General features: G+C 42.4%; 1 protein-coding gene across 2 annotated transcripts; it reads right to left on the bottom strand.

The window, feature by feature from the left end:
* Nucleotides 1-16,510: 16,510 nt before the first annotated feature.
* Nucleotides 16,511-49,490, bottom strand: KLF3 (Kruppel like factor 3). 2 transcript variants are annotated; one of them, XM_034771293.1, is made up of 7 exons: nt 48,982-49,490; nt 44,102-44,155; nt 35,206-35,301; nt 25,915-26,410; nt 25,032-25,182; nt 20,935-21,095; nt 16,511-18,843 (listed from the first exon to the last, which is right to left on the bottom strand). In XM_034771293.1, the coding sequence occupies exons 3-7, from the start codon at nt 35,260-35,262 to the stop codon at nt 18,662-18,664; spliced, it is 1,047 nt and encodes a 348-aa protein (XP_034627184.1). In that variant the 5' UTR covers nt 35,263-35,301; nt 44,102-44,155; nt 48,982-49,490; the 3' UTR covers nt 16,511-18,661. The 2 variants fall into 2 exon arrangements, with proteins under 2 accessions (XP_034627184.1, XP_034627185.1); XM_034771294.1 differs by lacking the exon at nt 48,982-49,490 and adding an exon at nt 44,779-46,129.
* Between the last annotated feature and the right edge of the window lie 22,599 nt (nt 49,491-72,089).

Raw genomic sequence — 72,089 nt, forward strand, 5'->3', positions numbered from 1 at the left:
AATCCCTGGAGCCATGCAGCCAGGAGCTCTTCTTGAGGCAGGAGGAAGGTAGCCAGTCGCAGCGGCCAGTATTTGGTGGAGAACAAACAGAAGAGCAGGTTCCCGGTAAGCGTTTTTTTTTGGGGGGGAAGGAATTTTTTCAGTGCGGGCTCTTTGGGAGAGGAGGGTTAGGCATGCATGCCTAGATGCGGAATAGTGCATTGATGTGGTTTATCACATCGCGGTAATCGGCCTCAGTAATCTCCTTGAATGTCTCATCCGTGTGCAATGCGCTTGCGCAGGTTTATTGGGAGAGCCACCGTGGTCCTTGTCCCAGCCAGACTAACGTGTCCGCGCCACTGTGCCGCGAGGAGTGGGGGGACCATTGCTGCACACAGGCAAGCTGCATATGGGCCAGGGCGAAAGCCGCATTGCAGTAGAAGACCCTCCCTTGCTTCCCAGGTCACCCTCAGCAGCGAGCTATCGTCCAGGATGAACTCCTGTGGAAAATGTTGGGACAGTGTTCAGTGTAGGTGCCCCCTGAAGCTGTTGGCTCTCCCCAAGGCACAGAAACCCAGAGGACAGTGCAGCCCTGAAACAATCAGTCCCCTTTACCATTTTGAGGCTCCTGTGGGATATGTGTGATCTGTTTTGGATGGGAAAATTATGCTATTGTGTAGACCCTGTGTGTTTTCTACTCCTTAAGTGTGGGAGGAATCATTACTCTGTCTGGTATAAACTCTTTCCGTTGTGCCCCACTGTCACCTCCAACCCACTTTCCCCAACTTCCGTGTTCTTCATGCCACCTGCTGCCTCCAACACCAGTATCTTCACCACCCAGCCCTGAAAACCATGACCCTTACCCTCTACACTCAACCCCCATCACCATGCAGTATAGCTGTCCTGAAGTGCAGCACTCACTGCACAGCACACCAGACAGGACATACGCGAATCTGTGATTGTACTGTTCCCCACTCCACACCCTTGTTTCTTTTCAATAAATGGATTCTTTGGCTTTGAAAACATTCTTTATTATTGCATAAAGTAAAAGACTCCTTAGCCCAGGAAATAAACAGGCACTGCAAGTCTGCTTGTCTGCTAAGCAGATACTGATTCCTAAAGATTGGAACTACTGCACTTCACTCCCGTGCAGGGCACCAGATATCACTGCTGGTTTTCAGCCTCAAATTGCTCCCTCAAGGCATCCCTAATCCTTGCAGCCTCGCGCCGGGCCCCTGTAATAGCCCTGCTCTCTGGCTGTGCAAATTCAGCCTCCAGATGTTGAACCTCGGAGGTCCATGCCTGAGTGAAGCTTTCACCCCTCCCTTCACAAATATTATGGAGGGCACAGCACACGGATATAACTGCGGGGATGCTGTTTTCGGCCAAGTCCAGCTTCCCATACAGAGATCGCCAGCGGCCCTTTAAACGGCCAAAGGCACACTCCACAGTCATTCGGCACTGGCTCAGCCTGTAGTTGAACCGTTCCTTGCTGCTGTCAAGGCTCCCTGTGTAGGGTTTCATGAGCCACAGCATTAACGGGTAAGTGGGATCTCCAAGGATCACAATGGGCATTTCAACTTCCCCTACCGTGATCTTCCGCTCTGGGAAAAAAATCCCGGCCTGCATCTTCCTGAACAGCCAAGTGTTCCAAAAGATGCGTGCATCATGCACCTTTCCGGGCCAGCCTGTGTTAATGTCAATGAAACGCCCACGGTGATCCACAAGCGCCTGGAGAACCATAGAGAAATACCCCTTCCAATTAACGTACTCAGATCCTAGGTGGGGCAGTGCCAGAATAGGAATGTGCATCCCATCTATCGCCCCTCCACAGTTAGGGAACCCCATTTGTGCAAAGCCATCCACTATTTCCTGCACATTACGCAGAGTCACGGTTCTTCTGAGTAGGATGCGATTAATGGCCTTGCAAACTTGCATCAACACGATTCCAACGGTCGACTTTCCGACTCCAAACTGGTTTGCGACCGACCGGTAGCTGTCTGGAGTTGCCAGCTTCCAGATTGCAATAGCCACCTGCTTCTTCACTGGCAGGGCAACTCTCAATCTTGTGTCCTTGCGCCACAAGGTGGGGGTGAGCTCCTCACATAGTCCCATGAAAGTGGCTTTTCTCATCCGAAAGATCTGCAGCCACTGCTCGTCATTCCAGACTTCCATGACGATGTGATCCCACCACTCGGTGCTTGTTTCCCGAGCCCAAAAGCGGCGTTCCACGGTGCTGAGCATGTCCGTGAATGCCACAAGCAATTTGGTGTCGTACGCGTTACACGGCTCGATAGCATTGTCAGACTCCTCACTCTCACTCTCACTGTCACTTTGGATCTTAAGGAATAGTTCGACAGCCAAACGTGACGTGCTGGCGAGACTCGTCAACATACGTCTCAGCAGTTCGGACTCCATTTCCCGCAGACAGATCGCGCTGCACAGAAACCGTTGAAAGATCGCGCCAAAGGTGGACGGAAACAAAGGGATTTCTGGGATGCGAAGCGATGCATCACTGGGCATTGGGACAGGACCCAGAATCCCCCGCCCCCACGCCCCCTTCCCACAACCCACAGCGCCAGAATGGGAAAAGGTGTTCTGTGGGATAGCTGCCCATAATGCACCGCTCCCAATAGCGCTGCAATTGCCGCAAATGTGGCCACGACAGTGCGCTGGGCAGCTGTCAGTGTGGACAGACTGCAGCGCTTTCCCTACTCAGCTGCACAAAGTCAGGTTTAACTCACAGCGCTGTACATCTACAAGTGTAGCCAAGGCCTAAGTTGATTGTATCTAGTTTGCATATCAATTCAAGCTCAGCAGTTTCTCGTTTGAGTCTATTTTTGAAGCTTTCCTGTTGCAAAATTGCCACCCGCAGGTCTGTCATTGAGTGACCAGACAGGTTAAAGTGTTCTCCTACTGGTTTTTGAATGTTATGATTCCTGATGTCAGATTTATGTCCATTAATTCTTTTGTGTAGAGACTGTCCGGTTTGGCCAATGTACATGGCAGAGGGGCATTGCCCTCTGTATGTGTATATATATCTCCTCAATATATGTTCCAATCTATGCATCCGAAGAAGTGGGCTGTAGCCCATGAAAGCTTATGCTCCAATACATTTGTTAGTCTCTAAGGTGCCACAAGTACTCCTGTTCTTTTTGCGGATACAGACTAACACGGCTGCTATTCTGATCTCTTCGACCAGAGCAGGCAAGTCCAATCCAGTCAATTAAAGAGGGCTGGGCTACACCTGGGCCTATAAAGGGCTGCTAATAGGCAGTTTGAGGGGAGGAATGGAGACAGGCTATGCTCTGAGGAGAGAAAGCCATACTAGAGTACAGCTAGCTCCTGTGGTGGGGACCCTAGAGCAAGGGGCAGGGGCTCGGGCTCCTGGAAGCAACCCTAGGGCTGTTGCCTCAGGAAGAGAGTGGAGCAGACTGAAATTGGGAAGCTTCCAGGAGTACGGGGTGCCAGAGATCCCTATCATGGATCACCCTGAAGCCTGAGGCTAAGTAATGAGTTAATTATTCATTAGTGAGGCTTTCTTGATTGTTAAGAAAATAAACCTCCTTGTTGGAGGGGGAGAAGCCTGGCCTAGTGACAGAGTCATTAATGCAGGGGTAGGAGAGAAAATTCAGACTCCGACTCACACAAGGAATATTGATTCATGACATAAGATCACTCTTCCAGGATCAGGACTTTGAGGATTCCATAGAGGTTAGTTGAGAACATGATTATGCAGGAGTGTCAGACAAATGGGAGTTCTGCAACACTTACAATAAGATATTGAGAGGTGAATACATAGACATTTTATCACCACTCCACCAGGAAGCTACGACAGAGAGTAAGATGGGATGGGACAAGCAAAGCAAGGACAAGTCAAGCACCCAAGGGTGGCTAGAACCTGGAAAAATTGGGAAGCATCTTTTTTAATTTACACAGGTGTCATTTCAGAACAATACCAGGGAAGAAGCTTGGATATAATCAGGAGGGCATATAATACATTTGGAGGCATGGCTTAGTTTAACTATGATGAGCGATTTAGACTGAGAGCTGCAACTCAGACTAGGATTTGATTGGACATCCTGCATCATATGCTGTGGTTGGGATGCATGACACCATGGGGGCCAGGTATTCACACTGATAGTGGCCTGTTTACTACTCAGCATGTCCACCAGAGACTCGATGCTCTGAATAACGTTTGCTGGGCTTTTAATGAGGGTGGGTGTTTTTGGAACATCTACAGATTTAAACAGGGCTACAAGTTGTGTTTGGGGCCTATGCAGCCCACAACTGTTATAGATTTCAGGGAAGACTCCAGTATGGTAGAAGATTGGGGGGTAAACCCATAGGCGCCGACTCCGCAGGTGCTCCAGGCCCCTTCTCCCCCTCTCCACACCAGTGGGCCCCTTCTCCTCCTCCCCGCCAGTGCCTCCTGCCAGCGATGGGCCCCTGCTGATCAGCTCCTCGCCCTCCCTCCTAGCACATCCCACCTTAATCAGCTATTCAGTGGCGTGCAGGAAACACTGGGGGGAAGGGGAGCAGCAGGGGGCAGGAAGAGGTGGGGCGAGGGCAGGGCTGAGCACGCATCAGGAGGATTTCCCAGATACTGGGGAGTGAAGGGGCGGTACCAGCCCCTTCTGGCCCCGGGACGCTGCTTTGTAGCATGGCGGGCTGGCAGCTGCCTGAGAGAGCCGGCTGGGGAGGTGACTTCCACTCCTTGCCCGGCTTGGGTGCCATGGACTGGGGGCAAGCAAGCTGGAGTCCCCCATCCCCTGGCACCCGAACTTGGGCAGTGTGCAGAAGCTGCCTCCCCAGCCAGGTTCTCTCAGGCAGCTGCCGGTAAGTGAGGCAGTAAGGGGAGGCACCAGTCATCTAGGGGAGGGGGCAGAATGGGGCAGGAAGAGGCAGAGCGGGAGCAGAAAGAGGTGAGGCGGGACCTTGGGGGGAGGGGTGGAGTGGGGGCAGGGCCTGGGACGGAGTGGGGGTGAGCACCCCATGGAAATCAGGAATTCGGTGCCTATGGAAAAACCTACCACCCCCTGCTTACACCAGGTTATGAGATTGGGGATGGAGGTCAGGGAACAGGAAAGAGGAGCTGGCAGTGGGGGTATTGGGAAAAGCTTGTCTCCAGTTAAGCTCTGAGTGTTTCAGGTATTCTGTTGAGGTTACCCTAACAAGAAGATGTGGCATATTTATAGGAAGCTTTTATTTTAATCTTTGGCCAGACAGTGAACCCTCTGAACCACACCAAGATGCCTAGTGGCTCCTCTGGAGGACCAGGGGTGCTTATTAGCAGCGAAGGATCCATCGTTGGCATTGGGAGAGATGTATGAGGAAGCCTCTGCGTTCCAACTGCCTTCTGTGCGATCTGGACGCTCAAACCTCAAGCCTTCACAACCTCCTCAGGCAAGGAGTTCCACAAGTTGACTGTACGCTGTGGGAAGAAGAACTTCCTTTTATTTGTTTTAAACCTGCTGCCCATTTATTTCATTTGGTGGTTCTTGTATTATGGGAATAAGTAAATAATTTTTCCTTATCTACTTTCTCCACATCACTCATGATTTTATATACCTCTATCATAACCCCCCTTAGTCTCCTCTTTTCCAAGCTGAAAAGTCCTAGCCCGTTCCAAACCCCTAATCATTTTAGTTGCCCTTCTCTGAACCTTTTCTAGTGCCAGTATATCTTTTTGAGATGGGGAGACCACATCTGTACGCAGTATTCAAGATGTGGGTGTATCATCGATTTATATAAAGGCAATAATATATTCTCCGGCTTATTCTCTATCCCCTTTTTAATGATTCCTAACATCCTGTTTGCTTTTTTCACTGCCTCTGCACACTGCGTGAACATCTTCAGACAACTATTCATGATGACTCCAAGATCTTTTTCCTGATTTGTTGTATCTAAATTAGCTATTAGATATATTAATAGTTATTAATAACATAGGCCAGCCATCTTCCTCTACCTATATTGGACTTTTAAGAGTACTAAATTATACAGCAAAGAAAACTATTAATATGTCAAAAAATACATATTCTTCTGTACCTTAAAACACATTTACCTTTTCCCAAAGACCTAAAACAAAGTGAAAACATTTAAACAAATGATTATCATTAATTTTATTGAAAATATTGAGGTTACATTTAGCACTTATTCTGTCCTATTTACAAGATGTGAAAAGAAGAAGTAAAACATCTTAACTTAGATTTCCTGACCTATGCAAAGCAGTGAAATCAACAAGCCATTTCTTCCTGTTAGCTAATTTCTGGTATTCTGGTTGGTTGAAGCTCTCAAACTTAGTTTTGTTGGGAATCATGATTTTTTATTTTTTTCTAATTTGCAGGTAGCTGGAAAGAGATAATTTGATTCCTGAAGTTCTCTAAATATGATTATTAACCAGTAACATTCTCTTATACTTTTTCTTTCCTCCCACAAAAGTCCAACTCAGAGGCAAAGTGTTAATTTCATTGTTTACATATCATACCCTGCTCTACTGGCATTTATAATACAGTGCAGAGTCCCTCTCAAGGAGCAAACTTTTTTTTAATTTGTTTTTGGAAATGTTTCTTGTAACTTCTTTGCTGTAAATGTAGTTTGTTTTTCTGAAATTGAATAGGACAGTGTGCGTCAGGCCAGGGGATACGCAAAACGTGGGTTCCTCTTGGCTTTGGCTAAATGCCACAAGAATTTTCTTTTCCTCATAGGTTAAGTGAGAAAATATGCTATGGCCAAGAGCTTTAAAAGATAGATGCCTAAAGTTAGGCTTCTAGGGAGAGACTTTCAAAGGCACAAAGGTGGATTTAGGCACCCAGCTCTCATTGACTTTTCAATAGAAGTTGGATGTCTAAATGCCCTTCATACCATTGAAATTCTCTCCTTAAGTCATAAGAGGCCTGATTTTTTTCAAGTGTTGAGCACCAAGCAGCTCCTACTAAGTCATAGGCAGTGGCTCGCCATGACATTTTTAGTCAGCCATACAATTCTACACTTGCATGCAAAATGGTATCCTCCATGCTGTGACCTTGCTCATACAGCGTGTGCGAGGTCACACTGTGTGGCAGATACTATTTTGTTCTACAAAATAGTGTCTTCTATGTCCTATAGAGTCTGGATGGAATTGCCCTGCTGACTCAGCTGGTCATGGGGCATGCAATGCATACACAGGCAGCACACCACTGGTCGTAGACCTTAAGTGGTACATGATATTTTAGTGGTGCCTCACCTTTGTGCTGTCCCCTCCATGGGGGTGAATTTCAACGCCAGAGAACAGGGTAAGTGTATTTTATAAACAAAAAATAAATATTTAACAAAGATTGGGAGTACAATCTTGAAAACATTCGGAGATCTGGGTGTACAAAGACTGCATGATCAGACTCTCTGGGGAAAGCTAGATGTACTAGCTGATTAATTTTTTAAATGTCTGATGAAATTTTTTAATTGTAATTAATTCACTTATTTCTTAATAAGTTTGTCGTTTTCCATGTTCATCTGTATTCATATGGAGTAAGGGCGACATCCAGTGGCCAGCTGTTTAATCGTTGTTGAGTATTTCCTGTGTTTCTCTTAAAGGATAGCTTACATTAGAATAGATAAAGCACACTCTTCCTTTGAATAAAATGCCACAATAGAAAGGTAATGAATTGCTTAACCAGTTCAACACATTCAGGAACATCTCCCATGTGCAGGTTCATGTACAGCAAACAACATAACATGCTGCTTAGAGCATGGGACTCCAGATGCAAAGATTTGAGTGCTATATCTACCAGTGATTCGGGGCTTGCCTTTTGGAAAGTCAATTACCTCTTGGTGCCTCAGTTTCCCATTTTGTAAAACACACATATCTACTCATTTTTGCTAAATGCTGTGAGATCTGCCAATGCACAGCATTGTATAAGCACTAAATAATATCATGTATGCCCCTAACAGGTGGTTCCATTGGAACCATTAGGAACTGGTGCTAAACAGATGTTTTATTCTCATTTATTTCAATTGTTGTTTGTAGGGACTTATTTTAGTGCATTTGTTTCTTCTGTATAGTTACCCAATACCATATTACTTTTGACAATTTTTGAAAATAAAGTAAGTGCTCATGATTTTGATTTGCTGGGCCTGTCTCCTCTCCCCGTTACTTCAGGGGGGGTTTCTGAGTATTTTGTGTGTGTATGTGTATGAAGGGAGAACACACAGAAGCTCAGAACAGACAAAGGGGGTAGAGGGAACAGGCAGAGGCAAAAAGCAAGAAAGCGGAGCAGTAGATTGTGAACACAGTTTGACCCTGGAAAAAACTAGAGAGGCAGCTTTTGGGTCTGGTGTTGGCTAAAGAGGGTTGGTGCTGTAAGTTAAGAATCTGCTCCTTTTTGTTCTTGGTTCCTCCTATGTTTGGAGGAGCAGGACTGTGATGCAATCTTGATTGTTTACACTGAATATAGGAAGAAAACACCAGATTCCATCAATTTCTACTTCCAAATGGAAGAGGGCTTCACAATTTGACTAACCATTCAGCTTGAAAAGGGGAACATCTGAACATCTGAATATGACTAAGAAAATCCCTGATCCTGCAATGAACTTACCTGACATCACTTTCTCACTCCTCTTTTTCTTCACTGCCTGGTAGCTCATACTGGGTCAGAAATGTGAGCTATAACCTTCCTAATTGCAGCTGGTCTGTAGCTTGAAGCTGATACTGTAATGAATTGTCTAGCAGAGGTTCTCAACCTATTTACCATTATGGGCCATATATGCAGCTCTCTATGTGTTATGTGGGCCACATCCACACAATATACATACTACCTGTATGGCCCTGAGGATGTAACATGGGCCACATCTTGGTGCTGATTGGGCTGCAAGCGGCCTGCGGGCCGTAAGTTGAGAACCACTGGTTGTGTAGGCAGATCATGGCTCAGTTGTGTATCTTAAGCCCAATACTTATAATGGCTAAAGGAGATTCTCCTTTAGCTCAAAAAATAGGTACCTGTGCATCTGAGTTCTCTCTCTTCTGTTACAGTGAATGGCCCTGTTATACAGCACAGTAATGATGGCTAAGTCCTAGCTTGCCACAGATTTGTTACAATAACTTAGATTTTTACTAATTTAAACTCTCAGTGGGCCTTGCTGTCAGTGCAGGATTCAGGCCCCACTGTGTTTTTTAAAATCAGGTCTAGTTACTGGACTGACATTCACGTATTTTAGTTTTCTCAACCAGGAGATAGTTGAAAGTATTTTGTAAAGGATTTTAATAAGTAAGTAACTTGTGTACAACATCAATCATTAGTTGTCTCTGTTAATATTGATTCAGAACACGAAAGAGTCTGTTTCGTGCATGAAAGCTTTGTATGAGTTTCTGGTCCTTGCTCTGGCTTCTTCACACTGCTCCAGTGACGCAAAACTGCCAGAAAGCCAGTTTAACCAGCTACCTCATGATGCCCTCAGTGTAGGGGCATCCCAAAGTGAGATTGGGACAACACAGCAAATCTTACACCACTCCCCTCGCCCCACCCTATGGGATCAGGCTGCCCAGAACATCCTGTGTTGCGTGTTCATCAGCTGGAACATAATAAGCAGGGTTAATGAGGCCACAAGGAGGAAACATTTCCTAGTCCTTTGTCTTTAAGAAAGATGTTCTGAAGCAGCCTCTTGCTGTGGTAACTATGTATTTCTTTCTGTAAAGAACAGTAAATGGACAGATGACATGCATAACTGAGCAACATGTAGGTCACTGCAACCTGAGGCTACAGTAAAATCCACACCCACTTCTTAAAATTACTTGAATCTCTGGATTTAATGGTCAAATGCTTATTCCACCCTCCTTGTGGCCTTATATAACCCTTATGTGTAGCACAATTGCATTCTTCAGCAGGGCCAGTGCTATCATTAACGCAACCTAGGCGGTTGCCTAGGGTGCCAAGATTTGGGGGCGCCAAAAAGCGGTGCCCCCAATTATTTTTTTACAGCGTTCCTGGGCTGGGCTGCCAGCAGCGCGCTGACACGTGTGGCTCAGACTCCCTCTCCCAGCGCAGCAGCCGCTCCTCTTCTCCTGCCTCCCAGGCTTGTGGCGCCAATCAGCTGTTGGCGCTGCAAGCCTAGGAGGGGAGGAGAATTAGAGCGGGGGCAGCTTGCTCGGGGAGGAGGTGGAGCAGAGGTGAGCTGGGGTGGGGAGCTGCCACACGGGGGGCGCCTCAGGGCAGAGGGGGGATGCTGCTGCGGGGGGGGAGGGCGCCTCAGGGCGGAGAGGCAGGGAGCTGCCGTAGGGCTTGGGAGAGGGGGCAAGGTGGAAGTTTTGCCTAGGGCACGAAACTTCCTTGCACCGGCCCTGTTCTTCAGAATTAAAAGGCTTTGGTAAATAGTGTAGCACTGAAATCTGTATGACTTTGTTTCTTCAGTTTCTGTAATGCTGATGCTTTAGAGTTGAGCAGAAAACTTCTGCAGGGTCTACATTAGTGGTGGGCAACCTGTGGCACACGGGCCGCACACAGCCTGTCAGGGTAATCTGCTGGTGTGCCACCAGCCAGTTTGTTTACATTTGCACAGCCGCCTGCAGCTCCCAGTGGCTGCGGTTTGCCGTTCCCGGCCAACGGAGCTGTGGGAAGCAGTGCGGGCCACAGGGACATGCTGGCTGCCGCTTCCCGCAGCTCCTATTGGCCGGGAATGGTGAACTGCGACCACTGGGAACTGCGGGTGGCCATGCAAATGTAAACAAACTGTCTGGCTGACCATCAGCCGCAGTTGGGCCGCAGGTTCCCCCCACTGGTCTATATGCTTCTGTGCTGACTGCTGTGCACAGCAATTATTGACAATCCAGATCTGCAGATTATACAGTAAGTCTACATAAAGCAGTGGTTCTCAATGTATTTTGCGGCCCACAATTTGGTACCTGGGCTGCAGGTTGAGAACCAGAGTGCCCCCCAGCCCCAACCTCCCCACAGACCCCTATGCCCAGCGCCTTCTCCATAGAGTGGGACCAGGAGCAGACCCTGCTGCGGAGCTGGGCAGCAGGGCAGCCCCAGACCCCACCGTGCAGCAAGGCAGAGCAGCTCTCTGCTCTGGGGCAGGGCAGCTCGGCAACCCGACTCTGCTGTCTGGGGCAGGGCACCTCAGCAGCCCTGGACCCCCCCATGTGGGGCAGGGCAGGGCAGCCCCGGACTCCACTGTGCAGGGCAGGACAGCCCCAGACCTCACTGCACAGGCAGAGCAGCTCCGGACCCCACTGCACCCTGGTGGCCCCAGACCCTGCTGCACCAGGTAGTAGGGCAGCTTGGCCCCTGGGCCCCGCTGGGATGGGCAGCAGGGCAGCCGGGACCCCAGACCCTGCCATGCCGGTGTAGCAGCCTGGTAGCCCAGACCCCACCATATGGGCCCTTGCACCTTTAGCACACAGCTGGGTTTCATCTGTATGCTAATTGGGCCGCATGCGGCCTGTGGGTTGAGAACCAGTGACATAAAGAGTCTTAGTGCAGAAAACGCCATGGGGAGTCAAGAGAGGGCCTAAGACACTCAGGCCTTGTCTACACTACACAGTTTTGTTGGCAAAAGGTAGCGTTTGTCGACAAAACAGAGGTGTACACGCTAGAAAACTACTTTTGGTGACAAAACTCTCCTCTTTTGCTGACAAAATAAAAAACACCTTGATGAGTCACATAGAGCTTTTTGCAGCAAAGTTAGAGCAACAAAGTGTCAGTGTAGACACTGCATTTGTTACGTCACGTAACTGGCCTCCAGGAGGTATCCCACATTGACTGCTCTGCTCACTGTTTTGAACTCAGCTGCCCTGCATCCAGCTATACAGGTATTTGCCCCCGCCACTTTCAAAGCCTCTCAAAGTTTGGAAACTGCTCAGCATGGAGAGCTCACATAGCTCCTGCCAGCTGAGCATGCCAGTTCCAACAGGAAACACACTCCTGGCTGGACTACAGGGGAGGGGATGGATCTTCTTGGGCTGTGGGGAGAGGAGGCCCTGGGAGACCTCTGAGGGAATCACAGAATCATTAATGTGGAATCCTGCTCTCCCACAGCAGAAGCAGGAAGGCAGGGCAGGCTACTGCTGGAGGAGGAGGGCAAGAGACTCATGCTCTGCTATGCAAAGCCAGGGAGGTAGGCAGGGGCTGATGTGTGTGTGTGGGGTGTCCCTCCCCCTTCCTCAGGACTGGTTGCATTAGGGTGACCAGATGTCCCGATTTTATAGGGACAGTCCCGATTTTTGGGTCTTTCACTTATATAAGCTCTTATTACCCCACACCCCGTCCCGATTTTTCACACTTGCTGTCTGGTCACCCTAGGTTTCATCCAGCTTCTGTGTGAACTTAAAAAGACGGCATGCCTGATGTACTCACTTTCCGCCAACACACACACTTCCCCCTCCCCCACTTCAGTTGAAAAGCAGCTGGCAATCTAATAGGATGCCCATGGAATGATGGGATTGAGAAACCTGCATTATGTGATGCTGTACCTGCCCCATGAGGCACTGCAAACCCTTCCCAAAGCATCCTGTGGCCAGTTGCACAGTAGGATAGCTACCCACGCTGCTCTCTGTGTCACTGCAAGAGCTGCTATTGTGGCTGAGCTCTGCCAACAAAAAGAACATAGTGTGGATATGCAACAGCGGTTTAATTAAAGTGGTGGCTGTGTGTCAGCATACATTGCGTTGACAAAACTCTGTAGTACAGACCAGGCCTCAGTGAAGTAGCCTGTACTTTGCAGGCTGCCCTCAGAGGAAAAGAGGTTGGGGGTTTTCAAGGGAAACAGGTGTGGGCTTTCAAAACCATGGACCCCATTGATCTGTGGGGGAACTCTGCCTCTAGCCCCACAGAATTCAAAGCACTTGTGTTGCTCCTCAGCTCCCCCATGCTACTCCCTTGCAGAAAGACTTCTTCAGAATCTATACCATTATTGGCTGCTTTCCCCCCCTCCATGGCTGAGTAGTAGCAGTTGGAGAAAAGCTGCTGGTTTAATTAGGGTCAGCATCATTGCTTTGAGGATAGCTAAGGAATTTGGAAGGGAGTGTATTGCAAAGTATATTAGGGGATGGGTTTACTTCCTTTCCCTCCCTAAACTCTGATATCAAACATATTCAATTTACCTTTCAATGCAATTACTAATTGCTTTATTATACTCCTGCATATAGATCTGCTGATTGTAGGCTCCTTCGGACAGGGACTATATTTTTGTTATGTGTTTATACAATATCTAGCACAATGAGCCTGGGGCTTCTAGGTGCTACCATAATACAAATAAAATATACAGTATTGTAAGAAATCTGTTGCCACCTCTGCTGCTCCATTTGTCATTATGTTGCAAACCGTAGCCACTCAGAACTTCACAGAAATGGGTATAGATCCTACGCTTCCAGAGCACACATTCCCATCAGTTGAGTCAACAGCAAGATTTTTGGGGAGAAAAACAAATATATAGGACAGAGCATGAAATGAGAGCAGGATTAGAATGGGAAAGGAACTAAGGGAAGAAAAGCTGCTTGCTTTTGCCATTTGACATTGGGGCCACAAAAAACAAACAAACAAAAAAAAAAACCAGGGGACGGAATTGGCTTGAATATTATAACTATGCCATATGAGAAAGGGATATCTGCTTTATGAGCTGTGCAAAATCTTTCATCAAAACTCGGTTGTGAAACTAGAATTTGTTAATTGTTTTTACCAATTTATTTGAGCTTGGATTTCTCACAAACAGTTCAGAGCAATTATTGAGTCAGTGATTCAATGTTTGGAATTCATATGTACCAACGTCATACAGTCTTGTTTCTGTTCTGTGATTGGATGGCCTATACCTTATAATAAACATCTGCCTCAAACATTATTTATTCATTCATTAAACTAATCTGGACTGTGAACCTGAAATTCACTTTGTGAAAAACATTAGTATAAAAAAGTTTGGTTGCTAGGGAATAGCAAATAATAAAGAGGGGATGGAATCAAAATCACTGTGACCTGTTTGCACTAAGTTTTTAGTTTTGCTTTACCCTCTTCATTCAGATGTATCCATGAGATATGTGGTGCATGGACTATAGTGAATCTAACCATAATCTATATGATTAATAGATCAGCATACTCTTTAATGGATATAGAAAATGCATGAAAATGTGTGTGGTGCTTTAGATATTCCAGCAATCTGACTTCTGAAGAGTTTTTTAGGATTCAGAAATGGGAACTTGTGCTTCTGGATTTTTTTTGGTTTTTGTTTTGCATTTTAACAAGTGCTAAGTTTACATATTTCTAAAGCTTCTTTTCTGCACATCCTGGTTCATATGTAAGTATATTCTGTTGTATGATATATAACTTCATGATCACATTTAATATTCTGATAGTTTTATTAACAAGTATAATACATATTGTATACTGTATATAGTATGAGGACTGTACAGTACAAATTTATGTTCACAGTTTGACATGACAAAATGTCATTACTGAATTCCCATTGGACTACCAAAGTAGAAACAGTGAAAGTACATTAAACATTCACATCTTTAGTAAGAAAGATTACCAAAATGTTTCAGTATTTGCAAGTTATAGTAATGCATGCTAGAAACCTTTAATTACCCACTTAGTCTTATTAGCTTATAAAATATATTACATTTTATTAAAAAATTTCTGTATAGTTTATACAAGTATTAAAGTAAATGTAATATCCCTGCTATATTTGCAGGTAATGTTTTAAGAAATGCTAAGCAGAAAGATTATTTTGACCCTCTAACATTTAAGGTACATAAATAGCAGAAAAGTGCTAATATCTGTAAAACAATGAAAATTTTTGTAACCCTCTTAATACATGTAAAATGTTTTTTGTTTTAAGAAAGGATTTGCATTCATTTACAGTTTGCTAACCTTGACAGAGACAAAACACAGACAACATATTCAGACAAGTTTGTGGCATTAGACAGATCACTACAGAACTACAGTGTATATTTAAATAAAACCACATTACCTGTCATACCTGTTTAACTCCGAAGGATTGTCTCGGAAATATGTAATCCATTATAATGTCGAATGGTACATACAGGTACAATATTAGTATAATGGTATTCCAAGTTACATACTATACTATACAGTGCAATATTGCTAGTGCACAGGTTTTTCTTTTAAATACACAAAGCAAATCCCGCAGCAGAGTTGTGTGCGTGTCTTTAGACCCAGACAACAAGAGGAGGAGTGAGCTCTTTAGATTGGAGCTGATGCTTGTTTAGTATTTCCTTAGTTAATATTTTTTTTGATGCACTCCCCAAACCAAAGTTAGAGTTAATGCCCCATTTAAAATGCAGATTCACATTTTAAACTAAAAAGATAAAATTTATTTTGTAATTGCTTTTCTGACTTCCCAGAAGATATGACACCACATATATAAAGTGAAAAATCCTATTACAAAGCATTTACATGAAACTATCTTATTTGGTTACAAATAATTAAGATTCTATTTAATGTTTAAATTTAAACCTGCTGTCAGTGTCCTATGTCATAAAGCATATGGCCAAGGGCATTTTATAATTATATTGCATCTTAACAGTATTTCTCCCTACAACTCATTATAAATATATTTAAACAGAGGCAAACAGGTTAACAGCTGATTTAATAGCCTACATCTCAGGGATTTAATGCTCTGCTGGAGTAACTTCAGTGGAGTTATGCCAGAAGAGCATGTAGCCCCAGATTATAGTGAGCAAAAGATGCAAACACTTAACAAAACTGTTTTATGAAAGACCAAAAAAAAAAAAAAAATTAGCAGCATGGGAAATTTAATGTCACAAAAATACCAAATTTGATGCGATACATTAGTTAAAAATAGAAATGGAATTAGAACATCTGACACCTGCTTTTCTTTATAGGATCCTATCTGCTTGTTTCCAGGTTATAATTGTTTTCATCCACAGCATGCCAAACATCTATCCTCCTGTGATATATTTCAAAGTTCAAATTCAGGAATTGATCCTGTGCAGCTCATTGTGTGGAGCCCCTATTAAAGTCAATGAGTTCTTCATGTATGGAATAGCTAGCTGTAAATAACTAGAGCTTAATTTTGATATCAATTTTGATTCTGTGATGTTACTGGAACTTAAAAAAAAAAATTGGTGCTAGTCTATGCTAGTTCTCTTTCCAGGAAGTTTTTTCATGTTAGTGACAGAGCCATGTATCTATCAACAGAAGGCTGAGAAAATTTACCTGGTAATTACATTTCTATCCAGTTACACAACTATAAATCTGGCATAGTTTCAACTGATTCCAGGGAAGTTACTCCAGACATACAGTGGTGTAGGAGAGCAGAATGTGGCTCAGATCCCTTACACAAAACTTCCAAGTGCTGGGAGACATGGTATGAAAATTCTCATTCCTCACTGTATGTTTTGACTGTGTAACACCACAGTATTGCAAAAGGGTAAGAAATTCTTTAGACCAGGGGCTCTCAACTTCTTTCTGAGGCCCCACCAACATGCTATAAAAACTCCACAGCCCACCTGTGGCGCACCTGGTTTTCTGCATATAAAAGCCAGGGCCTGCGTTAGGGGGTAGCAAGCAGGGCAATTGCCTGGGACCCCTGTGAAGCTGGCTTTGGCTTCAGCCCCGGGTGGTGGGGATTAAGGTGTCGGGCTTCAGCCCCATGCAGTGAGGCTTCAGCTTTCTGACCTGGGCCCCAGCGAGTCTAATGCCCTGCTTGGGGGGAACCCCTGAAACCTGCACATGGACCCCCAGGGGGCCCCAGGCCCCTGATTGAGAACCGCTGCCTTAGATAAATGGATACCCAGTTCCATATGTTAGTATATGAATGTTAATTTTAGAGCAGGGAAAATACTTCATATTTTATGTCAGAAGCACCCTTTGCACTTTTCTGTACAATAAGTGAAAATATCCCCAATTACTCTGACACTTGGCATTAAAGTTCAGACAGCTGTAAGATATAAATTTATTCTTTACCCTCCCAAATGTCTATACATTGGCCTATATTTATACTACTAGAGACGCTCCCCTTCCTGCCAGTTTTGCTGACAGAGGGGAGCAGCTGTGGATGTCAGGTAGATGTAACCACACTGCCAAGAGAGTAAACTGGCACAGCAACTCTTGGATATGCAGGATTTTCCAGGTGTCCAGTGTTTAAGGTCATGAACACTTCCTGCGTCACAGGCTCTCAAATTCCTTCCCATAGAGGGCAGCATGCAGATATTTTCCTTTCCAGTGGGTTTTTCCATGAGGTGAAAATTTGACTATGACATTTTCATATTGCAGGAACTATACCTGATTGCATAATGAACTGAACAAAAAACATTGTGGGACATAACAGTCTAGACAAATACATCTTGTTTCCTTGTGGTGTCACAAAAGCAGCCAACTAATAAATGCAGGAACCTCCCTTTTAATGCAGTTAACACCTCCAAAGTTCTGGAACAGATTTAGCACCAAACTTTAGGTTGTTTTACTTGGGTATTTATTTTATTTTGTTAACTGAAACTGGGAGTTGAACCTTTCTGACTCAATTTTGTTAATACAAGCACATCCATGGGATCTCTTGGTCCACCTAGCATCAAGAAACCAACAGAGCCACAAATCAAATCACAGAGTCATTAAATGGCTTATCAAGCCTACTCTCTTCATTTGAGACATTTACACAACTCAATTTCTCACAGGAAGTGCTTCCTATTGGATGCCATTTAGCCTTTTGCCATCAAAAAAATCTTGTGAACTAAAATTTAAATACTGTAGTGTATCAAATTGGCACTTACTTCCACCAATGGTACAGTTTTGAGCATTTTGATATGACAACTGCTGCTTTTGAGGTATGATGAAGTTTTTAAAGAACAGGAAACACAGGGGAGTGATTATCGAGGGATACATCTTTACCCCTGAAATGAGGTATGGTAGGTCTCTGTGAAAATAATTTCATGTCATGGCATAGGAGTACCGTGTGTTCCACCTATACGGCTGCACACAAAACAGAGATAGTGTCACACAGGAATCACACACTTAAGGCATCTACCGAGGCATCATGCAATAAACATAAGCTCATGTACTACAGTATAATACAAAAGATAGGTGACGTTGGTTTAGAGGCACAATCATGTGTATACACCAATTTCTGCTGATGATTCTTCAAATATTATTCATTTAGTCCAAATCAGCTATCATTTAATCTTTCATGATGTAAAGAGAGTACTTTGCTTAGTTAGTTATTACAGTGTCATTCACTGTCTTGGCAGAGGGGATTTCTACAGTGAGAAGGTGTCTTTCTAAAAGTGTTGCTTTAAACTTGCTGCTGTAACCAGCAATGTTGGAAAGTCCATTCATTGCACTGTTGAGCATAAAAGGAGAGTGTATCCTTTGCAGGGCTCGTAAATAAAGTCTCTGGCAAGGACTGGATATTCAATAACATTTACTCGTTGATCAATTTATGCTGGCTGATTATATGGCAAAACCAACAAAGTTGCTAGTTTACAAATTCCCTTATTCACAAAGGAATACATTACACATACTGTCTGCAGGAAGGGTTTGCTTAGCATCCCTAGAAAAAAAAATGTTCACATTCTTTAGGTCTGACCCGTGGCAAGGACATAGCAAGGTTAGATAACATCTATTACTGACCATATGGAAGCTTTTAATTGTGTAAGCGCAGAGATTCAGACCAGCTGAATCCAAATTAAAATGCACATACAAAAAGAAAGTGTGATGGGCAGCTGAGGGACAAGAGACATTCAGACTAGCATATGGCGTTTCCTGTGGAGAGCAAGATGGTCCGAGCGTGAGAAACTACGGTCACAGTCCGGGCACTGGAAGGGTTTGATTCCGGTATGTTTACGGAAATGTCGTGTTAGTTCATCAGAACGAGCAAACTTCCACGTGCATCCCTCCCAGGTGCACTTGTATGGCTTTTCACCTGGGAAAGGGAACAGAGAACGAGGGATTTAAAGTGGGAAAAAAGGATGGGGCTTCTCCACGGTGTTTCTGAATGTTAACACACAAATATGTGAACTGCTTTATACCATATGATTCATCCTCTCTCTCCCATTCAGGCTCCAACTAATTCTTTTCCACTCATCCAAACTGATCTACCTAGCTAGCATAGTTTGTGAAGTTCTTGGTTTGCTTATGAATTTTTAAATGTGCATGAAGTGACTAGGTCAAGAAGGTTTTTGTGTTATATTTTGTTTGTATTACTCTGTCAACCCATCCCTCCCTTTCTTATCCTTGCCATTGGTTTGTTACATGTGCACTTGTTGTGTCTGGTCTTAATCTTCAGTCTCTGATCTTGCAAAGACTTAGATTTCAATAAAGTTAAGCACAAGCTTATGATACTATTCATGTGCTTAAAGCAAAGCTTGAGTTTAAGCATTGCAGGATTGAGTCCTTATGTTGTAAGTTCTTTGGGGTGATGATTGTCTCTTACTACACGTTTGTACAGCATCTAACACCACAGGGTCTCAATCTGGTCGCAGTCTCTACAAGTTACTGTAATGTAAATAATGATGTTGTCATAAAAGGTACATTTAAAGGTGGATCTGCTTAACTAATTTCCTTTCTATGAGCCTGATTCTCAGTTACACTAAGCTCCAGTATGTTGCTGGGGTGTAAACGGCCATAGTGTAAATGGGAATCAGGCCCTGTATCTTCTCTGAACGTGTCTTATTGTCACAAACTTCCAGTGTATGTCCAAACGTGTCCGGGCATACCTGGAACATGGTGATTAAGAATAGGTATGGGGACATCTTTATTTGAAAGGAGCTCTTAGAAAAGAGCATTCAGAAGGAATCTGACCAGTCTAAGAGTGGCTGGATGCAATGCCCAAATCTTAAGACGCTTTACATTTGGCGCCCAGTTGAGGCCTGTGTAAATGAGTGCTACTCCTATGGAAGTCTCAAAGCCAAATGTAGCAGTGATACAGGTTGTGAGGTAGTGCAACTTGCATTGATTTGCATTCGGTGAGTATGCAAATGAGTACCTTACATGCCATGTGGGCAGAAGTGGATCTAGTGGAGAAAAAAGCAACTAACATGAGCATATAAGAGATACTAGGAGGAGCCTGCTTTGACTTACAACTTCCTGTTAGCTGCTTTTCCTGCTCCATCCCCTTTCTACTCCATGGCCTGTAAGGGCATATCTATGCTTGGAGTGAGGGGTGTTATTCCCAGCTCAAGGAAACATACACTAGTTCCGACTTACCTAGAGTGCTAAAAATAGATTGTTGCCAGAGCAGCACAGCGGGTAGGATGGGATGCCTAGAGTATGTACCCATCTGAGACCACGGGCTGGGTGGCTAGCCCATCCCACTGCTCATGTCGTTGTGGCTGCACTCTGTTTGCAGTGTGCTAGTTCAATCAGACCTAGTGTGAGTATTTCTCCTTGAGCTTTCACACCCCTAGCTCCAATTGTAGACATACCCTATGTTACACACATTTTAACATAAGAATATAAGAACGGCCATACCGGGTCAGACCAAAGGTCCATCTAGCCTAGTATCCTGTCTTCCAACAGTGGTCAATGCCAGGTGCCCCAGAGGGAATGAACAGGTAATCATCAAGTGATCCATTCCCTGTCACTCATTTTGCAAACCCAAATGAATGTCAAACCTGTCTAACCTGCATGACTTCACCATTTATACCTGACATGTAACCTACCATTACCACTGAATTTTAATCTTGGGTTTCTGTAGCCAACCCGGACTAAAGGGAAGATTTTATCACTACATGATGGGACTTCCTGGGTCACGTGACTAGGACTCAGTGAGTTGGCAGAAGGAGATACATTTAGATTGCTTTACCCGTTCTTTCTTTAGAATGTTGTCTTGGTGGTCTTTACTTTAAACAGAACAATTCGGATAAATTTATGCTAGCCCATATATTTCCTTTTGTTTGAAAAAGCCTGAAGCACCTGTTATATATCTAGAGCTGGTCTTCTGCACAAACTAGAAGTCTGGCCTTGACTGATCCACACCAATATGGATGAAAGGAAAGTGTACCAAGACTCATACCTGTATGCGTTCTTCTGTGTGCTTTTAGGTGGGAGCTTTTAGTATAGACCTTGTTGCAACCTTCGTAATCACACCTGTGTATTCTGCGTTTCCTTTGTGTGTCTGGAGATTCCACAGGTAAAGGTCTCTTTCCCGGCTGAACTATAACTGAAGGGTGATTCCTATGAAGTGAAGTTATAGGTTATGACTGATGAAAAGTATTTGACAAAGTAAACCTCATTGCAATGATCCACAATAGAGCCCCTTTATTCACTACCACTCTGTCTCTTGGCAATGTGAACTACATTACGTGCATGTAAAAGAATTTAAGAAGACTTAGCAAATTTCGTAGATTTTAGCAGTAATATTTTGATTCTTTCCTCTTTTGAGTTTATTCACTTTGTGGCATGAGCAAAACCAAAGATATTCTTCTCAGCATGCTTGGATTTTAATTTATTTTTACTTATAAAGGAATGAAAGTCAGACTCTTGTTTCTCAGGCAAGTAGGCACAGGATTTCCAGACTCTCTCACTGAGTTTCCAGTTAACTTTCATTGCTTTTATTTACATTTTTTATTCTTCCTTAGAAGGCAGCTAATTTGTTTTTAATTTAAAACAGCTTTTCCTTATTATTAAAGACATCATATCTTTAGTCTTAAAGCAGAACTCAGAGTCTTTATTGTTCCAGCCACTCCTTTAGAGAGTAATTAAGAATTTCCTGTTTGGTGCTGGCAGAAGGGTGCGGCCTCCCTTTACAACTGACGTCAATTCCTAAAAGTAGAGTTTAGACTGCATGTCACACCCACAGGATGTCTGAAATTGGCACGCCACCTTCATAAACATGATTTTTTCGCCTTTAACCCCACAGGTACTATTCAGGTAAGACATATATATTTTGCATGTACAATTTTTTTTTATACATATAAACAATTATGTGTATATGTGAATAAACACACCTTTCTAAGGATATTATCAGCTGCATATAAAAAAAGACTGGGACCAGCCACGAACCTGCCTTCTATGCCAATGTTAGAGGAAGGAAAAGAGCAAAATATATTTTTTTAAACAGATAGGTCTTTTAAATCACACAGCTTCACTGGACACATTTTCCAACTGATTAATGAATACATATTACAGATTCTTAAATATTTTCTAGCTTTTAAGTGAAACTTAATGTGCCACTTCCCGCAGCTCACATTGGCTAGGAACAGTGAACCACGGCCATTGGGAGCTACGGGCGGCAGTGTCTGCGGACAGTCAAAGTAAACAAACTGCCTCGCAGCCCACCAGCGGATTATCCTGATGGGCCGCATGCGGCCCGCAGGTTGCCCACACTGCTCTGAGTCCTGGATATACTTGGTGACTTCTCTGTGAGCCTAAGGTGCCATGAGTAACTCAAAAAAGCATGTCCAGCGATGGAAAGATTTGTTGTTCAACATCATATTAAATGTATTTAAATTATTATGATGGGGTCACCAGATGATGCTGTTACACAGTCCTACATGTTCCTAGAATGTGAGCAAGTTTTTAGTCTTAGAAAAAATGTCTATTATTGTTAGTTTTGTTATGCAGTAGTCCTTTGACAGATGTTGTGGCAGAAAGAAGAAAGTAAATTCTCTGCTTTATTCTCTGGATTTGGAGGCAATTCTTGAGACACCAGCTTCTTGAGAAGTAGGCATTGGTGTGCAAGCTGACATTGGTGAAAGAGGAGGTTGCCTGCATGCAGTTTGTGATGGCCTTTGTTCCAGACTGGTATAGGTGTGTAAATAAAGCAAGTTACACTTAGGCTAGGTCTATACTACCCGCCTGAATCGGCGGGTAGAAATCGACCTCTCGGGGATTGATTTATCGCGTCCCGTTGGGACGCGACAATCGATACCCGAATCGGCGCTCTTACTCCACCAGCGGAGGTGGTAGTAAGCGCCGCCGACAGAAAGCCGCAGAAGTCGATTTTGCCGCCGTCCTCACAACGGGGTAAGTTGGCTGCGATACGTCGAATTCAGCTACGCTATTCACGTAGCTGAATTTGCGTATCTTAAATCGACTCCCCCCTGTAGTGTAGATGTACCCTTAGAGTACATGCAGACTCTCTCTCTTATTCCTCTTCCATTGGGAAGCCAAGCTGCAAGACTACAGAATTCTGCAAGTGATTTCCAGAGGGGGACACTGGTTTAAGAAATGAGACAATGGTGTCGGAAGAAGGGCCAACGTTATTAAGTAACTGCTGAAATAAAAGATCATCTGTAATTCCACAAGGTCTTGTCTCTGCTTACACAAGCATATCTGAATTTATTTGAGCCTTGCACATGTGGGTGTTTTTCCTCAAACAACTAAGAATGTCTTCCAAAAATCATGTTATGACAGTTTATTTAAGCACGGCCTTGTCCCCACACCCACAGCCCACGTGATGATGGTAGCATGAGTCAAACTTTGTGTTTTCTTGTTTGTGTGAAATCAGAATTAAGGCTTCATATTACGTTTCAACCCTGTCTGTGTATGGCAATAGTCTGAAAACAATACATGAACTTTGACTTAAAGGGAGAACTCTGATATTTCTTTAATTCCCACACAAAAGATGTTGATGTGGGTTAAGACAGCTAGATTGTACAACCCACCAATGCTCATTGTAAGACGTCAATGGCTTTTATGTATTTTACATACAACACCCCCCCTTACAATATTCAAATAGCAAATTCAAGCACTCAAGAGTTAAAAATTGCCAGATTTATGGTTGCTTGTGCCACCTTCATTCAGTCCCCTTATATGTACATCCCATGCACTGAATAAGGCAAGGGTCCTGTGGAAAAATAGTATGTTATTATATAAATATAATAATGCATGTTCAGAAGGGGACCAAATTAAGGTTGCATGGGAAACTCAAAATCTGACTTTCCTAACTTTCAAGTGCTTGATTTTGCACCTAAAAGAATGTTAGTTTAATGCAATATTTTGTATATGATATCCTAGGTTTTTTTGAAAGGACAAAGTTAAAAACTATTCTGTACAAATGACCTCCCTATTATGCATCAATAGTAGGGTCTGAACCATGAGCCTTCAGCACTACAGCAGGACTAAAAACACTACATGGCAGTAGGAGAAGGCTGATATGCCAGAGTGGAGGAAGGGCTGCTGGTGCCCGATGCTGGGTCCAGAGGGTGATCAAGGGGAGTCCAGCCCAGCTCATTCTCTCTGGTCCACCCTAGGCTACTAGATCCACAGGTTTATTGCTTGGCTCTCTCTCCCCCCACCGTTGGGAGGTGGGGGACTCCTGTCCCATATGATGCTTCTGGTGGGGATGCTTCATGTGCCAGGCTGTCGAGGATGGAGGGATTATTGGGGGGGAAGCCCAGCCCAGCTCTCCCCCAACTACTGCTATAACTGTTCTGGCATTCCCAGGCATTCCCAGTATAGAGTCTGCTGCTTTGGCAGAAGCATGGACCAGGCTCTCTAGAATATTCAGTGGCTGTGGCGGCTGCCAGAATTTTCCTGAGGAAATGGTGATTTTTTTAACACTACAACTGAGATAGATCTGAATGGAGTTACATGGGACAAAAAAGACATTTCTGTAACCCGAGGGGTTTCTCCCTAGCAAATATCAAAGGCCTGATACCACCAGGAGGTGTTGCTCCTTCTCTAAGAAAAGGTCACAAAAATTCACCCCGTCCCCAGTGTAATATTTTTCCAGGTTACCAGAGTTTAATACCTGTTTAAAAATGGGCCCAGTTCTGTGAGACTATTACAGGAAGAACTACTATTGACTGCACTAGAAGCTCCATTTGTAGTGGTTTGCAGGACTAGGCCCCATATTACTTTAGGAACACATTATACAAATATAGAAGATCTATGTAGTTTACATGTACATAGCATGCATACTAACCATTACACTGCTGAAAACAAAGTTGAGGCTGAAGGTTAGAGGAGGAAAAAACTAAGCACAAAACTCAATTCATTGACAATCTGCAACCCTTATTTACGATTTTTCATCACGTTTCAAAGTACAGTAGCTTTCCCCTCAAAGAACCTATATTTTGTAGCTTCCGTATATGGAACCCAATGTACAGCAAGGCAGTATGTTTCATTGTTCAACTGAAGATTTATACTTTAGGACTAATTACTTACTCTTGCAACATTATTTGCTGAGGAGACAAGGAGGTCATCATTGGAGGAGACATTTGTTCAGGATAGAACTCGGGTCTTGGGGATTCAATTCCTGGTTCTACTTTGATTGTTTTCTTTAATGTGGGCTTCTCATAAGATTCAATTACAGGCACTAGAGGGGGAAAAATCAAATATATAAAGAATTATGTGAGTTAAAGGAAAGACAAAATCTGTACAAAACCTCCCAAACTAACATGATATCTTGCATCAAGACTCGTATTAGAATACAAGACTTTTCAATTTTCAGTCTACCTCCTGAGGAATTAGAATGCAACACAAGTCTATTCTTATGTATACCAGTTCAAATCTAGATTACTTCTATTTATATCAATAGATTTATATGGGTATCAATGAGAGCAGAATTTGATCCAGTAAAACTAGGGGAAAATATTCACACAGTAAAGTCTAGGGATTGTGTGTTTTAGAAGAAAACAAAAGAATATTTGTCTCCCTTTTTCATTTCCCTTCAAAATATTTTGACTTATCCTAAAAAACTCATGGATACACAGTTATTTTTCTAGATCTGACTAGCAAAAAAGGAGTAGTGGCCCCAATTGTTTTGCTGGAAGAAAATATGTCATGCCCCCTCTCTCTCCCCAGCAACTGAGCAAAACAAAAAAAACCAAACCACACCACAGCAAACTAAAGAGACAAAACAACTCCTCCCCCTATAGCCAGCTGAATGGAGTGGAGGAACACCTCCCCTCCCCCAAAAAACAACCCCAAACCACTGAATGGCAACAGCAGTACAGCAAGCCCCCGGAAGTTGGTGCCCAGGGCAACTGCGTTGCATAAAAGAGCACCGGTCCCGCATAAAAGAGAAACATAGCACAACAGCACCCACCTTGCATGCTACTTGGATTTTCCAACTCTTCTGGAAGAACAGTAGACACCATTATAGGTTGCTGGAGATGTGGAGCATACATAAAAGGAACAGGTTGGACCACAAGTGGCTGTATAATTGGAAGTATCCCAGGGCTCCTAAGTCCAGGGCGTGAAAGAGCAGCCATTACTGGAGGGATTGTTAATGGCATGGAAAAAGGTTGAACTCCTGGGGGAGGTGGTGGGGTGAATTTTTTCATAGGTGGGCTGGGTGAGGACAAAGTTAATCCAGGTGAGGCTCTTCTATGTACAGTCTGAAATTTCAGAGGAGAAGGAGAACTTCCAGCTGAATGTGGTGAGCTTCGTTTATTCACTGTAAGGTCAACTGGCTCCATTTGGATTCCATTAGATAGTCCTTCTGGGGTTTGATAGAATTTATTGTGCAACATATTTGGGGTAGGATAAATGACACTGTATTTGTTTGGCTTCATTTGGTCCATGTAATTGGACTGGTATGACTGTGAGAGGGAAAAAAAAAAAAAAGGATGAGAATTGATACAGAAGCCATAATATAGGGAAAAAAATAAAAATCTAGCGCTAAGTTACAAATGGCTGATCAAGTGAAGGAAAATAAAAAAGATGAAGACAAAGCATTTTCATGTACTTCTTTCTCTGAGAGATTTCTCACAAGGGAAATGATTCAATTTCTGATTCACTAATCATTTGGGAAGCAGTACACAATACATGATGAAACAGGGAATAAAACCAGACAACTCAAGACTTATTCAAAGTGCTTTACAAATATTTATTAAGTTTCATATCCATCCTGCATGGTAGGTACATTACGTACTATCCCCATTTAGAGATGGATAAACTCAGGCATTATGGAGACTAAGCAAGACAGTGGTGAAGCTGGAAATAGAACCTCAGGCATCCTAAGTCCCCCGTGATTGTTCTAATAGCTGGAAAACACTGCGCCTCAGTCTTCACTAAAACAGAAATCAATTCTACACACAAAGCCCCCCCAAACCAAAATGTATGCAACTGAGCTCCACAAACAGTATCAGAGACAGTAAATGTGAAAAAGCAAAGAGGGAAATGAGTACATTCTAAACCATTTTTTCAGTGTTTTTTCTTGGAGAGGGGTTGGGAAGAATGCAGCTAACTTGCTGTTTTAAACTTGGAAAACAGCTATCCAGAAGAGGGGCAAAGGGTCTGATTATCTGACGTGCTGAGTGAGTATTTCCTGTAAGTCAAGGGGAGCGAGTTGATGATTCTCTTTCAAGATTAGGCCCATAACTGACCCTTTCATACCTAAGCAATAACATTTTCCAGTAAAATATTGAGAATCACCATAGCATTGCATAATTTGTACCACCTCTGAGATACTCTACTGAACAGTTTCTCGTATTAAAAATGTGTAAAACCATGTAATTTTTAATGAAGATAACTAGTTATATGAACTGATGAGATGTGCCAAAATATGAACTACACAAAGTGTAGACTATCCATTCTACTAATTTTTGATACCAGCAGTTTTATTAACTGAATTTCCACTAGTGGTTCTTGGACAAGTCAATCCTTGCTCTGTAGCTATGCTGTTTCGTGACAGTAATAAAATACAGTTTAGATTTTTGGAAGAACATTGGACCGGAAAGGGGATGTGGGGAAAATTTTTAAAAATGTTTAAGGATAGAGATAATTTATGAGCATAAAGCTAATGGATTCTAGTATACAATCACTCCCATGATATTTTTAAATGCATTTTGTTAGGACTAAAAATTCTAGCTAGAGCTTGCCTTGCTCTTACATCTGTATTCCCCTCCTCCTCCCAGGTGTATTTTAACTGCTATTCATTTGAAGCTTAGCCAAAAATGTTGTTGTAAAGTATTTTGGAGTTATTGCCTTTGTTTTGATTATTGCAAGAAACAATTCTATGACACTTTAGAAAATGGGAAGTTCTTCTGTAGAATTCCTACAACAACAAAGCGGAGTAATTTATTCTGTACTCCATGCGTACACATAACTAGCATTAATTAAAAATAAAAAGTTACACACACATAGGGAAATTAAAAGAGAACTGCCACCTATGTGGTTGGTAATAACATTTTTCATTTCTAGAATTTACTTAAAATTATATAATGGATCAAACGTAAGAAACTTTGTAGCAGTTATATTCAGTTGATCTTAAGGGAGTATTTTTCATATAAAATAGAACTTATGCTTATACCTATAGTAAATTAATAATTTAGCTATCATATCAGTATTTGTTCTTGATAATAAAGTTCACAGGAATTCATGTTTTAGATCTTTTAACTATTTTAGCACGTGCGAGTCTCAGAGCAAGATATACATAGAACTCACAAGCACTCTTGGATAAGGAAATAATTATATTTATTAGAATTCTGAGTGATCAAGGCCACAGACTACTGATGGAGTTTAATATTTAACACTATTTAGCATCTACTGAATCTGATTAAGGCATGGATGTAGGTAGAAATTCAAACACTTAATATATAAGCTGTATTAAGTGCTTGTGTTAAAACTTATGTTATTGGCCTACAGTACAAAGTCCACTTGACTTCATTATGTAGGAACATTTAGTGGTACAGCTAGGCAACAGTGGAACCCTGGAAGAATTATCACAACATCACTACATGTACATTAATTTTTTTAACTGCGTTCCAGAATCAGTGAACAATAATAGAATTCCTAGAACATTTTTCATCCAAGTAAAGTAATCTTGTATTCAGACAATATAAGGTCCTGAACCTACAGACATTTGTGTATCTGACTGCCTTCATGCACAAGAGTAGGCCCACTGTGTCACAGTTTGCGAAAGTTTCAGCAGAACCGGGACGTAACCAGTCTTTCTGTTTTTAAAACCATGCTGTATTGAGAAGGCCTAGCAGGACTGTAACAGAGTAATGGAAAAGCAAAATGAAGAAAGACTATCCAATTAAAATCTTAGTTTAGAGCAGAGAATTTTTTCAGTAAAGTAGGAATCTGCAGAAGAATGAAACACCTTTGGGCTATAACCTAGTTCATTAAAACATTTTTCTTTCTTTCAAGACTCCAAGTCAAATGAAACTCACATTGGAAAAATGCCAATCTATTAAAACAGTAGAGCAGAAAAATACTGTAATGTTTCTGAGCTGTTTGGGGAACTTCTTAGTATTAGTTTAGAAAAGTTAGAGATTAAATTCAAAGTAACAAAGACTTCAAAAATTAGGATGCTGACAATTGATTTAAAATTGATTTAAAACAATTGATTTTGGGGGGATTCAAACCTGCTCCCGACCTCTTCAATTGCTTTGAATGAAAGTTTTCATTGTTGTAACTAAACTGGCACAGATTTGACTTAACTCAGCTATTCTTTTGTGCCAGTCTGGAGAGGTTGTTTCATTTTTCCAAGCTTTCCTTCACTCTGAGATTTTGCTTGCCATGTTCCTATTTGAACTGCAGATAATGTTAGCGATAGGAAAAAAGTAGGAGACAAAGTTTTTCTTTACAAAACTAAGTAGGAAAAAATTCTGTAATCTTAAAAAGCAAAAGAAGAAATGCTAGGTAGAGAAAACCTTAAAGGTCAACAGAGGTATAAAAAAACAGAAAAAAATGTAACAAACTTCTCACTTCAGATTATACATATAAAAATCATCCAAAACATAGTCAACCATTTTCTACATTATATTGGTACATAAAAAACCGAAACAAAAGTGCAGGCTATGACATTATAGATCAATGTAAAGTAAGAGTATTCTGTCAATCAAACAGACACAAATAATATATACAATACAACCTACTTATACTGCAACTCATATAGTGCTCTAGTGACGCTGCACTTCAAGTGAAGGGAAAGTCACTTTCAGCTGAATCTCACACCTCTTTTAGTGAAGCTTCATTTGTCTTCTAGATGAGTGAAACTTCATTATGAATTAATTTTAATCCCTCTGAAATGCAACACTTACCATTGTCAGATTGATAAGAATTGATACTTTTCAAAAAGACTAACAGCCCCCTACTTCTCCAAGCTTGCCTGGAAAAGCTGGCCATCACGTGGGGGGAGCAGTAAAGAAGAATCTCTTACTACAAGTATCAGAGGGGTAGCCGTGTTAGTCTGAATCTGTAAAAAGCAACAGAGGGTCCTGTGGCACCTTTAAGACTAACAGAAGTATTGGGAGCATAAGCTTTCGTGGGTAAGAACCTCACTTCTTCAGATGCAAGTAAGCCACTGTGACGGGTTGGATCACAGAAACCCCTTTGGGAACTGCCACCCGATGTGCCAAGACTACCCCTGTTCCTGTTTTCCCTGCCAGCCCAGGACTCCAGCACCTTGTCTTGCTGAGCCAGACATTCCCATCTGGCTCCAACACAGACCCAGGGTCTGAATCATTTGTCCCAAAGCTGCAAGTTTACCTGAAAACAGCTCACAGAAGTGTGCTTGTTTTTAGCACTCAGATGCCCAACTCCCAATGGGGTCTAAACCCAAATAAATCCGTTTTACCCTGCATAAAGCTTATGCAGGGCAAACTCATAAATTGTTCGCCCTCTATAACACTGATAGAGAGATATGCGCAGTTGTTTGCTCCCCCAGGTATTAATACATACTCTGAGTTTTCCATTACTTGCATCTGAAGAAGTGAGGTTCTTACCCACGAAAGCTTATGCTCCCAATACTTCTGTTAGTCTTTAAGGTGCCACAGGACCCTCTGTTGCTTCTTACTACAAGAACTCCCAACAGGAACCAAGAGAAGTGGTTTGGGATCTTGCTCCCCACTAGGAGTGACTACTTGGCCTTCCAGAGCCTCCAATCACAGCAGCCAGTGGCCCTGAAGCCTGCAGTTTCGGGGAGTGAAGAGAGGTCTCCCATAAGAGATCTTTTCCTACTGGTAGATCCCATTCTGCTATGTAGGAACTTCGCTAACAGTGATGGTTTGTGTGAAAGATCTACCTAAAGATGGCTCCAAATCAGCAAACAACTTATTCACGTGAGCTTTCCACTGAAGCCAATGGCACTACTCACATGCTCGAAGTTAAGCATGGAATTAAGATCTGTACTGAACTGAAGGCTGTTAAAGAATCCCACCGTTGTCCTATGACTGCAGAGGTGGTAATAGGCCACTATACCTTGATTGGTCCCTTAGACTATCTGATAACTACTTATGCTAAACAATGTGTTCTACCTTGCATTTAGCTGTGATGCTGGGAGTACCTTTCTTAGACCTGAAGAAGAGCTCTGTATGGTTGAAATCCTGTCTCTTTCACCAACAGAAGTTGGTCCAACAAAATACATCACCTCACCCACCTTGTCTCTCTAATATCCTGGGACTGACATGGCTACAACAATACTGCATACCCATCAAACACACACCCCTTAACTTTACAGTGACAATATACAAATGTTTTCTGTTTTGTAATGCTAAAAATAGAGGATCTCCTGCCAATATGCAAGAAACATATTACAAGTAAGAATACCTTAGAATATAATTAACCCCAATTTAGAGTCAATTGTAGATTGCTGAAATATTACAGGATACTATATCACCGCAGAAGATTATTATAAAGGTGCAGGACTGTATTTGAGCATATATTCCTAAACAGTTTCTTATCTAGGTACTTATATTGCCCACATCACTGTTCTACCTATTTGGACCAACCAAAACTTTCTTTCCTTACTTAGTGTCTGTCCTTAATCAGGACAGACGATTTGACCCACAGATTCTCTCTATGAAGAACAAATGCAGGTAACTTGTAAGGTTTACTTTTTTGGCTGCAGCTATTTGAAGGTAGTCAGGTAATTCATCCAATTGCAATTCAAATATGTAATTTGTTCAAAAAAAATAAAAAAAGAAGTATTACTACACTTCTCCACTTGACAATCTAGCAAGATTAAAGGCTGACCAAGTGTGGCCTATGCACACCTATTCCCACCCACAATTGGTTGCTCCCATAAAGAGACATTCTGAAGGACTACTCTAAATATTAACTGCTATATTCCATAAAAATGTTTGTAGTGAAACAACTCGATTACTTGACAGGCTTAGTTGTCCGGTTGAAGTCACATGAGAAGGGTGACCAGGATTTAACCTGATATACTATATAATTTCCCCCAAAGCATTTTTATTATTCATGCTTACAAGATGAGATTTATTCACAAATGCACTAGTTACAAAATACCTCAAGGTATCATGTAGCTAGGTCACTTGATCTTAAAAAGTTGCAAACCAAATAGTTTTGGAGACTGCTTTGGGACACAAAGGTTGTTCACTTCAATTTCAAAAGAAAGTAGGCACCACAGAAAAAAAAGCAACTTTGGCAAGTAAATCGTCACTGTCTTTGCCCAAGCATTTAACAAATGCTTGTAACAAATATTCACTTTATTTTAGGTGGAACTGAGATAACATTGTAACTAGATCTATTATATACCATCATTTAAATGTTTTCTTCATTTAATAAAACGTGCACAATAATTCAATGCCACAGAGTGTATGGGCCAATAATAGGACGATAAAATACTTTGGGTGTGTGTTTTAACCATCTGAGAAGTGTAGCTAATCCTTTAAATCACATACCTTGAAACAAGCTTTGGTGTTAAAAACTTTGTAATTTGTTTCCTTCCCCCACCCCAAACTTGTTAATGTCATAAGCTAGTGGTGTTTTTGAACAAATATTGCATAGACAATACATGGTGCATTCTGACATATTTTAATCTGGTTTTGCTATTAAAATAACTAATGATTTTTAATAGTTTAATTTTGTTGGATTTCTTACAATGCTATCAAAGCAGCAGATACAACACGTTTAAGGCCTGATTTTAAAGGCTCTGAGCACTGTCAGCTCCCAGTGAAGTTAATGGAATGCTCATCTCCTCTGAGAATATGATAATAGCTCTTCCGCTATCAATCCCATGGGAGATGGTTAAGAAAGCTAACTTTCCTAGGCCTGGTCTACACTTAAAAATTAGATCAACCTAGCTACAGGGGTAGGCCCTGGTAGTTAAACTTGACCTAACCTCTGTTGTAGATGTGGCTAGATCAATGGAAGAATTCTTCCATCAACTTAGCTACTGTCTCTTGGAGAGGTGGAAGATGGAAAGCCCTTCTTTTGTTGATGTAGGAAGCATCTACGCTATAGTGACACAGCTGGAGGATAGGCATCCACTTAGTAGCTATGCTATTTTTCTTGCCATGCTCTCTTCACACGGAGATCCTCTCTCTCTTTAAAGGGGGCTACAGGCCAGCTGTCTGCTAAGGCTATATCTACACTTCAGCATAGTTATGGAACTGTAGCTATGCTGCTGTAGCCCCGCAGTATAGACGTATACTACAGAGATGGAAGGGATTTTTCCGTCACTGAGCAATGGTAGCATGATTCCATCAACCTAGCTATGTCTAGACTGGAGGCTGGGTTAGCATAGTGATGGTACTCAGGGATATGGATTTTTCACATCCCCAGGCACAGCAGCTATGTTGACCTATGTTTTAAGTGTAGGCCAGGCTTAAGTAGTTCCTGATGGCCTAGCTCCAAGGGAGCTGCACTACCAGGGACAGCTAGGAAGACCAGCATCTCAAGGGTTTGGGGGACTAAATGGCCAGTTTACCCATAGAGGTAGACTCAAAACCTCTTACTCTCCTGAGGAAGAACTGAGAGGGGAACTTCATAGAATTTTCTTTCCTCCTTTGTACCTTCTTATGAGAGAACCTACAATCAGGCCCAACGTTATTTCCTTTTCCTAGCTACACTCATTTAATGCAGCAAGTAAAAGGACAACATGAATATTTAATAAAAGGAAATAGCCCTGTGATGGCTGGCCAGAGTGGTGGCAGAAAGTAATCTGCAAGACAGTGTTGAAGTCCCAGCACAGGGAAAGTACAATTTATCTTCAAATAGCACATGGAAGCGTAATAGCCCACTCCTGGGCTGGATTACTTAACTAAAAAAACACTCAAAGGGTATGTCTACACTAGAAATGTACGTGGACCTATTAGGTCGACCTGCAGCCACTGCAGTGGTGCATGTCCACACTACCCTCATTGGGTCGATGGTGCATGTCCTCATCAGGAGCATCTCCCATCAATCTAAGAAGGGCAGTGTGGGGAGCTGAGAGTCCGGTCTCCCCTCTTCTCCCACCACCACCCCCCACACTAGTAGCCAGGCAGCTGTGTCAATTTCATGGCTCATGCTGCCAGGGCTTATCCCCCAGCTCCCAGCCTGGAGTGGGGTTCATTCTTCCCCTGGAAGCGGTGGCAGATGGGCTCTATCTGCCTGGCAGGGATGCAGTGTCTACACAGGCACTATGTCACTCTAACAACACCGACATAAGCCTTATGCCTCTTGTGGAGGTGGAGTTATTATGTTGGTGTAGTATGGCACTTGCATTGGTGGGAGAAAGGCTGGAGTGTTGACAATGACATAATTAGGGCGACATACGCTGCCTTATGTTGACCTAACTGTGTAGTGTAGACCAGCCCATAGTATTTGTCGGTTGATTAAATCCCTATTCCTCATTGCTAGAACAGGCATTTCCCTGCCTCTGCTCAGAAGACTACAATGTAAACAACACAGCAAAAAAGTAAATTGTGTTTCTAAAATTCAAGTAGTTTAAACAATCTAAAGGTATTTTAGCAACCAACATAGATAAATGTATTTAAAATTGGATTTAAATTGATAGTGCCCCTTTTACATTTTTAATTGGTAAAGGCAGCAAACTTGTCACTGAAAGCTGCTTTTCAAAGGCTTTCTACCAAATATTACAAATAACAATATCCATGACAACTTTGTTTCTAGGGCCTCAAACTGACCCTTAAGTCTTGTATAACCACTGTTGGCAGGAATAGCAACAGCCAAAACAGAGATGATCTAATTTTATAAGTTTCTCATTACCAGCTTTCTGTCCAAATTTTTTCCCTTTCAACTATTTTCCAAGTACACGGAAGCAGAGAGGCCTATGGCACCAGACTCACCCTAGAACAGCCTAGGGCCCAGATGTTCCTGCAAGGTGTTTATTCTTTCCCCTCCCTCCCTTCCTCTGCATAGCTCTCATGGTAGGCCTCAAAAATCACCATGAAAAGTAAACATGGGGCTGGCATCCTGACCAATGTAAGCAACACTAATGGCACTGTCTCCAGAAAGAGAAAATAACGTTACTAATGTGCAAATTTAGCCATTGCTGTTACTCAGGTATTCTGTTTCACGGCAGTTCTCCGAGGAGGCCAGGACCTGTGAAGTTCACAGGAGTTCTGCTATTGATTTCATTGACAGCAGAAGCAATCCCTACATGGCAATCAGGGTGATAACATGTTTGAAGACTTACCACTGAAATAGGTTCCATGGCTTCTTGCTTGATAGGGACTGGATCAAACATTAGCATCTTTTCAGTGAAATCTTCTGATGTCTGTGTTGTCCTGGGCTACAGGGAGGGGAAAAAAACAAGTTAAGTTGTAGGACTGGCTAGAATCAAGTTTCTGAAATTTTTTTAACTCATTATTCCATAATATTAAATTTATTTGATTTAATTCTTCCAAATCTAGAGATAAGCTTTATGTTTTCAAATATTCTATTATAATAAAACTGTTTGGTGGTAGGATATAAAAGTTACTTTGTAATTTCAGTAAAACCCTATGATCAGAATATATTTAGGCATAGTCCAGTGGATGATCGGTCAAAAAGTACCAAACAGGCATTCCATATACGTTTTTTCTATAAAAATAACCATAATGAATTTATAATGAATGGAAATTTGTCATTAATTCCACAATGCATAAACTATGAAATATCCAACTGTATACAATAGGTCTTCTCATTAAGTATTGGACCATGCTTTTTAAAATTCCTTAAAATGTTCCAGTGTTATCATTTGCACAGTACCTTCCTAAGGAGCCCAGTCCAATTGCCATGAAAAGGCATCCATTGACTTCAACAGACACTAGGTTGGGCTCTTAAAGTGCAGATCAGCACACCTACAGCATGGAGTTACTAGCTTTAATTAGCTGCAAGTAGCTGAAGACAGTATGCCCCAGCTCAGATCATGCACTTTTTCTATCATTCCAAGTTGAGATTAATTTAGGGTTGCCAACTTTCTAATTGCACAAAACTGAAAACCCCTTCCCTGCTCCTTCCCTGAGACCTCGCCCCCACTCACTCCACCCCCCTCCCTTTGTCGCTTGCTCTCCCCACCCTCACTCACTTTCATCGGGCTGGGGCAGAGGCGTGTGAGAGGGGTGAAGGCTCCGGTTAGGGGTGTGAGCTCTGGGGTGGGGCGAGGGATTCAGGTTTTGGGGTGTGGGAGTGGGCTCCGGGCTGGGGCAGAGCATTCGGGTGCATGGGGGAGTATGGGCTCTGGGCTGGGGGTGCAGGCTCCGGGTGGGGCCAGAAATTAGTGGTTCAGGCTGTAGGAGAGGGCTCCAGGCGGGGGCAGCAGTAAGGATTATGGTTGGGGGTGCATGCTCTGGGGTGGGCTGGGGATGAGGGATTTGGGGTGCAGGAGGGGGCTCTGGGGTGGGGCAAGGGGTTGGGGTGTTGAGGGTGGTGTGGGCTCCGGGAGGGAGTTTGGGTGTGGGAAGGGACTCTGGCCTGGAGCAGGGGTTTGGGTGTAAGAGGGGGTGAAGGGTCCCGGCGGCGCTTACCTTGGCTCCCGGGAAGAGGCCTCCAGGTTCCTACAGTCCCTAGATGCATGGGTGGCCATGGAGACTCTGTGCGCTGCCCTCATGCCCGCAGACACCACCCCTGCAGCTCCCGGTGGTCGCAGTTCCCAGCCAATGGGAGCTGCGGAGCCGGCCCTCAGGGCAGGGGCAGTGCGCGGAACCTCCCTGGCTGTGCCCACACCTAGAGGTTGCAGGAACTTGGTGGTCGCTTCCAGAAGCCACATGGAGCTAGGGCAGGCAGGGACCCTGCCTTAGCTGCGGGCCCCTGCTGCACCGCTGACTGGACTTTTAACGGCCTGGTCGGCAGTGCCAACCAGAGCCGCCAGGGTCCCTTTTTGACCAGACATTCTGGTCAAAAACCGGATGACTGGCAAACCTAGATCAATTTTTTATTTAGCCAAAGAGACAGTGAACATGAAAAGATCTGAATCAGATTCAGGAAGAATGGCAGCCCAATACTTGCCAGTCTCCAGTCAGTAAGCCTGATGGCAATGTTGATAACACTCTGGTGCTTTGACACCTACTTCCACGCTTGGAAGAAATTAAAAACAAAGCTAATTTGGAGAGGTACAATAGACAGCCTCCCAATCAGACATCACAACTGATAATTCAACGATTTCACCAAAAGGAACTATGACAACTCAACCACTATTTTGAAATAACATTTCCAAGAGTTTCCTTATTAAAAACAAGATTTCAGAATTTAGACTGTGTTCTGTGTAGCCAAAATTGCTTTAAAAAGGGAGCCATCTACTTTGTTAGCTTGTTCAAGCCTATTTTCAAGTCTATCTCATTTATAGTAACTTAACTATCCCAGATAATAACCATATTTACACATTTACCAAGGGTGACAACTGTGGAGGAAGGATGGGAAGACGTTAGCGAGGACCAGGAGCCTTTGGAGCGGGACAGAGAAATACTAGAGAGGCTACACGGTAAAGCCAAATATTTTAGACAAGTGAAGGAAGTTAATACTCAAAGACATTAAAAATTTCCAGTTGACAAGTTTTTATAAAAAACATTTAATATCATTTATGAGACTGCAGATATCATATATGAGAAGGCAGAGCCACAAATAGAATCTTCCAGAGTACAGCCTGGAGGACTGGCAGAGTATTCCAGTTGACGAGGAGAGTATGGGATACAATTTGTCTGGGATGGTGAAGTTGTATGTCCTGTACAGTATATGCAGTGTTGTAGCCGTGTTGGTTCCACAATATTAGAGACACAGGATGGGTGAGGTAATATCTTTCATTGGACCAATGTCTGTTGGTGAGAAAGACACTTTCGAGCTTACACCGAGCTCTTGAAGAGCTTGAAAGCTTGTCTCTCTCACCAAAAGAAGTTGGTCCAATAAAAGATATTACCTCACTCACCTTGTCTCTGTACAGTATATATAAAGACTGATGTTAAGTATTAACAAATTCAATTGCATCCAGTAGGTGGCACTAGAAATCCATAACAAATAAAATGCTACTGTACTCCGTCAAGACAATTTCACTGGGTGTAAGCTTAAGACTCACTAATATATTAAAAGGTTTTAATTGTGTCTGGAATTTTTTTCTTATGAATCAAACAGTTTAAATGGGACACAAGAAAATATATGCCCCAAATTAGACCAATTCCAATAGTCCTATATTAATGAGCAATCATGCAATAGTCAGCATGTATGCATTTGAGAAAACAATTTGAGATATGTGAGAGAAAGAAAGAGAATGAATTGTTTCAAGCCTACCAGAGATTTACTTTATAAATCAAGGGCAAAGTTTAGTAATTTATGGAAAATACTACAACAGTATACTTTCTAAGTACACCTCTACCCCGATATAACGCGACCCGATATAACACGAATTCGGATATAATGCAGTAAAACAGCGCTCCGGGGAGGCGGGGCTGCACGCTCCGGCGGATCAAAGCAAGTTAAATATAACGCGGTTTCACCTATAACACAGTAAGATTTTTTGGCTCCCGAGAACAGCGTTATATCGGGGTAGAGGTGTACTTGAAATGAACAAAGCTTGATTTTGAAAGAACAACTAAAGCATCATTGAATATCAGCATGAATATCATCATCCTGAAAAAAGGGGAGGGCCTGATTAAACCAAGTTGAGAAAATGAGAAACAGATACAGTAGTTCAAAGAAACTGCCAGTTTTGTCTAAATTAAAAATAAGTAATACCTTTGAAAGATAGAAAATTTTATAATTTGGATGTGTCTATGTTCATTTGTCAATAAGGCCTGTGAAAAAGTTGAAAAAACAATTATGCAATCTTTCCGGCAACTTCAGGGAATCATTTAAATTAGATATTTTTCTGAGTTTAAGCATTTCATATAATTTTCTGACAAATTACATTTTCCCAGTCACTTTCATGTGAAGGAACTTTGTCTATACATGACTTCCCAAAGACACAGATATATGCATCTAACAATACATGAATGGACAAAGGATATCCCACAATGCAAAAACAACCCAAGCCTACACTGCATGCCAGTCTTCATATATATATGAGAATTTGTAAATATTTGCTTTCAGAAGGTTTCCAGAAGCTTTCCATTTTTTAATTTAAATGTGTTTTGGTGAAGTGACACCATCAACTTGTAATCTAGTCACTTGAAGGGGAAAAAAAAGTTTAGTAGTTTCAGATAATACACCTTCCCTCATCCCCCAACCTATTCCCTCTGCCATTTGTTGTAGTTTTGAAAATCACATTTTTCTATTTTTAAGGTTTGTTTTTTCTCTCCTGCTGCTATGTGAGAGACCCACACAGAAAATCATAGAAAGGTGACTAAGGCCCATATCCTGCAAACACTTAGCATATGCCTAACTTTACACACACATATTTGCAGAATTAGGGGCTAACTGACTGTACAGAGGTTAGAATGAAACTGACAACAGAAAGTGTCTTGCAGAGAGTAAAAGTGAAAAATTCTTTGTCTTTCGTAGTCATCTAAAATAGTAGATACAATTTTTACTTTTATTGCTGTATCATAGTATATAAGTTGAGTTTCCCTTTAATGTGTTATACTGTTCTTTTACTGTACTATTTCTACCTAAATAGTAAGAGAGGAGGATTTTGGACAGAGGACCATACATTATGCATGATCTTTTTGTCCTGCCTATATTCTCAGCTGGTGTAATATGGTGTAGCTCCACTGGAATCAGTTTACACCAGCTGAAGGTCTGACACTTATGAAATTGTTGTTCTGGGATAAACTCTAAGGGTGAAAATAAATGCATGGAACAATGATCTGTTTATTTAAAAGAACAATGCTTGAATGGAAGAAAGACACACTGGTTGTGAAGTCTGAATTTATTTCAAGTAAGTAAACAAAAAAATTTTATTTTGTTATTTCTGATAATATTTTATAGTAAAGGTTCTGTAGTATACTTGTAAAAAATCATACATATGTAGGTATGCAAGATCACATTATACTCCCCTGCTATTAAATGTTTGAGAAGCAGGCGGGAGACTGCCTTATTTGTTTCAAACATAAGGTGTGAAGAATAGTAGGGATCTGCTACTATTTTGTAATATACTTGTTTCACAGCCCACAGGTTGTTTAGTAAATAAGATTAATTTATAGAAAACTAAAGTATCCTCTCAAGTACCTCTGGCACCCTCCTGACAGCAAAGCAAGGAGAAACCATACAAGTCACCCAAACCATATTAAAAAAAATCAGAAGAGTCGTCTTTATCTTTCTCAAATTAGATGAGCTATTTTGCATTGAAGTGTTTTTATGTGGGTAAAAGAATGTATGCTGTATGTAATCTGAAACTAAATAATTAACTGCAATCCAGTAGGCAAACATTCCACCCTCTCTTTCTCTTTGCTAACAAGCCACCCAGTTTTACTTTCCTGCCTCCTCCCATTCACTCCACCCTATGGATCTTTGCCAAGGCAGTCCAACTTGTCCAAACAGGACATGGCTTTTGATAAGATTCTGCTCACACCCTGTATTTCTAAAAGACAAGCCAAGCAATTCATTTTTGTATGCAAATAAGGACAGGTGCAAAGGTAAAGTCGAAGCAAAGTCCCTCAACATTTTCACAGCTAAAGCCAAGCGAAAAGATAGCAGGTAAGAAAAAAACAAACCCCTGCCCTTTATTAAAGGAAAACGCTATGTTCAAATCCTATGGAATTTTTACCATCAAAATCGTTAATTTTCTTGTCAACATCAGAGTCTTCTCAGTTTTAACTTCTTGACATGTATGGTTTGATGTGAGTAAGAGTACTTAACACGTGTTCCAACAATAAGGATTTGTACAGACTATTTACTCTGGATGAGATTCGCCCATGGGCATAGCAGCCACAGCACTGTACCACTAACACAGGTGGAGAGCAGCCACAAAACACATTGGCCTACAAGCGCCATATAGCTTTCTGTGAAGGGAGGTGGTTTTGGGTTGGGGGCTGGTCTTAGCCACACAGATCCAGCAGCTACAAATCCTCAAGAGAGATGCAGAAGGGCTTTGGCCCACGTTGTAGTTAAATATCTGGAATAGTGGTGACCAATGATCTGATCCACACAATGGGTAGGGGTGGTGAGAACAGATTCTGCCCCTCCCATCCTCTGCACAGTACCCCACGCAAAACTTGTTTATTCAGTTTTTGTGTCAGGGGGAAACAGGAGATGGCACCCTATTGCTGTGTGAGGCTCAATCATTGTTTAGAAAATGCTCAGTATTATTGGTATAATTACAAAGTAACTTAATTATTGCCACTAAATCAGCACTACATTAGTGCCCACCACTGTAGCTTTTACAGTAATGTATCCATGGGGTAACTTGAGTCAAGTGCCCAAGGTTTTGCAGTCATGGCTCTTTAGAACTAATTCTGATGATCTGAAACTACCTCTTCCTTTATGAGTCTCAAGCTAAACCCATCCCCCTCCCTCCCCCCCCGATATTAAGGAGAAGTGATAATATTGGAAGAACTATACTGATGACATCCAAAGGCCAGGGGGGCTTTCTGAGACTGAATGAGAAATAATCTTCAATGGAGCCTTAAAAGATAACAGAAACTGGTTTTCCTCTGTTGAACTAACAGGAGTCCCTGGAAGGGGTAAAGGAAATCCCCTCCACAGCTGGCAACAAGATTTCTTTGTATTCATAGTAGTAGTTGCTTCTCAAGGCCCTGGATCAGCAAAATACACAAGAACATACTCTGACTTCCATGGGAAGTAAGCATGTGCTTAAGTGCTTTCCTTCATCAAGCCCCAAAATAGCACCAGACACAGAAAATCTCAAATTTAGATTAGCCATTAGATTCAGTTAAAGGGAATAAGAGTGAGAAAAGTGAAAATCCAGGGCGTGTCTGCACTACAGAGACTATACTAGCATAGCTACATCGCCATAGCTATGCCTGTGTAAACCCAAAGCGTAGAGACAGCCTACACAGATGGAAGAGGTTTTTCAGCCAGTGTGGGAACATAACCCTCAGCCCCCAACGATGTGGCTACATCATTGGAAGCATTCTTCCATCAACACAGCTGTATCTACAATGGGGTTTAGGTCAGCATACCTATGTTGGTCATGGGTGAGGTTTTTTCACATCCCTGATGAATGTAGCTATGTCGACCGAACTTTTAAGTGGAGACTGAGACCCAGACATATCACTGCTGGGGAAAGGATCAAAGCAGTTTGGCCCACAAAAAGCAGTACTGGAGAAAATTATAAGGAATTGGCTGTGCAACAAGAGAATTTCTGCTAATAGGTAGCTTTTTTTCTTTTCTTTTCTTCAAATAAAAAACCCAGTGGATTTCCAATGGGAACTGGAATAACTCCTGAAACATGCTAGTACAGTACTGAGATACAGAAAATGCACATCATAACCTTCCCATTATTATAAATCACTTTGTTTGATCTAGAACTACTTTAACATATTAATTTGTCAGAAGCCATGTAGCAAACTAGTCTGTATTTTACTGAAATTTACAGCTATGCTGTTATGAACACTCCATAGCAGTGTGGCTGAAAAACACATTTTTCCATATTAAAAAAAAAAAAGTCTTAGAAAACAGTTTCTAAGGGTATTCATAAAAGGTATCTGTTTTTTGAGTTTGAAGTTTCCACTGAGAAAAACTTTGCATCCATACAACCTTATGCAATTCCTATTTTATATCTGTTGGCCCTAAAGAAGAAAGAAAGAGAAAAGATCTTTAGCCACCTCCTTAGACAATACTGCATACAATACTCTCCCTTATCAGGGCAGACTGCTGTCTGGTTTCCTGTCTCAAGCTACTGCTTACAAGGAGAAATAGTTTAGTAAAGAGAACAGATCAGACCTCTGAAAACAAGTGAAGTATGCAGAATGGTATGACAATCTTTCCCTTCCAAACTGAACCTTTTTTTTTTTTTTTTTTTTTTTTTTTTAAATAAAAAGAGAATTTGAAAGGAAGAATAAAAGTAGCCTTTGTTCTATTCAGGAAGACTGGTTGGGAAATGAAGAGACAGAAAGAGTGTGACAGACTTCAAAGCTAATTTTACACACATAGAAATCAAAATCTGAAAATCAGGCTGAGTGTCTAAAAAAAATGTCAACATCAGGATACAAAATATCATCCTCTAATATTAAGGTACAAGTCTGCTCTGTTACTTGCTCAAACATATTCCAGACAGACCTTTGACCACATGAGGCAGAGCTAAAAATCTCTAACTATTAAGTGACCAAAAATACATTAATGAATAATAGTTTACGCTTTTAATTTCAATGAAGATTTGAAAATAGGAAAAATGTCCATGAGCATGTGTTTGTGTGTGTGTATGTATCTAGGGAAATAAAGAGAGAGAAAGTGGATGGTGGCAATGGAAGAATGATTAAATAAACTTGGACTCTCTAAGAGTGGAGGTTTTGTCACTCTTTTCGTGTACCAAAGTGTGTTAGCAACCTCCCCAACTCTCCCATCTCTTTCCATTATGGCTTATTTTAGTATTTAAAATCTGTTAGAGCTTTATCTTTCTATTTAGCTAACACACACTTACACTAGTTTCCCTTGGGACAGATCAACAATGGCTATTAAATCCCTAAAAGGAAACCTTGGCATTAGATAAAACATTAAAAGTGAAGGGTTAAATCTGTTCCTAAACCAGCTCTGCCAAACTTCACATTTTGGATTGGAAGCAACTAGCCTTGGAATGAAAACACAAAGCTTCAATACTGGCTGCATAGAAGAGTTTTATTTTTGAAAGGACCTCCTTCTAGCTATGTCAGTTAATTTAAAAAACTTGTTCTACAAAATGCAGAATTTTGTTGCAATATGAATCTCAGTTTCTGATTTTATAGAAACTTGACTACAGAAAGTTGTGAATAGCAAAATTTACTATACTTACACACTGGTTCCCAGTACTAAACTAAAGCTAGTTCAACACCTTTTGCTGATCCATGGAGAAAAGATGAAATATGACTGAGGCTCAAATCCTGTACAGTTTAACTAGTAGCTAAATTACGATATTTATTCACTGTGCAATGACAATATACTGTACATAATTTTCTAATAGCAGCAAAAGAACAAAAGTAAAAATCCCTAAAAGAGAGGAAATAAGGATTCTTAAAAATACAACTTACCAAAATTATTAGCTTGTGTCTTCACTTGAAATAATTTTCTTACAATTTGTATTTCTGAAGAGACAAAAAGCAAAATAATGTAAGTATCCACATATGTGCATTTCAGTGAGTTGCTACTTATATAGTTAAAATTTAGTTATCTGTGTTCACTACAAGTGTCTCTAAGTCCTATTATGCTTTTTGAAAAAAAATACTACGTGTCCAACAGAAACGTCACCTTTTTTAAAGTTTAACATCTAAAAGCCAGCAGTAGCAGAAGAAAAATTTCAAAAACAAATTAAATAAAAATGACATATTTAAAGATGGAAACATTTCTGTGTGCATGCAAGAAAATGTATTTTTTTCAAACATAAGTGAGTGAGAAAGACAGTCCATCTCCTATTTTGATATAATTTCTCATTCATTTAGGGCCTGATCCAAAGCCCTTTGAAGTCAATGGGAATCTTTCTATCAATTTCAATGAGCTTTGGCTCAGGTCCTTAGTTCTTCTACAGTTAGATGCAGAGTAACAGAAAGATTTCTTATGTCCTCTTTTTGAATTTCCTCTTGATTTTTCTCTGTGTTGGTCCACAGCAGACAAATGAAAAAAAAATAAATCTGATATCAAAGTAGAAAAAACATGTACTTTACTCCTTCAAAAAGTGCTCAGAGTTTAGCAAAATATAGCACTGCCATACCCATTTAATCCAAAGAAAGTTGTTAGTGTCTCATTTTCCTGCATTAAATCTGGAAGAGTGCGGATCCTTGAATTCATGTAACAGTACGATATTTCCTCCCTTCAGAAAAAATGGTACAATTCTAATCTTGATCAAAACTGGAACAGAAAATGATCATGGTGGCATCTTCAGAACCGACATGGGGAGAAGCCAATAGGTTTTCACATAAACGAATATATAGGGCTGGATTCTCTTCTCACTTGCACTGGTATTACATCACTGCAACTCCATTGACTTTAATGGAATTATTCCAGACTTACATTGGCACAGGTGAGAGGAGAACTCAGACTCAATTTTTTTTTAGAGTCAAACAAGTTTTTAGAAAAGGGAATGAAACTCATTATTTACCCATGTAAATATATTGGAGTAGAGGGTGTGTGTTAAAAGGTTAACTCAGACTTCTTATGCTGACATAACACAGGCAACTTAAGCAATCATGAGTGTGTAGAGACATGATAACTCACTGGGTGGGGACTGGGAGTTGCAGGGCAGTGACAAGGGGCCTGGACTGGGCTACTGGTCTACTAAAAAAACAGCCTGAAACAGGAAAGAGCACACATATGCCACTTGGAATGTATGACGCAAACCCCAGCCTTGAAACAAAGAACAGGAAACAGCTCTGCTGGCTGTGCTGGAGAGAAAGCACAGAGAAACATTTAGGCGGCCCTCTCTGACCCTATATTCATGAGCAGCTGGAGTTTTTTAAACAACAACAGTGGGTGGAGGTGTTTGTTCGTTGGGTGTGAATAAAAACACTGTCTTTATACAGGAGACCTGCCCTATTTACAAACAAGCAAATATCTACACTTAACAGAAAAGGACATGTGATGTTAGACACCACAGATCATGATAATTAACCCCAACCTTCCCTTGGATTTCTTTTTGCCTCTAAGCTGCTAATATTTAACTACAGCCTGAATTTTATATAACACCATACAGCTAACTCTTAGCCTAAAATTATCTTCTTCAAAGAGAAAAACGGAACGATCGGGTCATTACAAGAATTAATTTTAAAAGTACAGCCTATTTTAGAAATTGGCTATTTTCCCACTGCAAAAAATTCAGTATGATTTGACAGCTGAAGACTGACATAATTTAGTGCATACAGCGTTGGTGTATCTGTTGGTCCCAGGATATTAGAGAGACAAGGTGTGTGAGGTAATCTCTTTTATTGGACCAACTTCTGTTGGTAAGATAGACAAGCTTTCAAGCGTACACAGAGCTCTTCTCAGTATACGGATGACAGAACTTAAATTTCAAGAGTTATTAAAGACTCACTCTGCTAAAACACATACCAATAACAATCTACACTAATTTTCACTTTTCTGTACTTTTGCTTTGGTTGCACTTATAGAATGAGATTTTAACTGTAGAACCAGTTAACCACAAATATTTTTTTTATTTTTTGACAAATCACTAATACACATCACACTAAAACCATCAAGCTGTTTAAAGAAGAAAACATACCGAGAATAAGGAGTTATGGGGGTGAGGAAGCACACCTCATCTACATGAAATGTATCAGAATAAGTTTATACTTAGTTTCATTCAGAACAACTACTTCACTATTCTTCCTTTTCCAACATGCTTTGAACTAGTTCCGCACGGTGGGTCGGACAGCTGCTGTACCAGATATTATCAGACATGTGTTACTGCAAGTTATGTGGATTAGCAGCCTAGTAATGACAGTAACCACCGTACATTTCATTTTAGTAACTGCAGTTTCAGAAGTACGAGATTACAACTGGTTACGGAAGAATCTACACAACAGTGTATGGTTGTACGTTCTATAGTTATATTATTTTCTTCATACTTAATATTTGGAAAGGTAAGTATCGAAAGTATCTAGGTACTTGATAAGCCCCTAATCACTGTAGTATCTGAGCAATTTCAACTGACTTAATTCACTTTTACATCATTACTTACCTGAACACTTTTGTTTTTGTAGTGCTGCAGTCATGTTGGTCCCAGGGCATTAGAAAGGCAAGGTGGGTAATATGGTTCTCACCCACCTTGTCTCACTTGTGGTTTTGGCTGATACTATAGTTGTTGTGTAGGTGTAGTGTATTTTCATAATATTGTAGGACACTCTCATAACTGTTATATACTGACAACATTTCAGTTTCCTCAAAAAAGGAAAGGACCATTTTACGTCTTCTTTCTCCACCCACCTCCCAACCCCAGGCTTCACCTACTATTATACATTAACCAGTGTAGGCAAAACATATTTACCTGCTTGGATAAAAGAAAAGTATGCCACTCAACTAAACTCTGACGCAGACTCTTGTATTTGAAAATATTAGTGCTATCAAACTAAATCAGACATTTTAAAGCAAAAGGGATAAAGTTAGTTTGAAGTAAGTGTCCCCAGGGTCAGACAGGATTATCAAATCCAGATGTGGTTCCTCTCATAAAAGAAGTTCCTTATACAACAACCAAGAGAGCACATCTTAAAACTATTCTACAGAAAAAGACATGAGTGAGCAGCAATTGTATTCTTTGTTTTCAATACAGATTAAAGAACATTTATGGACATTAATTTCAATAAAACCAAAACCACAAAATCCCTCCATCCACGACCCAAGCTTGGCTTTTCATAACAACACCACATTCAAAGTTGAGCCCTGTGAATAGTGACACTTCCTGAGTTTTCAAAGGGCCACTATGTAGAGGCAGAGCGCAAGCAAACAATGCAGGTACAGTAAAACTGAATAAGAATGGATAGAAAATCTTTGATGAAATCAATTTTTTTGCGTTAAAAAGAATGATAATTTGAACAATTCTAAACTAGGTATTACTCCTGATTTTTTGCTACTTTGTGTAGGATTTCAAGGTGGGGTCTTAAAGAACAACTTTCTCTAGTCCATCCCCTCGCCTTGCACCCCCCAGCCAATTTCAGTGTAAGAACTTACATTGGACAAAGATCGAAGATAAATATTCCTATTCCCATTTAAGTGTAGAAAAACGACATTCATATAGGCAGGAAGTCAATTATGGATGTCATTTCCAATTCCTTATAAAAGTTACTTTATATTTTAAGTGTCAGAGCTAAATATCATAAATATTAGAGATTTGAACTTTTTCCTAGACGAGTGTTAAATAAGACTAGATATGTTAATATTTTATTTTAAAAACATTTTAGGACTAATTTTATCCCTGGTATAACTCCACCACATTCAGTAAAGTTATACCAGGGTTAAATTTGGCCATTAAACTATTCCACAGTGCTATGACCCTAACCATAATATACTAGTGATAGCATACTATTTAGAAAAAGCAAACAACAAAAACAACCCTCTTCACTGTTTTTTCTCCCCACAGAAATCAAACATTTTTAATCCAACAGAAGTGAATGAACCCATTACACTGTGCAACTCAATTTAGTACTTTAATAGCATTAGCAAGTTCTGATGACATTTTAAATTGTAGACTTGTCTATTGTACTGCAGTCCCCCATCTGCCAAAAGATGCTCTGGGGGCTGAAACAACTGCTACTGAGTAGCAGGAGCCCAAGAGAACGTCTCATATTGTCCAAGTCAAGAGCCGGAAAGAAAGGGACTCCCTTTCATATTGAGACAATGGAGGTCTTGGGATCAGCACCAGAGAGCCGAGCCAAAGGCCACACCAGGTGTGTGATTTTTCTTACCCAATCTCTGTAAAAGTCAGTAAGACAGAGGAAACCACACACACCAGAGCAGACCCCTGTATTTTGTCCCACCCTCTCTTGCAACCTTTGCAGCAACCACAGAAGCTGGGGATAGAAACATCCGCAGAAACTCCCCCTACTCGGCCCCCTACACACACGTGACCTTCTGTCCCCTCTTCCCAGAAAGAGACAAAGTATCATCGGAGTTGGTAATCCCTCCTTCCGCCCTTACAAGCTGTGCAGAAACAGATAATAAAGCACCACAGGAGTTGGAGACAGAAACATACATTCTCCCCCCACCCCCGAAAAACTTTCGCAGACGTTGGAGCGTGTCAAGCCGCCAGGATGGTCCTCGGGCGCAGCCCTGGCCCCCAGAGCCTCAGCGGGCTCGCAGCTTTGCATGCACCCAGGTCATCCCAACGCTGACCTCCCACCCCCCGACTTCTTCCAGCAGCTGGAAACTTTCGCACGTTGCAGTCAGACGCGAGGAATAACCCCACTCCCCTCCCCGCGCTCACCCTCAGCAGGGCAGGGGGCCTCCGCCGCCGCCCGAAGCCCTGCGATGGGGGCTGTGAAACAGAGCAAAGCACCCGGCCCGCGTCCCGGCTCCCTGCGGCTGAGGCTGTGCGCTCCGCGGTGGCCGTGCGTCTCTGGGCGAGGGGAGGGCGCTCGCTCGGCTCCCCCAGGCTCCTGGCACTAGTCTCCGCTGTCACATGACGCCGGCGCCGCTCGCTCTGCCAGGCTCCCTTGGCCGGCGGGGTAAGGGGAGGGTCAGGGAGGGGAGCGCGGCCAGGGCGGCTCCCAGCCCGCTGGGTGGAGGCTTCGCTGGAGGGGCCGGGGCGAGTCACTGGCTCGCACACCCAGCCAGGCACGCACTGCTCCCCCCGCCCTGCCCCCCGGAGGCAGACAGACTCACAGACACTAATTATCCCCAGCACCGCGGCGGAGCCGCCGCCTGACCGGCCCTTCCAGCTGCTCCTCCGCCTCTCCCTTGCTGCGTGTCAGGCAGAGGCGTGCGCCTGGCACCCGGCGCCAACTACACCCCCCTGCCCGCCTGAGCAGCAAAGCTGCGGCAGCAGCCAAACAACCGCGCGGCGCAGCGCCCCCGGGGCAGCAGGAAGGGAGGCGCTCAGGGCGGGCTGCCGCGGAGCTGGCTTCACAAACACGGGCTGGGCAAGGGGACCGGCACCCAGCCGCCCACGGAGCCCGACTCTGCCGCCCTTTGCAAAGCGCCTGGCGGATCACGGAGCCGCAGCCGGCATGGTGCAGGGCGGGCACGGCTCCTTTGGCCAGGCTGTTTGTGCTGCTGTTGCCTGGGGGCGGACCCTTCCCTTAGTTACTATTGGCTTGGGGACTCATATTCCATGTAACGTGGGTGCACCCACAGGCCCTGTGTGGGGCTGTTTTAGGACTGTGCTCCAGTGTGGCTCGGCGTTAGAGAACAGGGGCATCACATACATGAAACAGACAAGAAGTGTAGATTCATTGCTATTAAACAAAAAGGGGAAACAAAGAAAACAAATCCTTCAAATACCATGAGGGGCTAAGTTCTGTTCTCTGATACACCAGTGTTTTGTGCTCAACAACTGAGCCAACTTCTTATAAGTGTCTAACTTTAGGCACTTAATGGGGTTGGCCAAAGTGACCAGGTCAAGGCAACACAAGAAATCCTGAATTATGCTCTTGGGCAAACCAATGTAAATCTTAAAGTCAAAGGAGTGACTGGATTTAGACTGCTTTCAGAGTATACTCTGACCCTTAAGTGGGAAACAGTGTGAGGACTAAAACTCACATCTCCTGACTTCTAGTACCATCCTTTAACAACAAGACTGTTGTTGTTATTTATTTATGACCAGGTTCTGAAGCCCTTACTCCACAAACAATCCCATTAACTTCAGTGGAACAATGTGTGGCCTCACATGCTACCCAGCCTGAATAAGGGTGTCAGAATCTGCCCTTAGTTACATTGGTGGGCTCAGTGCTGTTCAGACTATGGAAGAGGATACTGTCCTTGCCCCAAGGAGATTACAATCAAATACAATGCAGTACAAAAGTGATATAGAAGTTGAGGTCCAAGGCTATTCAAATTTTAGAGTGACACAAATAATGGGATAAATTTTGTTCTCTCACACATGCAATCACAGTGTGAAAGTGGTATTTGTCCCATGTCTCCAATTTATCTGCTTTTACTTAGGACAGGAGTCTCAGTGGAATCAGCTGAGTGCTTAGGACTTTTGAAAATCAGGTCACTTGTTTAGATGTCCAGATATGGATTTTAGAGCCTAATTTTAGGAGCCCATTTTTGAAAATATTGGCCTAAAGTTCCCAGCTTATAATAATAATCAATGGAGATATCCCATCTCCTAGAACTGGAAGGGACCTTGAAAAGTCATTGAGTCCAGCCTCCTGCCTTCACTAGCAGGACCAAGTACTGATTTTGCCCCAGATCACCAAGTGGCTCTCTCAAGGATTGAACTCACAACCCTGTGTTTAGTAGGCCAATGCTCAAACCACTGAGCTATCCCTCCCTCTCCAAGAAATCCTGAATTATGCTCTTGGACAAACCAATGTAAAGCTTCATGGTTTAAACTATGATTCTGCCATTGGGTTGACACATTATGGTGTGTGAAATCAAGACACCTATAATATCTAAAAATAAGACCAGGCAAAGGACAAATCCTGCCTTCACTAAGGCTCTGATGCTGTGTGGACAGATGAAAGCCCATTGGAGCATTCTGTGAATGCAGTGGTCCTTCCTGTGTGTAGTTTTCTTATTCCAAGATCAGGTACTTATTTTGTAAGTCAATGGGAGTTTCTGGGTACTCAGTACTTTTAAAAATCAGACCATATATTTCAGTACCTAAATAAGGACTTTAGGCATCTGTTTTTCAGAAGATTGATTGTAATGTATTCCATTCCCTTTGATTTTTTATAATATTATAAAAGCAACACAAAGATATAAAGGCAAAAACCCCTAGTTGTTTAAGCATTCTACTGTTTGCTTTATTTATAGAAACATTACAATCCATGCTTTTTTAGTTCAAGTATATTTTAATGTAGTCTTTGGCTCATCTTAGCACATTTTCTAGGCAAACATAGTGTTTTAAAAACTGAACTAAGCACCAGTCTGAAACCCTGAAGAATACTACACTGACACAACACAAAGAACTCTGGGATACTGGACCTTGGTAACTCTTAAAATGTGAATTTTTTTGTTATAAGGTTATAACATATATCAAAAATAAACACACACTTATTGTGTCAGTGCACACCAAATAGTCACAGAGCATCTCAGTGTAATGAGGAGGAGCTGCTGCAATGCTCCTACATGCATATGCTCAAGTATAAGGTAAGATAAAAGTAATACTACTAATTATGTCCCAATTCTACCTTAATTTATTCAGGTGGAGTTAACATTGGCTGCATTGGTAATTAAATGTATGAAATCTAGAACAGAATTGACTTAATCACAGTGTCATATTGTTGGATATATAACATATATCCACTAGGTCCCTCTGCTGTCCCCTGCCCTGATATCAAAGGGAGTTTTCCCTCTTATAGCCTGATTCTGTTCCACCAGTGTAACTCTATTGACTTCAGTGGAGCTACTCTGGATTTACATCAACACAAGTGAGAGGCAAATCAGAACTCTGAGTCGTTATTGGCTGAGCGAAGTATGGCCCTACACTCAACTCGATGTCTATCTGTAATGCAATAACTTTTGAATGCTGCACCCTATCAATTTCAAAATTTCACGGAGTGTTCTAGGCATCCATGGGCACAATCTTATTGATTTGGGTGAAAATTGAAAAACTGGAAAGGGGAAATGAAGGACACGCAAAGCCCCAGGCACCTGGTTAGCACACACATTAGCTTCAACCAGATCTGAATCTGTCTCTAGATCAAAGATCTGGTCGATAGCAGTCATTAATACTCTCTATCTCTGTCCATCCTTCCAATAGAGTTTAAAATGTAGGGGAGAATGGTGGACCTTGGTGTGGGGGAGGGGAAATAGGTTCACACAGAGTCCCTGGCATGTGGCAGAGGAGGAAATGGGGGACACACACAACTTCTGGTATAGGGGAGGAGAACCTACGGGACTCTGGCATAGGGGGAGGAGGAATGAGGGGGCATCACTGGGTGGAGGAAGGGGAAAGAGTTGCAAGAAACCACTGAAATAGAGAGGTGTGGGAGGGAGATAGTGATAGAAGAGGAGCATAGAAGGAGTCAAGGAGCTTCTGTGGTGCGCAATGAGCTCAGACTACAGCAGCAATGAAGTGGACCCCCTAGTTAAAATGCTTAAAGGGCCAGTCCAAATTCATGGTAGAGGACCAAATTCTCCCTGGTGAAATTTATCCCTGCTGAAGTCAGTTGAATTACAAGGATGAATTTGGCCCAAAAGTACTTATAAAATTATGTGTATTAAAAGTAAGCCACTTTTTTATTTTGCTTTCTAAGACAAAATTAATTTAAATGAAATGTTGTAAAATCCAGAGCTGAGAACTCTGCTGCCACAAGCTTTGGAGGCTGCTATAATATTTTTAATCATTTCACTAATCTTTTGGTGCCCTGCTGCCTACTGGAATTCACAGCCCCAAGTTAGGTTACCAGGCTCCCTATATAAGGCATAGGGAGAGTTAGACATCTAAAAAAGGAATTCACAAAATGCTGAGACAAGGGTGAGGCCTCAGCCCTGCCCCTAAAGGGAGTTGGCTGTCTTACTCTGGGCCGGAAGGAAGCATCTGTCTCTACTGAGGATTCACAGCCATTGGAGTTAAGCTCTCAAATCAGGTAGTTGTCTTTCACAAAAACCCAAGAAGAAGCCAGTCATAACCTGGTGGTCAGAGCACTCAATCAGGAAGTAGGGGACTCAGGTTCAAAATTCCCCTTCTACCTCATATAAAGCAAGCCCTGGGAGTGACTGCCCTGTTTGACTCAGCCCTATTTTCCACAATCATTTCTCACTCAGTTCTGGATGCTGGCTGGGGATGGAATCAATTTGCTGCTCGCAGTGAAAGCCTCTTGTATGGCCTGTTGTAGAAGCTCCACAGTCAGGAAACACTTTATTAATAACAAATGGAAACTTCCCCTATGAAAAAAATCAAGCCCTGATACTTCAAACACACACATGAGTAACTTTTTATGCATGCGAGTGGTCCTGTTTAAGTCAACCCATGTAAGTGTTTGCATAATTGGGCCCCTATTGTTTAGGTGGAGGAAGGGTGGGGGTGAGAAGTAGGAAGGTAGAGCTCCAGTCTGTGTCTGTTGTGCAGGTGCAATGGGGAGGAAACAATTAGAGACATTTAGGTAGGAGCAGATTTCAACCAACACAACATGGGGCTGTCACCACTGCAATTAGTCAGTATGGTGCTGGCTGGCTGCTCTTTGTCAGCCCAAGCCCTAAACCTGCTACCACCATGGTTACTTTCCTAGCACTGTATTAATTAATTTAATAATTATTATTTTTTATTCATCATTATTATTTATTATTATTATAAGAAATCTAACTCACAGCAGCAGCAATCAAAAATATATTGAAAAGGCTCAGGCCAGAGTTTAGCATCTGTGTGTGCCTGTGTCTGTGCGCTTTTGGGAGCCAACATGTTTCTACTGCATTTGTAATTGGTACTGGCTGCTGGGCTTGAATTTCATTACTGAAGGTCCCATAGGGACCATTGTTATTATTTATAACATAGATTTGATCCAGGGAGACCTAAAATTTTCATATTCTAAAGTGCAGCACTAATCTCAATAGCAAATAATAGAGATCCACATGTAACTACTCTAGACTCCAGGGACCTGATTCTGATCTCAATTACAATGGTGTAAATCCAGAGTAATTCCATCTGTATTGACATAACTAAGATCTCCATCCGGCCATGTGTTCTTTTGAGAGCCAGTGTACAGCTGCTCAATTTCTTACTTCTGCTGGCTGGGCTTGAATTTCATTACTTGAGGTCCACAGGAACTACTTTAGATTTTGGTACACAGTGATGCTGAAATTCCTACCCAGTGGGTAAAATGAGGCACAGAAAGATGATGTGATTTACATAAATAGGCATATGGAGTTAGAGTTGGGAAATAGAGTCCTGTTGACTACAGATACCTGATCTCTATCTACTATACCACTCCCAAAGAAGCTGACTGGAAGCAAAGTGGCTAAGCAGTTCAGAAGAGGTGGAACACTCCTTTGAGCTCAGATATTTTGTAGCATAATTATGTAAACCAGTCTTCTGAAGTCTTCTTCATGTTGCTGATGACTCCTACTGAATAAATGCTGGGTCCTTCTTTGCCCTGCTCCTCAAAATGAGCCACAAAAGTCCTGAATGAATGATACTGTGCTCACTGATATGACATATGCTGCATTCAAAGAAACCTCACTATCTCTGCTGCTACCCTCGCAAATTCTTCCTTCAAGATCCGTTTCCACCAACTATGGCCTAAATGTCTTTCTGTGTTATGGTCCATTTGGACATAAAGGGCTAGAATCTCAGTGGTTGTAATTTGGCATAGCTACATTGACTTCAATGAAGCTATGCCAATTTACAACTGCTGAGGATCTGCTCCATCCCGTAGAGGCTGCTTTGATTTTGCTCAGTCAAGCAGTTCAGTGCGTGCATTGCTGAGTTCCTTCTTGCAGGCAATGATATCCTGGATCTAGCTACTGTAATTAGCCTAAACTACTGTATTTGCAGTGCTAGCTGGTAGTTATTTGTCTTGAGTTAGTGCTAAAATACTTAGGTCAGGCTCAAAACAAGATTTTTGTTTCTTTTTAAGATCTGCTTTGGGTTGATTTTTTCTCCCCCATTTCCAGAGCTTTGGGCATTTTTATTGGCACATGGCTTCTGTTTATCATAATTTTCTTTTGAACTATATAGATGTGAGCACCACAGAAACTTTTGGGCTTGGGGCATCCACAAATTACAATCTGTTATATTTAGTATGTATCCTTGTACCAGACGGGCATAGTATATTGGCAGCAGGGGAGGGATTTTGGTTTTCTATTCTCGGGGGAGCATTTTAGGGTATAGTTTGGGGTGATTTTTTTTTCTGTTTCTAGTCTGTATTTTATAGGAGGAAATTACTTTTTGCACATAATTTACATTTTTATATATAGGGTGAGTTTATTTCTAAATATAGATTAGAGGGGATCATCAAAAACTCAGTCAAATTCAGGCCTAACATAACTCTATTGACTTTAGTGGAATTTCCACACTGACGAATGACTCATAATACCCAATATTCAAAAACAGCATCTAAAGGCATGCAATTTGAAGTGACAATGTTTTGTTTATCCCAAAATCTGGATTTTCATGAAAAACTGTAAATACAATTTGAAAAGCTGCAGCTATAATAAGACTGTACATCTTTGATTCTATTTCATTTTAATATCATGGAATATTTATTAAAAATGAGCAAATTGCTCAGCTACTCTGTGAAGTCCTAAATAACAAATTTCATTTCAGACAGAATCAATTCTTCCATATCAGCAGGTGTTATGAACTCAGTGTGATACAGGTCAATGTCTTCTTTCTGTTTGAAATAACCCTGCAGAATCTGTTTAAATTCTGACTGGAGTTAACCATTGGTACATTCAAACCACCATCTCATTCCAGTGCCTTCTGTGTTTCAGTAACTAATTTTCAGCAGAGGCTATGACATCTGAAAGCACATTGGCAAAATAATCTGATTCATAGCAATACATTAAGAGCCAGTTTAATGGGGGAGATAAAGGTCATAATGTATCAGGTTCAAAACAGGTCTGGCCTTGAAAGGCTCCATTTCTAATTTTAAATTAGTATAATTATCCAAGATGGAACATAAATAATAACAAATCCCAACACGAAACTCATATTTACAGTCACCTTAGCTTCACATAATAATCAAAACAGTAAAGTAATAACCACTGGTTCTTTTTATCTCTCTTACCATTATGTAGTATTGTATGCATTAGCAAGAGCTATTCAGTTCTACATTTTCACCAGCAGGTATTGCCAGAAATTTTTATTTCACTACAATACTGAACTATAAATGAAGTAGTCAGTTTATTGTAAGAGACGTGTTTTAGTTAGATTCAAACACATCTGATGTTTTAAATTCTTACCAGAAAAGTTTTCTGGATAAGACTTATTGCCTTTAGTTTTGCGAGGGTTTTACATGAAAGATTTTTATAAGTGATATAAAATCACAATTCAAATACCCATTTATTCCTAAACCCCTACCAGCCCTCTCTCTCCGCGACTTACCTTGAACACAGTTTTGACCTGAAAAGGAAGATCCAGAGACTCCATGAAGTCTGCTAGGGACTTTGCTATAACTAGTGCTTTTATCAAAAACAACCAGAGAGTCCTTGTGGGACCTTAGAGACTAACAAATTTATTTGGGCATAAGCTTTTCTGGGCTAAAACCCACTTCATCAGATGCATGAAGTGAAAAATACAGTAAGCAGTATATATATCACAGCACATGAAAAGATGTGAGTTGCCTTACCAAGTGGGGGGTCAGTGCTAACGAGGCCAATTCAATTATGGTGGAAATGACCTATTCTCAACACTTGATAAGAAGGGGTGAATATCAAGAGAGGGAAAATTACTTTTTGTAGTGACCCATCCACTCCCAGTCTTTATTCAGGCCTAATTGGATGGTGTCCAGTTTGCAAATTAATTCCAGTTCTGCAGTTTCTCTTTGAAGTTTGTTTCTGAAGTTTTTTTGTTGAAGAATTGCCACTTTTAAGTCTGTTATTGAGTGTCCAGGGAGACTGAAGTGCTCTCCTACTGGTTTTTGAATGTTACAATTCTTGATGTCCGATTTGTGTCCATTTATTTTTTTGAATAGAGACTGTCTGGATTGGCCAATGTACATGGCAGAGGGGCATTGCTGGCACACAATGGCATATATCACATTGGTAGATATGCAAGTGAACGAGCCCCTGATGGTGTGGCTGATGTGGTTAGGTCCTATGATGGTGTCCCTTGAATAGATATGCGGACAGAGTTGGCAACGGGGTTTGTTTCAGGGATTGGTTCCTGGGTTAGTGTTTTTGTTGTGTGGTCTGTAGTTGCTGGTGAGTATTTGCTTCAGATTGGGAGGCTGTCTTTAAGCGGGACTGGCCTGTCTCCCAAGGTCTGTGAGAGCGAGGGGTCATCCTTCATGATAGGTTGTAGATCCTTGATGATGCACTGGAGAGGTTTTAGTTGGGGGCTGTAGGTAATGGCTAGTGGAGTTCTTTCTTTGTTGGACCAGTCCTGTAGTAGGTATCCTTCTGGCTCTGTCAATCTGTTTCTTCACTTCACCAGGTGGGTATTGTAGTTTTAAGAACGCTTGATAGAGATCCTGTAGGTGTTTGTCTCTGTCTGAGGGATTGGAGCAAATGCGGTAGTATCTTAGAACTTGGATGTAGACAATGGATCGAGTGGTGTGGTCTGGATGAAAGCTGGAGGCATGTAGGTAAGTATAGCGATCAGTAGGTTTCCGGTGCTTTTATGTGGATGGTCAGTGCTTTTATGTGCACGTTTCTCAGATATTATAGTGATGGGCACAGTATAAAACCCTAAAATAGATTAATATGTTATAAACATGCCTTTATGAGTATCTAGCTGTGTTGGGTACTTATAAGCCCCCCTGTGACGTTATTGACATAAACTGGGACCATATAGATCATTGTTGCAACCAAGGTCCTGTAGTGGCACCCAAATCTTGTATAAAGGGGGTCAAATGGGGTGTCTAGGACAAGGTTATGGTTTACTGGTTATGATTATGCTGTCTATATGTGTGTATCAGTTTTGTAGTCGAAGTTATGAATATTGGCTCTATACTGTCTGTATGGCAAACTTATGCTATGCTTCTGGGTGACATCCCAGACAAGCTGAGATTAGCTCTGCCTAACCTGCTTGATGGCCCATTAAGGACCATCAGCTATACAATGGACCCATTGAGAGAAGGCAGATACGCCTTGTACCTCAGCAAAGTATGCAGGGACTGGCCCATGTGACTCCAGACTCCATTTTGCTGTAATTTTCCACAGTAAGAACAAAGAGGTGTTCTTACACCTGGAAAAGACTATATAAGGCTGATGCCTGATCTCCATCTGGTCTTCAATCCTGCTTCTTACCTCTGGAGGGACTTTGCTACAAACTGAAGCTCTGAACAAAGGACTGAATGACCCATCCCAGCTGGGGATGTATTCCAGAGACTTGATTTGAACCTGCAGTTTATTCCATCGCTGCTGCAAGCCTGAACCAAGAACTTTGCCATTACTGTATGTAATTGATTCCATTTAACCAATTCTAACTCTCATCTCTATCTTTTTCCTTTTATGAATAAACCTTTAGATTTTAGATTCTAAAGGATTGGCAGTAGCGTGATTTGTGGGTAAGGTCTGACTTATATATTGACCTGGGTCTGGGGCTTGGTCCTTTGGGATCAGGAGAACCTTTTTCTTTTACTGGGGTATTGGTTTTTATAACCATTTGTCCCCATAACGTGTGGCACTGGTGGTAATACTGGGAAACTGGAGTGTCTAAGGAGATTGCTTGTGAGACTTGCGGTTAGCCAGTGGGGTGAGACCGAAGTCTTAGTCTGGCTGGTTGGGTTTGCCTTAGAGGTGGAAAAACCCCGGCCATGGGCTGTAACTGCCCTGTTTGAGCAATTTGTCCTGAGTTGGCACTCTCAGTTGGGTTCCGCCAGAACCGCATTGTCACACCCCCCCACACCATTATCATAATATATGAGAATCTCACCATCTTTATTGTATTTATCCTCACAATACCCCTGTGTGGTAGTGCTGTTAGTTGCACTATATAGATGGGAAACTGAGGCACAGAAAGACTAACTGACTTGCCCAAGGTCACAGAAAGGTCTGTGGCACAGCAGGGAACTGAATGAGCATCTCCCAAGTTCTATACCTTGTCTACATCAGCAGCAGTGTGTAGGATACAGACACTACACATGAAGCTGTATGCTGCAGTGAAAAGCAGGTTGCATCCACACTGTAGCTCCACGCATCAGTGAAAGGCTGTGGCAGTGGGGCTGACTCCCCCTGCCAGAGCCTTTCCCTGCTGCCAGAGTCCTTAGGGGACATGAGGAAAGGCTCCACCAGCTGGGAGGCAGTGGGACATTACAGTGCTAAAAATAGCAGTGTAGATGGGAGAGGTATTGCTTGGGCTTGTAGAGAGCTGTGTAAGAGAGCTCTAACATTTTGGCATGTCTTTACTCGCCTAAGCAGTGCCTCACCATAACACTGCTATTACCTGTGCTAGGGGAGTGTGCATTGTATGTACCCTATACACCACCATAAGGAGTGTGCAGTGTAGACATACCCTCGGTTAGCACCCTACCCACAGAACAATCCTTCTCCTCTATGTAGAGTAGCCCTATTTATTTTTTAAAATACTTTTTTCCCCCATCTGGTAGAGTTCCTTATTAAATATTCAAAATTGTTTAATGTAAAAATACATTAGGGGAAATAGTTATAGCTGCACATTGTTTCATAAATATTTTTCTTATAAAAGATCAATGTCTCATTTCTGATTTTTTGTTTCCATTTTCATGTTTCCAGATAATATTTTTAAAAATACTGTCTCTTATTTTATTTGAGCCTTGCAAGGTGTGAATACACAGGCTTGTTCCACTTGTGATATCAATCATCATGTAAAATGCAGTCTGCTTAGTTGATGTTTCTCTCTCCCACATGTGCACACACACAGTGACAGAAATATTAATGTTCTCTCATATGAACATATTTTAATGAAAACCTCACTAATTAAATAAATAGTAGAATGAAATAATCATCAATAAAACCTGTTCAGAGGAGTACACATCTTTATGTCTGCATGTCTGGGTCACAGAATTCAGAGAGGGAATATACCTATTAGATTATCATTATCTTGAGTACCTCACCCTCACATTTGCAGCTGTAGTACAAAGCATATATATAATTTCACTATTAGAATATGAGCAAATACTTAGAGACTCTACAGCCAGCAGAAACATGAGATGAGGATTATCTTGCAGGTCTGGTTTTTCATCCTAGACAGGGTGTGGTGTTACTTTAATAAATCAGCTAAATAATTACCTATTTACAGATTCAGCAAGCAGTAAGGTCACACTAGCATTTCTTTATATAGGCTATCTTGGTTAGGAACCATATTGAAGACATAAGATTAGTTAAACTGTCTTGACATTCTCCTGTGGGGTTGTTTCTAACAGACAGGGGACGTTGACCTGTATCACACCCAGGGTATGTCTACACTGCGGAATGTACCTGAGTCTGGGCTTCTGTTCATACAAATTCATGCTTGCCTGGTGCTGCATTGGCACATGTTTGACACTAGGATTTCTGGGATTGTATTCATAGATTCCGAGGCCAGAAGGGACCATTGTGATTCTGTAGTTTAACCTCCTGTATAACACGGGCCATAGAACTTCCCTCAAATAATTCCAAGAGCATATCCAATCGATTTATAAATTGCCAGTGATGGACAATCCACCATGACCCTGGGTAAATTGTTCCAATGATTAATTACCCTCACTGTTAAAAATGTATGTTGTATTTTCAGTTGAATATATCTTTGGAGTCACCAAGGTCCTGTATCCCAGGGTTCTTAGTATCTTGCTACCTGAAGCTACTCTAGGATTTGGTTCATGGTGTATTGTGGGAGAACTTATTTGTCATTCCCAAGCCCCTCTGTGGAAGTGTTCTTGGCCCACCAACACATCTAGCCTTGGCATGTGCAGCTCCGCACATTACTTGCTTTTGTCCATTCCAGCCAGAGCTAAGCCCTGGATCCAGACCTGATGGAAGAGCTTTTCCTGCTCACAGCTGCACTGTTATTGCCAGACACAGATGGAGAGTCTGTGAGACAGTGGTGAACATTTCAGCAGCAGTTTTTGCCCATTTGAAATGAGTGGTAGAGGCTCTCGGGGGAAGGGGGTGGGTTACAGCCAAGGCCACCACCTGTGGCCTGCTCAGAAACTCCTACTATCAATGATGCCAGTCCACAGATACAATTACATATTACATAAAAAACAAAATTGGGGCCTGGCTTGGGAGGATATCCCCATAAGGTTCAGGGTACCCATGCTGGTTTTAACATTATTTCAGGGCAGGGAAGCCTTGGAAGATGTTAATCTCTTAGAAATACCAGAGTGAAAAGGAGGACTATGTTTCCAGGTCAGTAGAGGTATTCCATCTATCTATATGAAAGAGGTTTTTTTTGCATCTGGTGAATGAATGGAGAGTAGAGTTTCTCCTGCATGAAAAATTTTCAAGCATCACCAGCCAGGAGTGGGGGAAAATTTAGGCACAAATTAGCAAAATGTTAAGCTAGAATGCAGAGGGTTGCTAGTAGCAAAACTGCCCCTCTTTCCCCCCGGTCCCTCTCTCCTGTCCAGACGATATGCCATGAATGAATGGGGGGGCCACCATCCCCAAATACCTGTCCCCAATGAGCCTTTGCTGCCTGCTACAGCCACTGGGACTTATACTCCAGACAGTCTTGGACACTGCTACCATGCTAGCAGTGGTCTAACTCTCTAACAGATTATCAGTGGAACAGAATTACAAAGAGAAGCATATATGCCCATATATGCACTCATGCATGCTAAGCCTATAATCCGGATTCTTTTTTGAATTCTCCCGACAACAGAAGCTAAATCTAACCCCCTGCATGTAATTCCTCCATATCAACCCCTCCTACTTATGCAGCAATTTGCAATGTAATAAGGTTGCTGACACTACTTACCAGTCTCTGGCTCCAGGTCCTGCCCTGGTGCCACTTCTTCTTTTGACTCCTCCCCAGGCCCATCCCTGAAACAGATCTTTGGAATATGGCACCAAGATGTTCCCTAGCCCATCTTGCTGTGTAGCCTAATCCAGGGCCAGTTCCAGCACTGTGGTCTGTTCCAGGGTCTGCTCCTCTGACTCTGCCACCAGGCTCACCTGTAATGCTGTCCCTGACCCCTCTGCCTCTTATTAACCACAACTTTGGGGCACTCCTCTGGCTAGCTAGCAGCATGCTGAATGGGCATCTTCTTTCTGTCTGAACTAATGATATGAGGTGTTGATTCTGTCTGAAATCCAAGTTGTTAATTTAGGATCCTCAGATTAGCTGAGAAATGTGCTAACTTTAAACAAATATGCAGTTATATTAAAATGAAATAGAAACAAAGATGTCTTCCGGTCTCACAATAGCTGCATCTTTTCAAATTGTATTACCAGTTTTTTCAGTATTACATGAAATGTGTTTGTAAAGTACACTTCATACTAATATCACAGGGCATGTTACGTAATAAAACAAAATTAAAAGCATCAAATTGAATAGTTTTCTAGCTAAACTTAAAAACATAAAAATGATTCAGTGATTTACTCCTTCTTGGTCTTGCCCATGCATCCTATAACAGCTAGCCCTGGGCCTAAATTTTCATAAATGACTAGCTTGAAATATCTTAAAAGGTCTCATTTTCAGTAGGTGGGTGATCAGTATGTTCTAGAAATCAGGCCCCTTCAACCTATCTCAAGTTGGGCACCCAAAAATTCACTAGTCACTTTTCAAAACCTCATTCGTAGTGACTGAAGGAGGAGGAGTGGGAGGAAAAAAGGATGATGGGTGTATGTGTAAATATCTATGCACTGCCAGCACTCCAGCCACCTCTCCACATAGTTGACCAATCAGTTTGGGTCATTTCTTTTTTATTTTAATTTTTAGTATGTAAGTTTAATTGGCTTGCTTCTGATCAGACTACGTCGGTATAAATCAGGAGTAAATCCATTACCTTAAATGAAGTTACTGTACACTGGGATAAAATCTGTTCAGTGAGATCAACTTTGGGCCCTGTTTCGATCCTGCATTTCAAGGACAGTACAGTACATGCTGATTACCAGTATGTGAATACTGAAAAATGTTTGAATATTGCACTGTTTGATGGATGAAACTGCACAGAAATGGATTAACCTCCCCTTGCAAATATATCAGTATAATTGATGTTTGAAGAAGTGTGATCAAATAAAATTGTCAGAGGAGGCGCACAGTTAGGAAAAAAATGAGGTCAACAATCAGACAGTCTCTGTTTTGCGGAAAGGCTGTTCTGCTTGACTGCCAGGAAAAAGTTACTGAAAACTGTCCAGAAATGAGAGTTTACCTCTCCTCTGCCATAGAGACAGAAAGTCATGTCTGGCAGGACAATTTTGGACCATGGGTGAAGTCCTCACCCCTGTTCCATCCCCTTTACAATATATAAAAAGGGCTAGAACAGCACAGAGGGGATACAAAAGTCCGGTTCTGGCTGGGGGAGGATTCTCCTATACAGGTACTGTGGAAGACAGCTGTAAAGCTGCCTTCTAAGGAACTCCTTGCAAGCCCTGGCAAAGGGTTTGCTGCAGGTGGGACCTGGAGAAAGAGGGGGCTTGTTAAAGGCAGGGCTGCAATATGCACTGCTTTGGTGATTCTGAGAAGTGCTGCTGCAATAGGGCAGTCCAGGTAGGTTGTCAGGGGTGTCTAAATTATGCTGGATATCTTCCAGATACCAAGGCAGCCCAGGATCAGGAGGGAGCAAAGGTGGCTTTAAGCCAGCATAGTCCCCTCAGCAACGCACATTCTGTGCTGAATCTCAGAGGCACAGAACAGAATCTCACCCATAAATCACTCTGCAAACCCAGACAGCCCCAACTCAACCCCTGAAAATAGCATCTCCTGCTACAAGGAATTCTCATCTTATTTTACAGAGATGATCACCTGCTTCTGTGGAAACATCACAGGACACCAAGAATAGGAAGTCTAGAGCAGAGCTAGAAGCACACCACCATCCTCCCAAGGATTTGTCTTGTTCACCCCTGAAGATGTTATAGAACTATTGATGGCAACCAGGGCCACTATCTGCAATTCTCACCTCTGTCCTTCCAGGGTGGTGAAAGAGAGCAGAGGATTCCTGGGACCCTTACTGCCAGAGATCATCAATACTTCCTTTGATGAAGGCAGTCTTCCACTCTCCCTAAAGCACCATCTGGTCACTACAAAATGAACATTTGCTTGAAGCTAGAGATCTCATAAACTATAGCCTAGTCTGTAAACTCCCCTTTCTAAACAAACTAATTGAGAAGTTAGGGAAAGAAATCTCCAGTACTACCTGTTGCTCACCAATACATTGAATTCTTCTAGGTCACATATGATGAGGCCAGGGTTTAATGCAGACAGTACCTGTTGCTCTTGTTGGTGACCTCTCTCTGTCCATAGAAAAAGGAAATGTATCCATACTCATTCTGCTGGACTTCTCTGTGGCATTTGATACTACAGATCTCCAAATTGTTTCTGTCCTATTCTGAAGAAGCTTCAGGGGTGACCAGAAATACCTTGAAATGGCCTGTGTTCCTTCCTCTCAGATGGGATGGGCAACTGATCTACCACTTCCAAAGTCGTCCTCTGCAGAATCCCACAGGCTCTATCTTCACCACTATATTATTTAACTTCTACATGAAGCCATGGGGAGAACTGATGAGACAACACAGGCTGATGTCCCAGCAGTATACAAATGACACCCAACACTATATCTTCTTTACAGCATTACTCCTAGCTCACCCCTCTGTAGAGGATAAGCACATGGCCGACAAACCAACTGAATACTGCTTATGTCTTCCTTATTCATATTAAACCTGCTGCCTGTTCATTTCATTGGGTGACCCTTGATTTTTGTATTGTGTGAAAGGGTAAATAACACTGCTGTAGTCACTTTTTCCATACCATTCATGATTTTATGGACAGCTATCATATCCTCCCTTAGTTGTCCTTTTTCTAAGCTGAACAGCCCTAATCTTTTGAGTCTTTCCTCATATGGAAGACATTCCATACCCTTGATCATCTTTTGTTGTCCCCTTCTCTGAACCTTTTTCAGTCCACTATATCCTTTGAGGTGGGGAGATTTAACTGGACACAGTATTCAAGGTATTGGTGCACCATAGATTTATATTGTGGCATTATGATATTTTCTGTCTTATTTTCTATCCCTTTTCCTAATAGTCCCTAACACGCTGTTAGCCATTTTGACCTGTGTTGCACATTGAGTTTTCATAGAACTATCCATGGTGAGTCCAAGATCTCTTTCTTGGGTGGTAACAGCTAATTTATAACTCATCATTGTATATATATCACTGGGATTATTTTTTCCAATGTGCATTACTTTGGACTTATCAACAGTGAATTTCTTCTGCCATTTTGTTGCTCAGTCACCCGGTTTTGTGAGATCCCTTTGTAACTCATCACAGTCTGCTTTGGACTTACCTATCTTGAGTAATTTTATATCGTTTGCAAACTTTGCCACTTTGCTGTCCACCCCCTTTTCCAGATCATTAATGAATATGTTGTAGCACAGGTCCCAATACCGATCCTTGGGGCACCTCTCTCCATTGTGAAAATGGACCATATATTCCTACTCTTTGTTTCCTATCTCTCCACCAGGTACTGATCCATGAAGGCCCTTCTCTCTTATCCTATGGTTACTTAGTTTCCTTAAGAGCCTTTGGTGAGAAACCTTGTCAAAAGCTTTCCAAAAATCCAAGTGCACTATATTGACTGAATCACCCTTATCAGCATGCTTGATGACTCCCTCAAAGAATTCTAATAGATTGGTGAGGCATGAATTCCTTGACTCTTCCTGAACAAATTGTGTTTGTGTCTGATAATTCTGTTCTTGCCTATAGTTTCTAGCAATTTGCCCATTACTGAAGTTAGGCTTACCGGCCTGAAATTGCCAGGCTCTCCTCTGGAGCCCTTTCAAAAGTCAGCATTGCATTAGCTACCTCCCAGTCATCTGGTACAAAGGTTGATTTCAGTCTATGCAACTATTGTGGAATTTGTATTGCTCCAGTGGTTTAATGGTGCTGCTATTCTGTAATAGTCACTCTTGGAGGACCCTTAATGTGCTAAGTCTCTCTGGGGCTGATAGTTATAGATTTAATTTCTTTTTCAGTGTCAAACCATCTGTTTAGGTAATCACGTGACCTGAATCGCTGTAGTATCTGTGCACTACACAAACATTAATGTTTTTATCCTCAGCAAAGCCTTGTGAATTAGATTTTACATATGAGGAACTGAGGAAAACTGTGGACCAGCCAAGGTCTGAGCCCAGAGCAGACCAAGTCTTAGTCCAGTGTCTTAACCAAAAGACCATCCTTCTCCGATGCTATACCTTACTCACAAAGCAGGTGGCAGATCAAATACTGCAGCTCACTAGGCTGTTGTCCAGTATCTAATATCTGATGGACTGCTCCTGTGGAAATCATTCCATACTAATAAAGATAATGGGTGCTTTGACCTTTGCATACTGGTTCAAGAGGCCTTTTAAATGGTTGATAAACTTGCTCCACACTCCTTGTGAGTGTATAAAGCAAGCCCTTGCTACGAAATAATTGTTGGCTGAAATTTACAGTTGGTGACCAACTGCTTGTCTCTTTTCTCTTTGGATATTGCAATCCATCACGAGTGCAGGGAAGTGTGGCTGTTCTGCGCTCACTTTCCCTGTTGCTTCCCTCTTTGGCCTCCCACTCCCTCCAGTTTCTTGTCCAGTATCACAAATCAATCTCCATCCATTTTATTGTGCAGCTTTTGTTTTCCATTCAGTGCCTACTTTCAAACACTATTGGTGGTAAATGCATATGTAATCTACGCATTTGCTTACGTGTTCAATAATAAATACTTTATCTCAATAGTCATAAATCCCTGTCAATATGCATATAAAATACATGTTCCTTATATTATTTTACACATGCCTTTATGAATGGCAAAGCTGTCCCCAATTCTGCTCACCTACTGGAAGAACTCCCTTTTCAGAATCTCTGGGTGGGTGGGATTTTCAGTAGTGCTCAGCACTGGCCTAAGTCTGCTACTACTGAAATAGGAGCAGAGTTGGGCCAGTAATGAGTATGTTTGAAAATCCCATCCTTTGTAAACAGTTTAGATACTCACATTGGAAATCCACTATAGCAATTGCAAGACCCACTTTAGCATATTTGCAAATGTGCAGATATTCAGTCTTGAGTATCAAGATGGGTCTTTTTTGCATTTCTTCATACTACACCTCATGCATGTACTTTAAAGGGGCATTTGTGCTACATTTTCATCTGTAGGCTTCCCATCTGCATTGTCATCTCATCAGTATATCGATACTGAAAATGTTCCAACATCCCTCACAATGACAGCATCACTGCCTGGCTCAAATATCTACAAGATAATGGACAACATTCAGATCCCCACTCCAAACCATCACCAAACTCATCCATTTCATCCTCACCCATACGAATTTTACATTCAACCACAAACACTTTGTCTAAACCATGGGAACAACAATGGGTACTAGGATGGCTCCCCAATATGTCAACCTCTTCACAGGCAACCTTGAGGAAGAATTTCTAGACAAATATGCTGTGAAACCAATGGTATATCTGAGATAAATTGGGGGATGATATTTTCATCCTCTGGACAGATGACTTAAACTCCCTCATAAATTTCCACCACAACTTCAACAACCACCACCCAGCCATCAAACTCTCTCTAGAAAACTCTTGACCAGCATCAACTTTGTGGACACCATGATCAGCTTCAGCAATGGAACACTACTGTCAACTATCTAAAAGAAACATACAGTTCACCACATTTACCTTCACAGATCCCCAAACATACCAAGAAATCTGTTATCTATAGCCATGCTCTGAGGAGAAAGTCCGTAATGTACACCATAATACACTTAAAAGACACCTTCACCAAACAAGGACACTCCACCACAGAAATAGATCATATTATGGAGCAGGTCACCAGAATAACCTGAGAGAACCTACTTCATTACGGAAAAAAAAAATCTGACCACACACCCCTAGTTATCACCTAGCACCCCACACTGGAACCCATACAGGGTATCATTAAGCAATTACAACCCATACTCAGTGGGGACCACATCCTGAAATAAATCTTTCCCAAATCCCCTCTTCTGGCCTTCAAAACAAACCCACCCTCCCACCACACCAAGCTCATCATCAGAAGCAAGCTCTCCACAGATCAGGACCCACCAACTCAAAGCAGCACCAAACCCTGCCATAACAAGAGACAAAACCTGCAGCAATGATCATTACCCCCCTCAATACACCTTTCAAGATCTATGGGTTCTACACATGCCTATCACAACATGTGGTGTACCTCATCCAGTGCATTAACTGTCCCAATAACAACTATGTGGGTGAAACCAGACAATTACTATGCTCTCAAATGAACTCACACAGAAAATTGATGAGACAAAAATACCAGATCACCTGTAGGTGAACACTTTTCACAAAACGATCACCCTGTATTTGACCTCTCAGCCCTGGTCCTCAGAGGAAACCTGCAAAACAACTTCAAAAGACCAGCCTATGAGCTTAAATTCATAGCTTTGTTACACACTAAAAATCATGGTTTTAATAAAGACATCGGATTTATGGTTTATTACAACAATCTGTAATCCATTAACACCCCCCCCCCCTTTTTGTCCTATGACTGCAGAGATGTTAACAGGCCACTTCACCATACAATATGAATATGTGTTAACTACTTATGCTAAACAATCTGTTCCACCTTGTATTTAGCTGTGACACTCTTGAGTACGTTTCCCAGCCCTGAAGAAGAGCTCTGTGTAGTTCAAAAACTTGTTTCTTTCACCAACAGAAGTTGGTCTAATAAACTATATTAACTTATCCACCCTGTTCCTTCGGCCATGGTCCATCTTGTGCCTAATACAATCTTTCCTTATTATCAACAGCTCAACAAAGAAAATCAAGGAGGGACACAATTATTAGGTATACTTTTAACTAAATGACTATAATGGCAGCAATATACTGCATGGCAGTGAAAATGCAGAGTACTTGGGCTTTGAGAGCATGTCCAATCATTTTGTGGCATTTTTTTCTTTGATGATGCCTAACATGGAATATCTGCTGTCGCAAAGTTCACACCTTTGCTGAAAATTAATGATTAAAAATAAAAGAAGAGAGACAGTAGTTCATATTGGGATTTACCCCATTATTTTTTGCTCTGTTATATTTGGGTATTTGCTTTTGAAATCATGATTCAGTTGGAAGGTTAGGGTCTGGTTCAAAATTACTTGTCTCTTTTAAAATTTGATGGGCCTACAATATTCAAGGAGAGTAAATTCAAAGAAGGGATAACCAATAATCAGATTTACTCATGGGATTTGACAGATTTATAATAAAAATGTATTTCAGCTATTTTTATTTAAGTTGCAAAATGCACAATAAAAGCTGGCTCAATGTAAGCAGAAAGCTTTAAGGAAATAGTCATTTAAAAAACTAACGAGATTCAGGTTAAATAGTTTGTGTATTCAAAAACTATATGCTTTTATCACTTTGGGGAAAATAGTGAAATTATTTAAAAATGAACAAGATTTTTCCTTACTACGGGCTGGGCATTTCCTATAGAATTTACCATTGAGCATAAAGTCTTTAAACACTGCAAATCTTCCCAAAGAATATCACACACTGGACTTTGATACATAGCCCTTGTAAGCTGGAAGTTCTCAGAAGGAAGTTCAAAAATTGGAAAAAGTGGAAAATTAACATACATATGGAAACCCATTGGTTGAAATTCATCCCCATGCAAAGGGCCCACAAAAGTAGGGCTACCGTATGTCCGGATTTCCCCGGACATGTCCGGCTTTTTGATCTATAAATAGCCGTCTGGGGGGGATTTCTAAAAATCTAAAAATGTCCGGGATTTCCCCCCGGTTGGCTATTTATAGATCGAAAAGTGTCGCTGCTCGGCAGCCAAAGCCCCTTCTCGGCTCCCCCCATCCCCTGCAGCCTTAGCACACCCCCGGCCCCGCAGCTGTCTTCCCCCTCCTCCCGTCCCCTGAACGCTCTGCCCCCCCTTCTCCTCCCCCTCCCCTACTTCCCGCGAATCAGATCTTCGCGGGAAGTCTGAAAAGAAGCAGGGGCAGGCGGGCAGCAGCAGGTAAGCTGAGGCGGGGGGGACACGAGGAGGAGGGCTCCGGGGAGGCACAACGCGGCCCAGTTCGGCCCCGGCCAGCCCCAGCGGCTCCAGCCCGGCCTGGTTCGGGCCCCTAGGCACCGGCCCCAGTTCCGGCTGAGCGCGCCAGCCCGGCCCCGGCGGCTCCGGTTCCGGACGAGCGCGCCGGCCCAACCCCAACGGCTCTGGCCCAGCTCGGGCCCCAGGGTGGCCGGCCCGGCCGAGCACCTCTGGCCCCAGCGGCTCCAGCCCGGCCCGGGCCCCAGGACACCGGCCCCAGTTCCGCCCAAGCGGCGCCGGCCTTGACCCCAGCGGCACCGGCCCTGACCCCAGCGGCTCCAGCCCGGCTCGGGCCCCAGGGCGGCCGGCCCGGCCCCGGCCAAGCACCTCTAGCCCGGCCCCAATCCCTGCGATTCCGGCCAGAGCGCAGCCCGATTCCTGGGCTCTTGTTAAAGCCGGCCCTGGTCAGGGACAGGGAGCAGGGGGTTGGATGGGTCGGGAGTTTGGGGGGGGCTGTCAGTGGGGCAGGGGTGTGGAGAGGGGTTGGGACAGTCAGGGACAGGGAGCGGGGGGGTTAGATGGGTTGGGGGTTCTGGGGGTGCTGTCAGGGGGGCAGGGGTGTGGAGAGGGGTTGAGGCAGACAGGGAGCAGAGGGGGTTGGATGGGTCGGGAGTTCTTGGGGGGCTGTCAGGGGGGCAGGGGTGTGGAAAGGGGTTGAGGCAGGCAGGGAGCAGAGGGGGTTGGATGGGTCGGGAGTTCTTGGGGGGCTGTCGGGGGGGCAGGGGTGTGGAGAGGGCATGGGAGTCCCAGGGGTCTGTCTGGGGGTGGGGGTGTGAATATGGGGTGGGGGTGTGGATAAGGGTCGGGGCAGTCAGGGGACAGGTAGGGTCCTAGGGGGGCAGTTAGTGGCAGGGGTCCCAGGAGGGGGTAGTCAGGGGACAAGGAGCAGGAGGGAGTTGGGGGTTCTGAGGGGGGCAGTCAGGGGGTGGGAGGGAGTGGATGGGGGCAGGGCAGGGCAGGGGTGGGGCTTGAGCAGGGCTCCTCCCCCCCGTGTCCTCTTTTTTGATTGTGCAAATATGGTAACCCTACACAAAAGGCCTGTGCTCCACTTAATTCCCACTAATTCCCAATAGTCATTATGTTGGCTCTCTTCAGAAGGCTGAAGTTCACCTTTTGTGAATTAACAAGCATGGCCTCAATCCTGCAAAGACTTACCTACGTGTGAGAGTTCCATCAGAAGTACACCAAGACCCCTTAGTCATTCAAATACTTTCAATGAAATCAAGGGGGGACTGCTTGGTAGATTAATGCCTTGTCTACACTACAAAGTTTTGTCTGCAAAAGTTATGCCACTTTAATTAAAATTGCTGTTGCATGCTAGCTCCTTGTGTCAGCAGAGTTCATCCACACTAACAGATCTTGCAACAACACAGAGAGCAGTGCACTGTGGTAGCTATCCGACTCTGCAATTGGCTGCAGGGGTGCTTTGGGAAGGGTTTGCAATGCCTCATGGGGCAGGTAGAGTGTCACATGATACAGGTTTCTCAAGCCCATTGTTCCAGGGGCACCCTAGTAGATTGTCAGTCACTTTTCAACTGAAGTGTATAGGGAAGGGAAAGGAGAGTGGT

This window comes from Trachemys scripta, chromosome 5 (genome assembly GCF_013100865.1).
Source record: "Trachemys scripta elegans isolate TJP31775 chromosome 5, CAS_Tse_1.0, whole genome shotgun sequence".
Classification (NCBI taxonomy): Eukaryota; Metazoa; Chordata; order Testudines; family Emydidae; genus Trachemys; species Trachemys scripta.

What these genes read in the sequence shown, in the direction of transcription:
- KLF3 (XM_034771293.1), bottom strand. Translation starts at nt 35,262, where the DNA reads ATGCTAATGTTTGATCCAGTCCCTATCAAGCAAGAAGCCATGGAACCT. An exon ending in CCATGGAACCTATTTCAGTG is followed by an intron (nt 26,411 to 35,205) that starts GTAAGTCTTCAA and finishes TCCCTCTCACAG; the next exon opens with TCATACCAGTCCAATTACAT. An exon ending in CAGCAAATAATGTTGCAAGA is followed by an intron (nt 21,096 to 25,031) that starts GTAAGTAATTAG and finishes TTCACTTCATAG; the next exon opens with GAATCACCCTTCAGTTATAG.